A 72,089-nucleotide genomic window follows, 5' to 3' on the forward strand; every position below is an offset into this window, starting at 1 on the left:
TTATTCAAAACTCTGACAAGGTAGCATTCATTACTGTACTATCCAAAATTACAAGATCATAAATATTGTACTTATATGGTGCATGCTGCAGCCATTGACTATGTTTATGGATGATTAGGTTCCTGTATTAACAACTACACTCCAAAACAATGTTGTTTAGATTAGTACATTCTTTAATAGATTAAGTAGTTCATGATAGGTCTCCCGATCAACCCTGACATCTTGTTAACAACATTATAAACACAACCCCTTGTGGGGACTTTTCATCAAAATTAATTTCACATGTAATGTCACCAGTGATGTCCTGGGTGTTAGTTTTAGCAGTCCGTGGTGGTGGCGAGTGTTATGGTTGCTTAGCTTACCATAACTGGCTAATTTAGTTTTTTTTGGTTTTACTTATAAGGTCCAAAATTCTCAGCTAGCACTTCCTGTGCATTACGCTGCTAGCCAGGAAAAGCGAAATAAGCTTACGAGCAATAATGCCATTAATGCTCCTCAAACAGTGCTCATGCTCCCCATGAAGAGCAAGCATAATTCCACCTTTAAGCTCATATGCTTTCAAACTTGCTCTAGAGGTCTCTGCATACATCTCTACACACAACATTGATATTTGTGCGGTAACCGAGACACAGAATCACACTGCGGCGGGTCCCTCTCTTGTCCTGGCAATACCTCATGGCTATAAAATACTTTGCCAGGACAGGCTCAAAGGTAAGGGTGGAGGGGTAGCAATTGTTTTTAAAGACTCTTTAGATGTGTGGAAAACTAACATTTTGAATATAGATAGTTGTGACATTCTACATATTAAAATCAGTTTACACATGGAAAATACTGTGAATGTTATCCTTGTCTATCACCCACCTACTCCTATGAAGGATTTTACTAGCCAACTATCCAACTAGCCAACAATCGGATCACCTTTAAACTTTCCTAAAACCTTCTCCTAAAGTTGCACTTCTCTGTGATTTTAATTACTGGCTAGGTGATAATAATGATCCTCCAGCCAAATTACTGGATAGAGTTCTCTCAAATCTGGGCTTTTCCCAATATGTCTATGCTCCTACCCATGTGAAGGGAAATACTCTTGACTGGCTGGCAGGTCTTAATATAGCGCCAACCAATCTGACAGTCACCTCGTGCCCCTGGTCTGATCATCTGTTTGTCTACTTTGAGATCGATTCTGACAAAACTGTAATCAACAAGAAACATATTTCTACCACTATTCTTTGTAGAAATCTTCAAAAGCTGACCCCAAAATCTTTTGTTCCTTAGCCTCGTGGACTACAGGAGAAGGTACATGCTGAATGCTCTGTGGAAGCAATTATAGACTCCAATCAGGACACTCTGATAAAAGCTGTGGACAATTTAGCTCCACTGCGATTTAAGAAAATATTGTAAAGAGAGACCAACTCCTGGTTCTCCACTGACTTGCCAGCCATGAACAGCAATACAATTAAAGCCCTCTAAAAATCGAAAAACTCACAAACTTATTCAGAAAAAGAAACATATCAAACACTGGTTAATAACTATAAAAAGGTCATTATTGCGACTAAGAGAGCTCACCTTGATGATCGTATAGCCAAAGCTCAATCACAACCTAAGGAGCTCTTAAAAGTGTTTAGAGAGCTGGAAACTACACAAAATAACAATATAGACACAATCAGCAGAGATGCCAACTGGTGTGATATGGTCCAAGAAGCAAGCTTAGCAAGATTAAAGCTGGTATCAGGCTAGCTAACAAAACTATGGAAGTAAATGATCCCAATATGACCAACCCTATACCCAAGAGCAGGAAACCAGAAGAGCTCTTCTCTTTTAAACCTATATGTGAATCTGAACGTATTTCAATCACAGAGAAACGTAAGCCTCCACATTGTAAGGGGAACATGTGTCCTGCACTAGCTATTAAAGCATGCTCTGCTGCTCTGATGTCCACTCTTTTCAGTTGTGTGAATGTGTCTTTTAGAGACTGCTCAGTACCAGCCTGCATTAATCCTGGGTCACACCGCTCTTAAAGAAGCCTAACCTCTCACAAATCGACCCGCTAAACTATAGACCAATCTCTAACCCCCAGTTTCTGATGAAGATTAAGGACAGGGTGGCATATACAAAAGTGCTTGCCCATCTGAGAACCGTTAACATCCTGAACCTAATACAATCCGGCTTCAGAGAAAAGCATGGTACAGAGACAGCTCTTCTAGATTTAAAGTCCAGACTTCTTTGGCACATGGTCAAGGGAAATACTAGCATGCTTATGCTGCTGGACCTGTCTGCCGCCTTCGACCTGGTGGGCCATGCATTTTTGGTCACCAGGTTGGAGGAGGTACCAAGCTTTATGCCTGCCGCAGACCAATGGGTTCAATCATTCCGGGGGGGGGATTACTGGAGAGTGAGCAGTGACCTAGTGGATGCCACCTGTATAGAGTTAGAACAAGGAGTTCCTCAGGGAGCTTATCTCTCCCCTATCTTCTATAACATTTTTACTGTGCCATTATGGACTTCTTGGATTTTAACAGCATTGACTTTACCAACTACGCTGATGACACCTAATGTCTCATCCCACTGGTGTCTTCGCTGAGGATGAAGCAAACATCAATAGAATAGAGTACTAACGGCCTCTCGCTCAATACGAGCAAAACAGAGTTAATGCTTGTAGGAACAGAACAAATAATTGCAAGCTGGAGGGACAGTATACCCAATTCGTGATCAGTGGCTGTATTATTGAAACTAAAAAGAAGGTAAAAACTTAAGGGGTCTATTTGGACCGTAGTTTGAATACAAAAGCGCAGGTCAGCAGTCTTGTCTCTTCCAAATCCTACTGTATCAAACTTTTGTCTCATGCCCGCCCGTTTCTATCTAGAACAAGCAGGGAAGCATTAGCGCATGCTCTAATTAGTTCAAGAATGGACTACTGTAGTAGCCTCCTGATTGGTTTACCCAACTGCCAGATCAATATACTACAAGTGATGCAGAATAATGCTGTCAGAGTCGTTGTAAACTGCAACAGAAGGGATCATATTTCGGACTCAAGAATAGATCTACACTGGCTCCCACTCAAGGAGAGAATTTAGTTTTGGTTATTGGTTATCACCTTTAATTGTCTGAAAAATGCAGGCCCAATCTATCTTAAGGATGCTCCAGTAATTATAACTTGAGATCCAGCAACTGTTCTCTCCTTAAGACTCCTGTTTACCGGCTGACACAGGCCAAAACTGGAGTCTTCTTCTCGGCATCTCATATTCTGTGGAATGGACTTCCCATCAACCTGAGAGAAGAATCCTCTATCAGGGTATTTAGAAAGGGACTGAAAACCCCTCTGTTTAACTAACAGCATTTCCTAGCTTCCGGATCCATCTGACATACCGCTCTGTCAGTGTATAAGCCACCTGTTGTCTTTGTTGTATATGTTTAGCGCCCTTAAGCCCCCGGGTCAGTGGCAGCGCTATATAAATTATTATAAATAAACCATAACGTCCCTTTAACAACATTTTTTCATTGAATTTCATCGGTTTTTATTACTGCAACTTAATCATAACATCCCTTTAGCAAAGTTTGTTCAGTGAATTTCACAGGTTTTTATTAGTGCAACTTACCTATAATGTCCCTTTAACAAGGTTTTTTCTGTGACTTTCATGGGTTTTTACAAGTGCATGCTATTTTCCTACAACTTACTATCATACTTAACCCAATATAGCAAATGTTTTGTCTAATTTACAAAGTTCCACGTTAAACCTCCGCCTTTCATCGTTTCTAGCATCATTTTTAACACTTCTATACACTTTTTGCTCGCAGTGTGCAAAGCTACCCTAGGCAGAACCTTATGAAATCGTACAGGGGCATGTTTATTTCTGTTTGACTCTTGTGGTGCACCACGTACAGTGTGCAGAACTTCTTCCGCGACTGGGGTGGGGACTTTGTTCACGTTCCTTCAATTTCAAATTGGACCTGGGAAATATATCACTGGAATCAGCTCGACAACAAGGAGAGAAATGCTATGTTGTATGTGCCGCTTGCTCTTGTCTTTATTTCTGTTGTTTAGTGTACCATGTTGCCTATCATGATCCAGTCTCAAGAAAGTAGCGTATATGGAGCTTAAGAGCACCACTCTGCAGGTGGTGTACAGATATAATCTGCATACGTCTGTGGATTGTGTCTTGTGTTGTATGCACTGATGTAGTTGTTCATGGTCATTAGAACTACATGTGCTTATGTTTGTTGCTATGTTAGGATGAAGCAGGGTGTGTCAGGAATTACAAGGTATTCTCTCTAAGGGAGTAGCTCTGAATTACGGTATCAAGAGGTGTTACGATTATATGTATGTGGTATCTTGTATGTTACTTTCCCTACGTTCCCTGTTACCCATCCAATGGCAAGGAAACCCTAAACCTTTTGCTGGTTTCCCTAACCACCCCGTACCTATCCACAACCTCACCCTAACACTCTTCCCTCCTTTGGCTGCCTCGAGGTACCTGTTATATTCAAGTCAGGGGCTCGTGCCAACCAAGGGTGGAGGGGTCACTTTGTTTGGCTTCTGTGGCTAGGAAAGAGTTGTGTATACACCAGGGGTGTGACATAATCACCAACCCCCAAATTGGGATATTTCAGCCACTCTGCCTTTAACAAAGGTACTCAAGGCACTGCAAGAGATTCAGACTGAGTAGATTCAGTCACAACAGATTACGGCTACTTTGAAACTACAGGTCAGTGGGTTTGATTGTGCAAGGAATGCTGCTTCAGGGAAAGGCGGCCATATCCTCATCTGCAGGTCCCTCTAATCGAGCAAACACTGTGGTGGTGCAACAACATTAGGTATTCCATTGGCAGCACCCGAGAGATTTGCAGGGATACTAGGAAATTCTCTACCTTTTTTTTCAAAATTGATTTTATTGAACATTTTCAAAAACAGAGTCAACAAACACAAATATAATAAGAAGCAAATAATTAGCTCAAGTCCCTTCACAAATGTAAAAAAAAAGATGTGAATGGTTCACTTTACCCCTCTCTTCCCCCCACCCTCCCCAGTGAGACAATGCAGAACGATGATGGGGTTTGCAAATTGATGGCTTCAGAAGAGCTTAGCGAGGACTGGCGGCGGAAACGGTATCTGAACTCTTGTATGCCTCTAAGAACGGCACCCAGAGAATTTCTATACTTGGGGACATGCCATGGATGGTTCTTGTGATATTTTCCATTTCGTATAGCTCTTTGGCTTCATTGGCCCAAGCCTGGTCGGATGGAAGGCTTTTGGCTTCCAACTAATCGTCAGACAGGCCCTGGCCGCAAGCAATAGGAACTGAGTCATGTGGCAGATTTTCGCCAGACGGCCCTCTTCTTCCAGACGAAAAAGTACCAATCTTGGGTCAAGGGCCCTAGAAATTCCCTCCACGCTTTTAATCCGTGCCAGCACCTCACTCCAGAAAATGTGTAACTTTGGGCAGGACCTCCACATATGCCAATAATCTGCTGCATGCACATATTTCCCCAGAGTTGGTCCGTCATTAGGGGGCCAAGGTCTTTTTCCCATCTTCTCTTGAGACTCTCTGGGTTATTTCGTTTCACGGCCATCAAGGCACCATAGAGGCGCGCAGTAAGACCTTTGCTGGTGAGGGCATCGCACAGTATCCATTCGAAAGCCGTTAGGCTTCTTTGCAGCATGTGTTTCCACACCACAGCTGTAAGGATTCCCTTTAGGTGAAGAAACATGAACACGTTCAATGGTCCCAGCTGTAGACCTTCCTCCAGTTCCTGGAGCAATATGGATCCTCCTTCTTTTATGAGTTGCCCAACTCTTTCTAGGCCACCTTCATACCATTCTTGATATCTGCTTGGTTCTAGAATCCAGTCTCTGACTGGGGGGGCCGATATGTAGCTCAGTGGGGATGGCCAAGTAGTAAGTCCTCTAATTTCTTTCTCATTGTTCCAAATCTTCAAGAGAGGCCCCATGGCCACGTGATCTATCACGATCTTGGGAAAAGCTTTTTTGGGGCCCATAGCCATTCACCGAAAGTCACTGGCCTAAACCTATAGTTTTCAATGGCCACCCACTGATGCTGTTTGTCATTTCTCAAGTGTGAAGCCACAGCGCGGTATTGTGCAGCCTGGTAATATGTGTAGGGATCTGGCAGACCGACACCTTCTTTCTCCTTCGGCTGAATAAGAGTAAGAAAGGCAAAGCGCTGGTTCTTCCTCTTTCAAAGGAATTGCATAAACAAGTTCTGCAGCTCCACAAATGTGAAATTGGGGAGAGAAATTGGCAACATATGGTAATAATATAAAATTTTGGGCAGTATGACCATTTTTATTGCATTTACAGGGCCCATCCAAGATACTGTAAGATAGCTCCATCTCTTTAAGTCCCTTCTTAGTTCACGCAGCAACAGGGAGAAATTAGCTTTATAAAGGTCATCCAGGTGTTTAGTGATTTTTATCCCCAGGTATTTCAACTCCTTCAGTATTGATGAGATGCCCCCAGTTGGCGTGCTGTCATTGGTAGGGCATGCTGTAGCCTTATATGCAAAAAGGACCATTTGTATTCAGTGTCCCCTATGCAGATCCCCATGATAGATGGGGCATTTCTTATTGTATTGGAGAAGGGTTCTATTGAGAGGGCGTAGAGGAGAGGGTAGAGAGGACACCCCTTCCTGGTTCCCCTGGATAAGTTGAATTATCTTGAGAGTTCATTGTTGATGGCCACTTTAACCTTGGAGCTATTATACATTTCCTGGATCCCCCAGATACATCGGTCTCCAAATCCCATCTTTTCAAGAGTGGCCCATAGGTACCCCCATTCCACCCGATCAAATGCCTTCTCTGAGTCAATACTTAGGAGCATGTGGTCCCCAGCAATTGTGTTGGAGTGGTCAATAATATCTAAGGTCTTTCTCATGGCATCCGATCCTTGCCTCCCCTTAATGAAGCCCATCTGATCAGGGTGGATCAGACGCAGCATAAAATCTTCCAGCCGAATGGCAAGAAGTCTTGCGTAAATATTAGCGTCCGTATTTAAAAGTGAGATAAGCTGATAGGAGCTGCAAGGGTTGCATCTCTGTCAGCCTTATGGTTCACCATTCTTTTATAATGTCCAAGTCCCTTATAAACTGTGCTTATATTATATATGTGAAATTTAAAGACTTTAGCTTAAAGGAACTCAGCCTGGAGCTAATCTACTATTTAATTCAGATCTGACAGCCTGGCCTGGGAAATTGCCCTTGAGAATGAGGTTAGAGTTAGGCCAGAAAATTGAATAGAATTAAAGAGTTCGACAAGGTGAAGGGACAGGGTGTTTCCAAAGTGCTTATATAAACCCATAGTGTGTCCGTCCTCACCTGGGGCTCCACCGGGAGGGAGGCGCTTAATTGCTGCTTCAACTTCCTGGGGGGTAATTGGGCCCTCCAAGAGTGCACATTCCTCCGCTGTGAGTCGTGGCAGGCCTGCCCTTTGTATGTATTTACCCATTTCCACTGTATCCCCCTCCCCTCCGAAGTATAGAGCCTGGCATACTATTCAGTGAATTGGTTCGCTATCCCTGCTGGGGAGTGCATCACCCCACCGTCGTATGTTTTGATCTTGTCTACCCACCATTCAGCACTCTGGGATCTCAATCTATTTGCCAGCATTCTATCCGCTTTATCCCCTTTTTCATAAAATGTTTGATTTAAGAGCACCAGTTTTCTCAGCACATCCCCTCTGCCCAAGGCTTAAAGCTCCTCCCTTTTCTCCGCTAGTGCTTCCAGGTGTTCCCCCCTGTAGGAACCCAGGGCATGCAATCTCTTCTCCAGGCAGACAATGTCTTCCCTAATTTTCTCTTCCCTTAATTTCTTTCCCTTTTTCTCAAAGCGACCTGCTTCATCAAGTGCCCTCTCCAGACTGCTTTTCCAGCTTCACATACTGTTGTGGTCTTAACCTCTCCTCCCCCATTTATCTGAAAGAACGCCTGAATAGCGTTGTCCAAATCTTGCGAGTAAAGCTTGTCCTTCAAGAGAAACTTGTTGCTAAGACCATACCATGATCAGACCACCCTATGGGGTGGATCTCACTACCTTTAATAGACGGCACCTTTCCCCTTGGAACCAGCAGGTAGTCTATTCTGGTAAATGTCCCATGGACCCCAGATTGAAACGTGTACCCCCTTGTTTCTGGATTCATCTCCCTCCAGACATCCACTAAGTTTGCCTCCACCAGAGCCCTCTGAAAGGGGAACTTTTTTTTGTGACACCCTGAGTAACTTGCCTATCTATTTGGGGGCAGGCCCATGTATTGAAATCTCCACCTTTTATAATACAGCCTTTAGCCATTCCCGATATTTTTGCGAGGGTTTCCCTGTTAAATTTATCTTGACCCTGGTTGGGGGCATACACCCCTGCTATCGTGACCGGGATCCTTTCCCATTCGCCCTTCACCACTAAAAGCCTCCCCTCCATAAGGGATTGCACGTCTGGGTTCTCTAGTTTGCATTTTTTATGTATAATCATGCCCACTCTACCTCTTTTATGGCCCTGGAGGCCCAGTATGTTTGGCCGATTCCTCTCCCCTTTAATGGTCTCTCCTCACCCTCCTTTAATCTTGTTTCTTGAATGAGGAGGAGGTCCAGGTCTGCCCTATTGAACTCCCACACCAGCAGTGAGCGTTTAGTGGGAGAATTAAGCCCCATAACCTTAAGTGTGCCCAATTTAAGGGTTCTCAACCCAAGCCTACGGTCATCTAGTGATGTCATTTTTGAAATGGGACCGAGAATATTCAGGGTCTCCTCTCCCAATCCCTCTCAAGTGTAGATGTATGTTTTGTGATTCGCTGTGCCCCGTTATGCCTGTTCACTGTGTATTTCCTCCCCCAACCCTTCCCACATGAACAAGTAACCACAAAAACAGAAACAGAAAACTAGAGGATAAAATACTACCCTGTAACTGAGCTGCGGTCATAGTAACTGACCTAGGTTCAATGCAAGGAGACGGCCTCCAAATTTTGGGAGCCACTAGGGGAGGATCATGACCCAGGCGATCAGGCTCTTTAAGGACTCCATTTTCTTTATTGTGGGCGAGTAAAGTTTGTTTTTAAGGCTTACTTAATCCTTGCCTCCCATCACGGTGGCTTCACAGGTGATGCGGGGCTCAATTTCACATATTTTCTTCCCACCTTAGATCTCTTGCGCCATTGTTGTTGACCACCAGCATCTTCAGACTGTGGAGCCTGACTCTGAGACGGCCCTGTTGGATACCTTTTGGTCTGATCGGTCAGATGTTTAAGGACCTGTTTGGCTTCTTCTGGATTGACCACTCGATAATCTTCTCCTTTCCATTCAAAGGTGAGGTCAAAGGCGAATCCCCACCCGAATCTCACTGACTTTTCTGTTAACCAAACTGTGAGAGGCCTATAAGCCCTCCTTCTGCTCAGAGTGAAATTTGACATGTCCTAGAAGATCTTCACTTTCACTCTTTAGTATAAAATGTCTTGGACCTGCTTGGCCTTCATGAGGATTTCTGTTTTTTTCTTTATAACTCAAGAATTTCACTATTATTGACCTTGGTCCCCCTGAAAAGGCACAGCCTCCTCTGTGGGCTCTTTTGATTTGCACCATTTTGCCCCCATCAACAGCAAAGAGATGGTTAATAATCTCCTGTATTTTCTTCTCTACTATAGCCGGTGTTTCCCCATCCATTTCCAGAACACTGATTACCCTTAAATTCGATCTTCTCTCCCTGTTCTCCATATCATCCATCTCAAGCGTAAGTTCTTCTTCCTTCATTTCAATTTTTGTCATGCGTGTATTCAGACAGCATGTTCAAATTGGGGCAGTGGTGAAAACGTTACCAAAGGTATATGAAGAGTTTTCTGGTGTTTGACTGTGTGATTGAGTTATCGTCACAGGCTAAGCTACCTTGCAGTTGGGTATATGCTTTGTCTGAAAAGGAGGCACAACATTTGCGAGAGTAGTTAGATGAGATGTTAGCTTGCGGATTCATAAGACCATCTAAATCCCCAGTTTCATCTCCCTTGTTTTTTTGTGCCTAAGAAGGAGGGCACCTTAAGGACTTGTATAGACTACAGGGTACTGAAAAGGGTGACTATCAAGAATTGGTTCCCATTGTCTCTAATTTCAGTATTGTTGGATCAAGTTAAGATGGCTCCGATTTATATTAAAATGGATTTGAGGGGAGCTTACCATCTCATCATAGTGAAGGAGGGGGATGAATGGAAAATGGCTTTTCGAACTAAGTTTGGTTTATTTGAATACTTGGTGATGCCTTTTAGTTTATGCAATGCTCCTGCAGCATTTCAACATTTTATGCAGGAGCTATTATGAGAGTACTTGTTTACATTGCTGACATTTTCAGTCTGAAGAACAGCATGTGCAGTATGTTAAGGAAGTGCTAGCTAAGTTGCAGAAATATTGTTTAGTTGCTAAACTTGAAAAATGTGAGCTTCATGCCACTAGAGTAGAATTTTTAGGTTTCATTTTGACACCATTAGGAGTTATTATAGATGATGTGGAATATTTCTATCCACGCCAATGCGCCACATTGCACCCCTTTGCCAATGGGGAAAGAAAACTGCCAAAAGTTGAGGCGATAACCCCTGTGCACATTAAATCTGCAAAATTGCGCATGGTTCACAAACCACAAAAGAGCTGCATACCCTGCCACACACACAGGAAAAGTTGGGTTGGTGCAAAAACAGGAATCACTGCTGTCACCTGTCATCTGTCACCTGTCATCTGTCCCCTGTCACCTGAAGCAAGGCCACAGAAGGGCGAATCCGAAAATGCCCTTAAAAATTCAGTCATTTTCCCAAAGAATTATAGAAAGGAAAGTGTGCTGAAATCATGGATTCTCCAGGCAGTCAGAGGAATCCAGGCCTCCCGGCCTGGAAGCTGCTTAAGGAAATTAACTGTCAAACCCAGTTTAAAAGGGTGTCTATTTCCTGATTAAAATTGCAAAATCTGGCTATTTTAAGCATGTTTTGAAGGGCTAATTCTTTTAAAATGTCCAAGTCCCTTATAAACTGTGCTTATATAATATATGTGAAATTTAAAGACTTTAGCTTAAAGGAACTCAGCCTGGAGCTAATCTACTATTTAATTCAGATCTGACAGCCTGGCCTGGGAAAGTTGACATCTCAGCTTGACACTTTCTTGAAACCAGGAAGCCTAATGGTTCCTGCATAATGACAACAAGGAGAACAAAGGGGCCACATTAGATATTTGTCTTGGGCTGAACAAAGAACAAAGGACAGGTTGAGCATTGACTTCTGCTGGGAGGGGCAGGAGCTTCCCTCCGAGGTAGGGAACACACCCCCCAATGAAAAGACTAGACAGTTGCTACCTGAGAAGGGGAGGTTACAAAGGAGAACTTTGATGTCAAATCCGTATGTTTGATTATAGTTTAGAACTGAGCAACCTAAAGAGGAACAAATCTGAAAATTGGTAGACATTAAACTAATTTCAGGCTTGTGATTTGAAGACATTGAGGAAACTTTTACCATTTAAGGACCCACAATTATGAAAAAGTTCTCATTGTAGCAGAATGATCAATGTTGCAAACCTAAAATTGTATGTACATGATCCACTGATCAGCGCCCAGAGATGTACCAAATTAGAAATGATTAATCTAAACCAATAGTTAAAATTGATAAAAATCCATAGAATGACCAAAACAGCCCGCACAAAGATGGGAGTGAATGTGAATGTAGACAATTGAATACAAAATATATGTGTCCAATTCTATTAGGGTACATAATGTAAGAAATGTACATGTCTGCACAAGTTATATTTTGCTAAAAATCAATGTGGGAGTTCCTAAATCCTGTCATAAGATGACAGCTCTGTTCAGACCGCCAACTAGGACAAAGCGCACACATGGTTCCAGAACCCATCCAGATGTCTGCGCAGCACCTTATTCCAGAACTCTTCATCTTGTAGCTGACTCCATAATTCTTTGAAGATCCATATTTCTTTACAGAATCCAGACTCTAGTTTTGCTGAACTATTGCTAGCTTGACCCAATTTCAAAACTTCCAAAACTTAAAAGAATAATTCTGATTCAGCTTGGCTTGGTGCCATTGAGGCTTTTCTGCTGAAACTTGCATCCTGTCATCTACCTTGTCCAGTAACCTGAAGGGCCCAACCAAAATCCAGTCTGAGGCGCAGTCCGAAATTGACCAGAACCACGCAGCTGATCCGATCCCTCCAAAGGAGCCCTGCTGCCGGTAGACATGACCCGATTCATTGACCAGAGCTGACGGTCCCATTTAATAACTTCTTCTGTAAGTTTTAATAGGAAGAACAGTGACCCATAGTATATCTGCATTGTATGATCGCAATCTCAACCCATCCCATCTTTAAATTCAGAACCCTAGTATTGTTAGAATCCTTCTTGCGCTGTTTTCCTCTCATCTGTGTTACAAAACCATAACTCCTTAGTGATTTTGAATAACTAAAGTAAATCCCAGAAATAAAGTATCCACAACGGACTGGTTGCGCTGGCCACGTAGCTGTGAAATTTCATGTGTGGCATTGTCTTTTTCCATAGTCATTAATATAGTATATGAAACCTATCTGTCATTTTTAAAATCGAATTTCTGTTTTCCAATTTTGCGCCTATTTTGCAAAAATGCCTCTCATTAAAACATCTATAACTTATTCGGTTTAAAAGATAGAAACGAAATTCCAACTCTCATTGATACCTAAGACCATTAGCTACATGCACAATCACGGAACAGTGTATTTGACCCGTTTGTCTACAATATTACATAGTAAAAGTTTGCCACGAATTTGCAAAGTTCAAAAGTTTACACGTGTATTTGTCCCATTTCAAAGTGCTTCTTCCATCCCATTCTGATCTAAAGTGTGTACTGTTGTTTATATTATAGCTCATGTGTGTTAGGACCTGTTTAGTCTAGCTTTCCTCAAAAATTCTATCCATTTAAGCATTTTTGCACCCTTTTGCAGTATTTCACAAAGCCATTTTTCACCTGTCAGTTTAAAAGTGTCATTTTACAAAACTGTTTTCTCTCTTGTTTGGGAAGGGAAGATTGCCTATACACTCTAGACCTTGTCTTTCATTCCAGAATACCTGCTGATTTCAATTTCATGACTTAATTTCTGAATTGTATTGTTACCGGTAGGTGATTGCTGTCCCATATATATACGTATATATGTGTAGTTATGTGTAGTTATGGGTAAGTTGCTAATCCCATAGGAAGAACACTTTTTGGATGGCTTATAACTTCGCTCTCCCTGGACGAATCCTCAAAGGGGCAAAGTTATAAGGGGGGTCCCAAAATGTATTTATTTTCCATAGAGTGAATGGAGAAAAGACTTAGCTCACGCCTACAGCTCAAATCACCGGACGGATTTGCACCAAATTTGTGGCAGGAGCAGCGGCTTGGTCCCGAAAGCATGCTTTTGTAAATTTGGTGGAAATCCATCCAATAGCTTCTTTTAAAATGACCAAAAAGTAGGTCTAAAAAACGGAGTGTTATCTATTTCCCTGTTCGCTCCGCAGACAGGACACTGATTGGCTAATCGGATTGTGTCATGTCTGCGGACATGCAACATGTTGGCTGACTGGCTGGGGAGAAGCATGAGGTGCGTCACATTGTTTTGATGCGCCCTCGGATATCCACAGACAGCACACTGTCGAACGGGGGAATACTATTATTTCAGGGAGTGTATTGGTGTGTAAGAGTGCTTGGGGACGGTGGGGGAGTAAGAGATGGGTCAAATACTGTATTTGTTTAGGTGGCAGGTGCCCCTGATGTGTTTGTCATGTCCGAGGTCTTCAAGGCTGTCCACGGAAATAAAAAATGCACTACTGGCTATTTTACTTTATTATGATATTGGTTTTGGGTTGTTAGTAGAGCATTGATTGTAATTAATTTCCTGTATAAATAGCCCATATACCACCGTTAAAATGTTTGATTCTATGGGTGTTAGGCTGCTGTGGTTATGGCCAGGGCCTAGAGTCGTGGGTGCATGGCTGAGGCGTTCGGCAACCACCACAGCAGAACACACCCATAGAATCAAACATCCATCAAATATCCTCAAATCAAAAGTTTGTGTACTGTTTGATTTGTAGAGTTTGTATGTGAAGTTTTAGCTAAGTCATGCAATTAAGATTGTAGAGTTTGGTAGTAAGCACTGCAGTGTAACATATCCATGGAAGTAAACATTTGGTGTATGGTTAGATGTTTGCTTGAATGGTTGTGATATGCAGAAGTATTTGTGAGTTGAATTATTATATACTTACTGTTTGACTTTTTGTGATTGGCTATATTTTTTTCATGACTTGAGTACCCGGAGCAGATATTCTTTTTCAATTTATGTGTGATAAAAGAAAAGATCTTATGTTAGTGTAGGTAGTTCATAATGAGTTATTGCATTGCATAATAGACATTTCTGCATTATTTTAACCCTCATATTTAGCACTCTAGAAGTATTATATTTCAAACCAGTGTACTGTGCAATTTGCTCAGTTTCTGTGTTTGTTTATTAAAACATTGGGTCTGTGGGAAAAAAAATCCATGCTGGATTAAAAACACCTTTTTTAGTTATGGTACGATATATTTCTTTCTTTTTTTTCAGTGCTTATTTTTTGTTACTGGCTAATCTTCTATCTGTTGGCTTGTTACAGATTTTTGGGGCAGTTTGATACATGTTGGTGGATTCTAATAGTTTACCTATAATGTTATGCTAATCTTCTATCTGTTGTCTTGTTGCACATTTTTTGGGGGAGTTAGATACCTCTTGGCGTATTCTAACTAGTTATGGTTTTTTATTTATACTTTCAAGTTATTCATTTATCTGTTGCATTGTTGCAGATTTTTGGGACAGTTAGATACTTGTTGGCGTATTCTAACTGTTTATTTCTTGTTATATTTCAGTGGTATTGATTTATCTGTTTGGTTGTTGCAGAATCTTGGGGCAGTTAGATACCTGTTGGCGTATTCTAACTGTTTATAGTTTTCTTATTGGAGTTTTGTTAATGTTTATGCAACGATTAGTTATTAAATTTTGGTTTTAAGAATATTAAATAAGCATTTATAAGATTTGCTGGTAATCTCTGCTTCAGAGTAATGGTGCTATCATTATATTCGAACCATCCACAATTCTTTTTTATATATGCAGTGTAGTGACCTGCATTGGTTGTAGCTCCTGTGTGGTAGATTGTACCTATTGTTATGAAGGTTTTCTTACCAAGTGATACTTGACCATGTGTGAATCCAGTCAGCTTGCAGTTGTTTTTGGTGCCATCTCCATTATAACGTAAAAGCATTACTATTACGCATTTACTATGTGGCTGTATTTGTAAGGTGGAGCGATTATCTGAATTGCAGGTAGTACATAATCTGCCATGGTTTGCATTTTGTACAAGTTGCTGAAATGGAATGGATTCACAGTTAGGTATGGATACATACACAAAGCGTTCATTAGGGATTTGTTCATGTGCCACATAGTTGCAGAGAGTGCGTGTATGTTTCCACATGTATGAAATCTGAAACATTTCATTTTATAGGTCTGTTTTTGTTTTCCAGTACTTGTAGTAAGTACATTAGACATTTGTGTGGCTCTTCTTGTGAGTTTATAGTGAATTTGACCATTCCAGCATAGTAGTCCAATTCTTGTCTTATTCCATGAACACTGGAGGTGTTGTCAGGATTGTTGGATGCATTTCTATGAAGGACTAACATTTGCAAACACAATTGGTCTGTATTGTGTAAGTAAATGTTGTCAATAATTGGTGGCAATTGGAATAGAATAAAAATTGCTACATTTGCGTAGAAATTTACACCAGTTATATTTGAAAATTTCAATGGACCTGATAGTTCTGTGTCCAAGTCATTTGTTCGGAGTGTGTGTTGCTTCTTTGAAGAAGTATTTTAGTTACATTGAGCAGTAGATTCTTCTTTGGTTGGAGTAATTGATGAAGTATTAGCTTCTTTTACTTTCTTTTGAGGAATTGCAGTAACATCCTGTATCGTTTCTGTTTGAAGTAGTTTGCTTTTACAACATTTTGCTTTTTGTGGAACAGGATAGGTTTTTAGATTGGGGTGTACAGTGAACATAGTCTATTGTATTCTAGAATGTAAGGAATATCAGCATTTACTTTACTTGCATCAAAGTTGATTAGAAATAGTCCGTCAAGTGTACGTAAGCATGAAAGTGCTACGTAGCTCATGCCTTCTTTAAAGACTGTGCTACCAATATCTATCAATGCTTTATCTAGGGTAAGACCTTGTTATTTGTAAATGGTGACTGTGTATGCTAGAGTTAGAGAAAATTGTTCTCTGTGTACATACATGTCTTTGAAAAGAAGGAATCAGGCTGTTGAGCGTCCTATCCTTTTAACGTCTGATAATTTGTCAAAGAGAATATTGACAAACTGAATGTTGTTGTCATGTGAGTATATTTGAAAGCCAGCAACTGTACCAAGTACTCCATTAACTAGTCCTTGCTCCATGTCAAGGTTACGTTTAAGCATTACTCTACAGTTTAAAGATAGTTTTAATATTTTCTCCAAACCAGCTGTGTTGGGGATAGAGTTTTCTAAAGTATTTAGTGTTGTTGTGGCTTGTTGACACATGGGTAGTGTCATACCATGTACGTCCAGTTTGTCTGTGGAGCAAATTTTAATTATTGGTTGCATTCCTTTTTTCAACATTGTTTCATTGAATTTTGAACAGCTTGCAAGAGTTGGCATCAAGGACATACAATTGACATTTCTGTGTGCTAATGTTTCCATGACATCAGTAGTATATGAGTTATGGCCATAGAGTGCATGGATGTGCCGGGTTTTTAATATTGCTTGTGCTTTTTGAGATAGTACAGAAACTTTAATACTTTTTAAAATGTTGGCGTATGTGAGGTCTGCAGAATGGCGCATGTTTTCTGTTAATTCTTTGTATTGGAAATGTTGCCAAAGTTGACATTTCCTATGCTGCCACAGTTTTACGGCAGAGTTTGTGCCCTAAGGTTTTACAAATAGGTTCACATTTCACTGGTGTTAATTGAAGAAGATCTCTGAAAACAATAATGTGTTTTCCTCCAAAGACCTCTTCGTAGTCTGTTTTGAGTACCTCTTCTAATCTGAGGTGAATCAAAGCCAACATTAGGTTGGAGACCATGCTCACTTCATCTATTAGTGGCATTTTCATTTGTTTCAAATCTGCATAGTTCCATTGCAGCTTCTGTAGAAAGTTTGTAATAATCTAATTTATTTTGGTGTTCTACTGGTAGGAGTACTAATTGGTGTAAAGTGACACCGCCTATGTTGTAGGCAGCAAAACCTGTGGGAGCAGTTACAACAGCTGACAGTTTGTTGTTTGTCAATTGCTGAAGGAACTTGCTGATGATTTTGATCTAGAATGTTTTTCCTGAATCAGCTTGAGCACTGACGTGTAGCAGTATAGGTTTCTAGTTTTGGCAGGTACAGTTTTTTATTTTCATGTTGTACACCAGGTTCAATTTGTTTTGTTACTTCTTGGAAAATGCTAGGCTGCTCATTGTTCAGTCTTGATTTCAGTACAGTGAAGTCTTCTGTATCTTGTTCATAGTGACACATGGTGTTTTCTACTTCTGTCATAGCTAATTCTGCCTCATTTGCTCTTAGTGGCTGTCCCAGTTGTTCTTGGCTTCCTGTTATAGAAGGTTGACTACTGCCGGGAGTGTCCTCATCTAGTTGGGCCTGGAGTTCTTCTTCGTGTTGGTGTTCATTGTGCAACATTGTTTTGTACTGTGTAAAGTTTACATCTGTTATAGTACTTTCATTTGCTTTGAAAGCGTCTTCATAGGAGTCATAAATATCTAGTAACTCTTCTTCTTTTCTCCATGGTTTAAAATATTGTTGCAGGGACATGTAATATAGTTATTTATGTTGAGGAGTTTTTAATGACAATTTGATATGATTAATTAAGCTTTGTTTGGAAAGGTTCACTAAGCTGCCTTCACAATTTGTCACTCTGTATCTACCTTTGTTTTCATCTGGTTTTATATTATTTTTGTATGTGAAGTTTTGGGCTATGTGGTATAGACACATGGTTTCCAAAGGGGTACTCCTGTTTGGGTAGTATGTGTCTAGTAAATTGTTTTTCAAAATGTCTTGGCTGTTGGGATAATTTTTGGCTATTGTTTCTATGTCCTCATATGATTTAAGAACTATTTTTCTACATTTAGCAGGACCAAGACTTAGCCATACTATATTTTCAGATTTTCCATACAAAGCAGTACTGGTTAAACGGTCTCCAGCTTCATAGCAGCCACATTCTCTATGAGAGAGCATTTTTATGCCTAAGCTGTACAATTTCTGTGACAGTGGTTTGTCAGATGATACATCATCCGAGAGGTCTTGAAGCTCTGTTTTCTCTGCTTTGTTTACGTAGGCTGTGACATATCGTGCAACTGCAGTGTAATTGTCTGCAATGTACTGCACATCTATGTTTGCGTTCCATAAGAGGGCAATGATTACATTGTAATCATTGATATATGTTGCTTCTTCTGTCCTTTTTATTTAATATGTGTTCTTAGGTGATTTACCTTTGACACTATCTCTAACTGAAGACATGAAGTTGTTTACTTGACCTATTGTTGTAACTGGTCCTGGGATACCAAAGCAGCATTTGGTGTAGTATTTCCCTTTGTTTTATATTTGCGACAACAATATTTCTCACATTTGTGCATTTTGTAAGTGGCTTTCACTTCCAAAATATTTTCTCTAGATATGCTCTATTTCTTCGAGTAGTTCTTTGGCTGTACCATGTAGAAGATTGTTATTTAAATTGGCTATTGCTAAAGCAGGACTTTTAGCATAGCAGAGTTTATGAACCAGATTTCTCATAGTTGAATGATGTGTTGATACAATTTTCATATGATGGAAGGTGATTTGCAAATATGTCCTGAAATGTAGGCTAATGAATGTCCTTGTAGTCCTGTGTATTTGCACACTGGACAGGTATACATATGTTTTAGTAGTTTCATTTTGAATTTGTCTTTGCCTTTCACATAATGATAGAGGAACTGGAGTAAAGATTTGAAAGATTTTTTGACAGTGCTACACATTGACGTGCACGGCCATTTGTACACTGGATGTTTTGGTTCAGGGGAATGGAGAGGTGATACTGAGTTTTCTGGGGATATTTGTGAAAGCAGCATTTCTTGTTCCACTATGGTATTATTAAGTTTTTCATACCCTCTTCGACTGCTATGTATGGCAATTGGGTTTGTTTGCTTTTGTTTCTATGCTTCTTCATTGAAATATGGTTATGTGCTCGTGGTGTGACTCCATTCACCTCCACAGATATTTAAGAAGTTATTTTTGTTGACAGTCTGTTTTTTGAGAAGTCTTTTTTTGTAGTTTAGTAGTTAGTTTTGTTAGTGGTTTCATTAGGTTTAAAACTAAAATAAATAACTTCCTTTTAAGAAGGATTGCACTGTCTACGAGAGCTTCTAAAATTAATTTTCTAGGGTAGGTTTTAAGGTTTGTGCATGATTTCTCTCCTGTTTTAATAAGATTCTGAAGGACTTTGTGGTGGAACATTTTTGGTAAAAATACTTTTTTTGGTATGGTTACTTGCCACTACATTAAGATTTATAAGAGCAGTGTTAGCAGTAGTGTTAGCTAAATTCATGTTGATCACTTTCTGTTTCATTTTACATTTTGAAAGAGGAGGCAAAGTTTCTGTACTGGAAGCTTGTTTTGTTTCGCTTAATGACTGTATTAGCTGTTTTGTTCCAACTTTTTGTACAAATTCTGCTAGAGATGCATGCTTATTTTGGACACTTTTATTTTGATGTGCTCTACTTCTATTGGAAAAAAAAGAAAGTATGGGTTGGGCTGTTGTGCAATATATGTGCGCTGTGTGCATGAGTGTCTGAGTATGATGGTAAGGATGTATGTGGAGGTGTGTGTTTGTGCAATGGCCAGCTACAACAAGTTGGGAAGGCTATTCTTGTATTTGTGTGTTACTATACTGCGGTTCAGATGACAATACAAAGTAAGCTAGTAGTGAGGGGAAGCACTAATACTAAATCTAATGGTATAGAATTAAAACAGTTCTTTGTTCTGCAATACTAACATTCTAGGGGCTGATTCATGGAATTTGTGTGCCGGAAAACTGGGATGTGAGCGCCATTCGGCCCGCTAATCCCTATTTAACAAATGGGGATTTGCTGGCAGAATGGCTCACAAATACCTGTTTTTCGGCACACAAATCCCATGAATCAGCCCCACAGTGTGTTTGAGTAACAGAACATTATGGCAGTATTGTATTTACTTTTTGTATGGAAAGAGTAGGTTTTCTCTGAGTTGTGGTTCGTACTTCAGATGCTGCTGCTTTTCAGGAGAATGGTCTTCACTGCATTTGTAAAAGAAAGAAGTTAGTCATTTTGTGTGTTTTTAGCACTGTTGTTAATTTAGACATTGCTTTTTATGTTTTTGTAGTAGTAGTGTTTTTTGATAACTGAACATAGTGTGTACATGCATTTTCCTTTGCCTATGTGCAGCCTGTATATTTTACTTAGAATCTGTTAGTTGAACATGCTTTGCAAATGAGTGTAATACTAAGCATATGAAACTCACTTGCTGTGTTATTGAATGTTAGGAGATAGAAGAAATAATCATATACTTTTTTTTCCTATTTTTATAGTGTAAATGGCAGAAACAGAAGCATAAATTGTATGCATTTGTGAAGGTGTGGGTAATAAAGTAGAAGGATGTGATGTAGATGCAGTGGTGTTGTTTCAGCTGGGAGCTTTTCTAATGATAGTGTCTATCTTTGTGAGTGTATAAAGATGCATGAACTTATCCTGTGTGCGTGTAATTTATAATATGCTAGAAAATGTTTTTCTACAATTATACTGTTATTTCTCCCTTGTAAAAATGACACTTTTTTAGATAACTGTGTGTGAATTTTTTTGGGGGGGAAAGCAGACAGGTTTGCAAGTGACAGTTGATTATAGCAGATGGGAAAAATGACAGTAAGTTAATTTTGTAGGTTATACAGTTTAAGTGGCAGTTACCCTGTTTATATGCATTTATACAAGAGCTGTACACGTACTGTGCAGAAAATATGCATACCTGTATTTTGTATTCATGCATGTGGATATGCATGAAGCTGCAAGTAGAAATCTTGGAGACTTGTACAGTAATTTTTGTAGTAGGTGCTTTCCAATGACATGAGACTTGTACTCAGATTAATCAACAGTACATCTGAAGTGCTGAACTATGATGATGGAGTTAAATGTAGGGTTCTTGGATGTGATTGGTGGATGGTTGTTTGACTGCTTAGCTGTATCCAATGAGGGAATGGTATAGAGAGTGAAGTGGAAACGGTAGAAGGGCTGCCTAAGAGTTACATCCTCCGCAGACACCACGGCTGTCCAAGGACAGGACGTGCACCATCTGGGGTTTTTCAGCAAATCCACCATGGAAAGGGGACTGTAGGGATCGGCCAATCAGGTGTTGAGGTTGTGGATTTGTGTTGAAAGAGGCTGTGTGTAGTGAAGATAACAGAGTTGGAGAAAGTCACGGTGTTGGTGGTTGGAGATATGTTTGTGCATGGTTTGGAACAGTATGCTAAATGCAAGAATGTGGCAAACAATTTTGATGTTAAAGGAGTGGAGGCAGTGTGGAGCAATGTCCCTGATTTCAATGTGCAGGGACTTGTACATGTCTGTGAAGGTATGGGCAGGATGAACAGTCCCCATGTGGTAGTTTTGCACTGTGGTGCTTTGCATTTGGGCTATGTCAGTGCCCCTACTTTGTTGGCAGATTTGGAACACTTGGTTCAAGCAGTAATGAAAGTCCTTCCAAATGCCAAAGTTATTGTTTCTGGTTTAGTACCTAAGGCAATATGGGACAATAGTTCTGTTGTTCGTCCTCAGCAAAAAATTGGTAGGTGTGCAATCAACCGAGGCATGTTTGCTTCCATGCTTAGAGCTGGTATGTTCCTTTGTAATAATGAGAACATTGATTCTGGTAATGCTGTTTATTTTAAAGAAGATGCGAAATGCCATGCTGTTTTGGAACATAGGAGTTGAATTGGAGAATCTAATGTGTAGATTTTAGGAGTAAAATAAGAAGAAAGAAAAAGAAAATACAAAATAAAAGGTGTCTCTCAAGCATCTGCAAAAAACAAAAAAAAAGGCTCTTTCAGGCAATTTACATGCACCACACTCTGATTTTTCGATTTGTCTGCGGACACCACGGTTGTCTGCGGACAACACGTATTACATACAGGGATTTTGTGGTTGAGAGGCATGCAAATGAGAGTGAGCAGAGCAAGGGATTGGTAAATAAGGTTTACTGGGTGTGTTGTGTAAGGAGAGTGTTTGTCAGAAAGTATTGTTCTTGAGAGAAGAACACACAGCTATGGCTGTGTGTTTTAGAAAACACATTATCTGGATTTTGGGAGACTCATGGATAAATTGGTTGGAGGTGCATGCAGAACACTAGGATAGCTGCACATCTTGGATTCCCTCATGTTGAAGTGCACTGGCATGGAGTGTGTGGAATGAAATGGCTGGATTTGGTACCGCTTTGTGCTACTTTGGTGACACAGCCTCATCCAGACATTATAATTTTTAATTGTGGAGGGAATAGTTTAGAACATGTGTCTGGAATTTCTTTGCAATTTGCAATGAAAGAAGGACTTTGGAAGGTCATGGACATGTTTCCAAATTGCCAAGTAATTTTTTCCTGTATTGCGCACAGACAAATGTGGCTAAATTCTTCTTCATTTGGTCCACAAATGGAGAAAGCGAGATGCAATGTCAATAAGGCTGTTTGTGCCTTTTTAAGAGATGTTGGCATGTCCTCTTTTCACAATGAAAATATTATGTTTCATAGCAAATACATTTTTTGAAGAGATGGAGTACATCTTACTTATGCTGGCAATCAGATTTTTCTGTGAAATATACAAAATGCATTGCAACCTTTTTTGTAATTACATTAATAAATGCTGCAGTAGGTGTTAATCATTCAAAGTTTTTGAAACACAAACAAACACCACCAAAAGGCTCTTTTCAGAGCCACCACTTCTTCCCATAGAAAAGTGCAATGGTTCTAATAGGGCAGCACCCCCAAAAAATAAATGGCCACGGACTGTCCGCAGAATTCTAAAAAATGCACATGGCCCTGCACTATTTATTTGTCACTTCTATTTTTAAAGGCGGCTCTGAAAAGAGCCTTTTTTGTTTTGTTTTTGTTGTTTTATAAATCTTTTTGGGTTTTTTAAACACGACACAAGGAAAGGAGGAGAAGGAGGGTAAGGAAGGGACACCAACCACAGGGATAAGAAAGGGCAGGTGGAGAGAAGAAGATGTAGGATGGGCCTTATTCAGGTAGTGGGCAGTTCTTCTCGTGATCCTTGACCGCAGTCTCAAAAGCACAAAGATTCTCCCCCCTGCAGAGTACTGCATCGCTGTGCATGCACAATATTGTGACCCTCGAAAGATAAGGGTCAACAGCATCATAAATGGCCTGCCATGCAGCTGGAGGGATGCACTGTCCCACAGGAGTGTCTCTTGTGGTGGCAGGAGCGGAAATGAAGGATGCTGCAGAGGAACTCAACCTACTACGTTTACCACAAGGTACAACCTTACGAATAGCCCCACCGTGGAACAATCTCAGGTGTCACTTCATTGATGCAGTACCAAAGCTATACGAACCAGGCCTTTCATGACTCAGCACCATGCAGCACTGATTACAGATAGCCTTATTCGCACAAGCTTTTGGCACTCCATCAAGAGTGGTAAATAACCGCCACACCCAAGACTCACAGTGAGTGCTGGCAGTAGGGACTTCCACTACCTCATCCTCTTCATCCTCTTCATCACTCTCCTCTGCATCCTCATACCTGTTCCCCTCTGCAGGCCCTTGGGGAGGTGGTAGTGGTGGAGGGGTTGGGTGTGGTAATGAAGCTGAAGCAGCCATTGTCACCATCTGGAGGACAGCAGGCAGAAGTCAGCAGCAATGCAGTGAATGCAGGTCAGAAGCAATGCTCTGTCAGGTAGCCAGAAGCACAATGAGGTGCAATTCTATGGTGTGCCCTTTTATAGGGGTGCTGGTGCATGCTCCGCGGACACCTGCGCCGTCTGCAGACAGATCGAACACCAAAAAAAGGCTCAAAAAGTTCCAAAAAGTATGTAGATCGCCGGGAACATTGTCTGGGACATGCGCAATGGTGAACTGTTACTGTAAAATACCTTGGATTGTCCAAAAAAGCACTTTTGAAATGTTCGGGGACCCGGACAGTGTCCGCAAATAAGAACACACGCCCAGCGTGGGTGTGGTCACACGATGACATCACGGACACATTCGCAAATGGGGAGGCTGTCCTTAGGACACCAAATGTGCATGTTCAGTTGTGCGCATGCGTGCAGGTGTTCTACGGACAGTTTTCTAGTCCCTGAACTAATTTAATGTGTGACACATGTGTGACGGATAGTTACAGCCAGGCGTAATCTTCGTAGGACTCATGGGTGTGGTGCGCATGTGCGTAGATGTTCTAAGGACAGTGTGGAAGACACCAAAGAAAATGAATGTGCATGATAACATTGCGGACAGGCGGACAGGTTAAGTGTTCTACGGACATATTCATTTTGGTTGCGGACATTGCGAACAGGGGGATGTTCTTAGGACACTTTAATTTATTAATTACGGACATGCAAATGGATATTGTGTCCTGCAGACACTCCCATTTTAATTAAGGACAGTACGAACGGGTATAGTGTCCTCAGGACACCTCCATTTTGGTTAATTGCATACATCCCAGACACCGTGTGTGTTCTAAGAACAGTTCCATCTTGATTGCGGACAGTACGGACAGGTATAGTGTCCTAGGACACCTCCATTTTGGCTAATTGCGGACATCCGAGACACCGGGTGTGTTCTAAGAACAGTTTCATCTTGATTGCGGACAGTACGGATTGGTATAGTGTCCTAGGAAACCTCCATTTTGGTTAATTGCAGACATCCCGTACATCGAGTGTGTTCTGAGAACAGTTCCATTTTGATTGTGGACAGTACGGTCAGGTACAGTGTTCTTAGGACACCTCCATTTTGGTTAATTGAGATATTCCGGACACCCGCGCTGTCCGTGGACACCTGAACTATCTTTAAAAAAAAAAAAAAGAAGACATAGAGGAATAAAGTAACAACACACATAGGGGGTCATTATGAGGTTGGAGGTAAGAAACAGTCCTTACTGGCATGGAGCAAATACTGTGTCCGTGTAGGGAAGAGCCTGCTAGCAGTGGGCTATTACGAGTTTGCATTCACAAGCTTAGCGGCATGCCGGTATCGACAGTACCGGCATGCCGCTAAAGTCCCAAAAATGCCCCTTAGAGGCATCATGGAAAGCAAAGACAGCACTACCGCTGCCGTCCTCCCCTAAATAACGTGAACGGCATCAATGGATACGACATTAGCGGGCACCGCCATTAGCAGTGTCCGCTAATAGCGGTGGGAGTTGCTAATTTGCGGAACCGGAAGTAGCGTCATCGCGCAGGATTGGGAAACAGGAGACAGTGGCCGATGGGGCCCTTTCAGCTGTGAACAGCTCTGTTGGGGAGGCGGCAGCCACGGCACCCCAGACAGACGAGAATGCGCAGAGCCAGGGCCAGGTGTGTGTCCCTGTGGAGGATGACTCTTCGGAATTACCTACCACACCCAGTCCCACACCATCAGCCCAGGTCACACCATTGTACTCCTACCATGACACCACACCGGAGCAGTCTGGAGGGGAGACAGGTCAAGAGAGCATGAGCCCCACAGAGGAGCCACACAGATTTGGGGATTTGACACATGCACCATCCACCTCCACTGGTGTCCGTGCAGGGGTGCAGCAAATGGAATATACAGTGCAGTGTCCGGAGGAGCTGACAGCCCTCGTCAGGCAGTTTGTTTCTGACGGTGCCCAGGCAAGGCAGGAGGGGCTGGACAACACTGCATCCCTGAGACAGGCCATTGAGGCCAGCACTACGCGTATATGCAAGGAGGTGTCTGCTCTGAGGCAGGTCCTTTCCCGCATAGCGGATTCCTTGGAGGCTGAGCATCCGGCCCCCAGACTGGAGCAAGCGAGCACCCCATCATCATCCAGCTCCACTCAAACCAGCCCCCTTCGCAGGTCTGCGCGCACCTTGCCGCAATTGGACTTGCTGCCACCAGGTGCGGGAAGTGAACAAATGTAGATGGGGCAGCCTGATTAAGGCAATATATGCAGACACCTGCTGCATTTGCTTGGACACCATGTGTGGGGGAGTTGTGGGGGGAGTGGGAGGGAGGAGAGGGTATGTGGGGTAGTTGTGGGGGGAGCAAGAGGGCAGAGTGTCTGTGGGGGAGTTGTGGGGGCAGACAGAGGAGGGAGAGGGTGTGTGGGGAGTTGTGGGGGGAAGGGGGAGGGGGGAGAGGGTGTGTGGTGGAGTTGTGGGGGGAAGGGGGAGGGGGGAGAGGGTGTGTGGGGGAGATGTGGGGGGAAGTTGGGGGGAGGGTATGTGAGGTTGATGGTTTGAGCACTTTGTACTATTTAACAGTTTAATACACCCGTTGTGTAGCAGAAAAAATACTTGAGTGGACATTCCTTATTGCATGTGCATCATTTATTGTTATACCGTGCATAGTGTATATGTACTCCCACACCCAGTACCCTCTGTCCCACTTTCATGTCACCCTCTGCACCCATGTGTCTTAGAAATATTGTCTATTCACAGACTGTCGCACAGCACGTTCCTCCTGTGCATTGGCACCACAATGATGTGCACCCACATCTTCTTCATCCCCTTCATCATCACCTCGTGTAGTTGCAGTTCAATGTCAGGGGTCAGGGGCACATTCCGTCGGAAACACATGTTGTGCAGCATGACACATACCATGATGATCTTGGCCATCTTCTCATGCCTGTAGAGGAGTGCCCCACCCGACCGGCTAAGGCAGCAAAAATGTGCCATTAACAGGCCAAAACTCTGCTCAATGACCACACGGGTATGGGAACGATTGTAGTTCTCCTCGTGCCTGTTCTGTGGGTTTCGGACAGGGGTGAGGAGCCACAGCTTCAAGGGATAGCCACTATCACCTGCATGTGAGCAAAAAAAGTTATGTGTTAGTCGATTCATGATGGACAGCTGTACTTATCACACATGGCTGCAGATATTTGTTGGTCACATGCACATGTCCCTGGTTGTATGCACACATTTTTCCTTCCCTCAATGTGTGCTGTGCCATGGTCTTATGGTGTGGATTGCATCTTCAAGATGATACATGGTGTACACCGCCTTGATGTTGCTCATACATTGTGGACGCATACCGCTGTGTTTGTGATATATATGTGATGTGTAGTGTTCTGTATGATTTTCTAACTGGCAGCGTTGGCAGTAGTCTCTGCATTATTTGGCATTCAGCACTGATTATTCCCATGGTGACATGCTGCACTACTGCGGTGGTGGCCCTGTGACAAGCAGTGGATTCCCTTGGTGGTTTTGTTTTGTTCACTCTCATGGATGCTTGTCCTGTCTAGTGATTTGCTGCAGACATTTACATTGTGAATACTCACAGCATGTTGCTGGATTGTGTTACGGAGGGTGAGGTCCGATGATAAGTGGTGTACATGTTGTTGGATGTGGGGTGGTTTTGAGTTTGGCATGTTATGATAGGTGTGCAGCTTACTTCATTGCTATGGAAATTGATTGTCATGTTCAGTTGGGATGCTTTGGGGCACAGTGTTTTGGGATGTGCACATTGTGCTGTCACCACAGCAATGACACCATGGTGGTGTGTACATCAATCCCCCATTTCACTGCCATGTGCCTGTCATGCAATTTACCAAGCAGCCAGGCACGTCATTCTGCATGTCACTCCATGTAGCGTGGTAGCGTGGAGTTGCGCAGGACCATTGAATCATAAATTGATCCGGGAAATCTGGCACAACAATGTGTGATGATCTTGCTGGAGTCACATACCGTCTGTACATTGATTGAGTGATATATCTTAGGATTGCGGTACCCCAACTCTGTTGCATGCAGGACCACCAATTTCACATGGGTGCAGTCAAGTGCAGCAATACAATTTGGCATGCCTGCCAGTGCATGGAAGCGAACCTTTGTGTCAAAGATCTCATGGGGAGTCCGCGGTAGGGATATGTTTGGTTCAGCATGCGAGAAAATAAGGGTTGTGATATGCCATGCATGTGCCCCACTGTGTGCTGGTAGGTGCCTGTGATCAGGAAGTGGAGCATAGACACTATCTTCAGTAGAGGGGGGATGGCGGTGCGTATTTCAATAAGGCTGACAATATCATTGTGTATCATGTCCACAATGGTGGTGATGGTGTCCCAGTCCAGAGCCTTGCCAGTGGTTAAGATTCATTATAAACCTTCCAGCCATCACCTCTTTGTTTTTGCTATGTCACCCCGAGTGGGACGGGTAAGCCCAGACGTGGGTCCCGTGCCTGCTGGGCCTAGAGACCCAAGCTACTCCTCACTGATGAGCCCAACAAGGGCGAAACATGTTTGGGGATGCTTGTGGTCTCGTGCAGAAGGGATGTGGCCTAGCAGTTCGGGCTGGACTGCCCCTTTTGGGGTGGGGCCAAGCCTGATTTGCATATGGTCTTTCCCTTCTGTAATGGCTTGGCAGGCGAAGAACGGTGGTCTGGAGGGTTGCCCAGAGCCTTGCCAGTGGTTAAGATTCATTCTAAACCTTCCAGCCATCACCTCTTTGTTTTTGCCAGTCCAGACGGTACAGGATGTGGATCTGCTCAGGGGTTAGGTTGAATGGACTGGCTCTGATGCGAGGGATTGGGGGCTGCCTGCTTTGTATCACTGGCTGCACTGGTGGGGCTTGCTAGGCCTGTATCACCCTCCTTCTCCTCCTGTGTCTCCTCTGTGGTGCCTGCTGTTGTTGTTGTTGCTGCTGGTGTAGCACTGCAAGCATGTCCTCCATCCCCAGTATTGCTACTACTACAAGAATCATTTTGGTGTGGAAAGGGGTGTGGTGTGTGGGTGTGCTCCTTTTGAGCTAGGCCAGGCTCCATTGCCTCCACCTATGCTGATTGTGTGCACCTGTGGCAGTTGGGAACACTGCACATAGCTGTTTACGGGTGGTTCGCGATGCTGGCATTGCCAGCATGCCGGTATCACTCATTAGCACCTTCATGATGCCGGTATTTGCATGTCCGCCTGACTTGTGATGTCCTCCTATTAGCAGAATCATAGTATTGCCGGCCCAAAGGGCCGCGTGCCCACGCGCATGCCGCTATTAGCGACCACGGTATCAGCGGCACCGCTAATACCGGGTTCTTGAGTTGGAATAGCCCGGAGCGGTATGCGGTGCCGGTAATCCTTTACCAGCATCGTTTTTCCATTACCTCCAACTTCGGAATGACCCCCATATCTACAAATATAAAATTTATGAAAGAGAGGGGAAAGCAGAAACTGACATACATACAGTGGAATTAGGGGTTTGGAGATGATGGATGGGAGGGGATGAAGTGATGGAAGTCTCATCATGACATTTTTCTTGGTGGTGAGGGTTTGGGAATAGTTGACTGGGACATGGAGAGGGGCAACAGAACATGTGGGACAGTAATATTTAATGTTTTCTTTTATGTGGTCCTCCACAAAATGTTTTAAAAGATTTACATTTTTCATTAGCATATCCATTGTCTTTGTTCCATACGCTGCAGAGCATTTTCTAATGTCTCTCTTGCTATATTATTTTCTCTGTTTGTATGGTCTGTTAAAAAAATAAATATGTTAAGTACACATAAAGTAATGGTTATTAATTGGCTTATATAGAGAAGTGTTGTTTCTACCATTAGTATTACTGTCTTCACTCATTTCATCACGTGGGAAATGTTCTTCAAGCCATTCCAAAGTACTGGACATTTCTGTGTAAAAAAAAATATATTACTTTTAGTGTACCTTATACAAAAGTTTAGAAATATATTAGAAAAATGAAGTTTACTTACTAGTTTTTGGTATGTTTTGTTGTTACTGTTGTGTAGGTCTGTGTAGGTCTGCTGTTGCTTTTTGCTGTGCAGTTTCTGTGAGGTAATTATGTTGGAGCCATATATTTTTTTTGGTATATTCCATTCTGGTGCATATGCTATTTAAATGGATGGTTGATGTCTTACATATATAGTTTCCACTTATTATTTATTATTACATATAATGTGTTCATGTGCTGCCTTTTGAACTTGTTCAGTGTTTATATTGCATGATACAACAATGTAAGATACCCCCTGAGTTTTTGGGTAGTGTTGGACATACGCACAGTCCACGGACATCAACTAGCTGGGGGATCAGTATGTTCTATGTTACATGTATATAAACTAAGAGAATCCTAGTAAACACTTATTAAATTCACTCTCTGTATATCTATATTCAGTAAAAAAAGAAATTGGTAAAGGGAGGTTATGGTTAAGTTGCGCTATTAAAAACCTATGAAATTCATTAAAAAAACGTTGTTAAAGGAACGTTATGGTTAAGTTGTGTTACTAAAAACCTATGTAATTCAGTGAAAAAAACGTTGTTAAAGGGACGTTATGGTTCCAAGTAAAACCAAAACACCCTGAAATTCACCAGTTATGGTATGCTAAGCAACCTTAACTCGCACCTCATCACATTGTGATGTCATCTTTGATGTCCTAGGTGTTAGTCTTAGCAATGAACGGGGGTGGTGCGAATTATGGTTGCTTAGCATACCATAACTGGTGAATTTCAGGGGGTTTTCGGTTTTACTTGGAACCATAACGTCCCTTTAACAAAGTTTTTTCACTGAATTAAACTTATGTGTGATTGGAATATTAAATAAATAAATAATTATTTGCCTTTACAAACTAGCCTGATTCCTGGTTCAGTGTGACCTAGGGGGTATTTTGAGACGGGTGTGATATGAGTGGTATATCATTCAGAATATTGAACTTATAGACACAAATAAATACGGGTTTTATTGCGCACTACATACTAGGCAAGACTTGGGTGAGTGCCTGATTGAAATGCTTGACAATGACAGGAAGGTACAAGCTGTTACCAAATGGCCAATCCCTCAAAGTGTATAGTATGTTCAGTCCTTCCTGGGTTTTGCTAACTTCTCTAGATGATTCATTCATAATTTCTCTGCTATCATTACACCTATTCCTAATCTAATGAAGAAAGCTACCAAATTCCAGTGGGATTTGGAGGCAGAGAAATCTTTTGAAAGATTGAAGTTAGCTTTTACACAAACCCCAATTCTGTGTCACCCAAATTTAGAGAAACAGTTCCAGGTAGAGACTGATGCCTCTCATCTGGCCATAGGGGCCATCTTGTCATAAGCATGAGGAGGGAATTTTACATCCGGTGGCCTATTTTTCTCGTAAGATGACAGCATGTCATAATGGACAAGGAATTATTAGCCATCCGGGAGGCTTTTCAGGAATGTCGCCACTATTTTATGGGAGCTCAACAACACGTATTGGTTGTCAACGTTCATAAAAATGTGCAGTATCTAAGATCAGCTTTAACTTTGATCTTTCGACAGTTGAGGTGGGCTCAGTTTTTTTAGGAGTTTAATTTTGTGGTAACTTACATGCCAGGGAGTAATAACGGAAAGGCGGATGCATTGTCCAGACAGGTGAATTCAGAGGGACAAGTACAAGTGGAACAAAGTATAATCCCTGCTGAGAAGAGATTGTGCAGTTACACAGGGGGTGCTGGGGAAGATAAGGCAGAGTTTTCTTAAAGGAAAGTGGATGGAATGGGTGCGGCAGGAGCCGGGCAGGAGTGTAAAGAGAGGAGATTTTTTCTCCCGACTTAATCCTTGAGGGAAAGGGCCTTGTTTTTGTGTCACAACTCTCCTTTGGCAGGGCATGCAGGGGTCAGAAAGACACGGGACTTGGTGCAATTAAAGCTTTTGGTGGAATGGGTGGGTGATGCAGGTATAGGAGTATGTGCTAAGGTATGAGACATGTGTGCGTTCAAAGTCTGACCATTTGAAGAAGGGGGGGGTTGTTGCAGCTGTTGGCCACTCCCACTGAACTGTGGGCATGTGTAATTATGGATTCTGTGACTGAATTGCCACGATATGTGAATTGTGATACAATCTGGGTGATAGTGGACTATTTGTCTAAGCAGGCCCATTTCATACCATGTGATGGCATTCCTAGTGCCAGAGTACTAGCAGATTTTTTCATGCAGCACATAGTGAGACTGCCTGGTTTACCAAGAACCATAATATCTGACAGAGATTCACAATTTACTTCTCAGTTTCGGCGTGCTTTCTGTAAGTTGCTTGGAATCTCTTTTGCTCTGTCTACTAGTTACCATCCTCAGACAAATGGACAAACTGAAAGAGTAAATCAAACTATGGAACAATATTTGAGATGCTTTTTGGCTGACAGGAAACCCTTATGGGTTAGATCCCTGTGGATGGCTGAGTTTTGTTATGACAATGCCAAACATGATTCTTTGGCATTGTCTCCTCATTTATGTTTGTATGGGCACGATTGTCAGATGTTACCCGAGGAAATTCCCAGGATTAATAAGATTCCAGCAGTACAAGAACGCATGCAAAAGATCTGGAGATATGAGAGAAAGCACACCAAAATTTGAATAGGGCTAAGGCTGGCTATAAGAGACAAGCGGATCAGGAGAGAAGTGGTTGTCCACGCAGAAAATTAGGGTATTTGGGTCATGGACATTCTTACCACGATTCATCGGACCCTATACTGTAACATGATGTGTGTCTACTACAGCAGTACGACCAAAATTGCCTTCTCATATACGGATACATCCAGTGTTTAATGTTTCTTTGGTTAAACCTGCAGCTCCTGGTGTGGTGACCAAGAAGGCTCCAGTTGTGCTGAAGGATGGTCATGAGGAATTGGAAATACAATGCATTTTGGACTCCAAGAGGAGGGGCACTCGTTAATGGTATTTGCATTCTTGGAAGCATTGTGGTCCTGAGGGTAATTCCTGGGAACCAGCTGAGGCAGTTCATGCAAATCGTTTGATACGACTATTCCATCAATCCCATCCAGAAAAGCCAGGTCACAGGAGGGGGCCTAGAGAAGGAGGTAATGTAAGGAAATAGGGGCTGTGCTGCTGTTAATGAAGAGTTGCACTGTCTGGCAGCATTGGAATTGGCTGTTACGGTATGGAAAGTGGACAAACTACAGTTTCCATGATTCCAGTGACCGTTGTTAACAGGTGTGCTGGGTTACATGAAAGAAGCCTACTTAAGTTCCTCCCTGACCCATGCTGCTGGTGATTGTGGGCGTGACAGGCATGGGCCGAGGAGAGCAGGAGCGCAGACGTTGGCAGTTTGTTTCCTGAACCCAGACCGGACGGTGATGCTAGGGATTCTGACACCTGGAGCTTTGCAGGAGCAGTTAAGTGCTATGAGAATGAGTGGGCACGTTTGATTGCAGTTGGCATATGTTGTGCGCGACTCGCAGTGCGCAAAGCTACCCTAGGCAGAACCTTACGAAAATGTACACGGGCATGTTTATTTCTGTTTGACTCTTGTGGTGCACCACGTACAGTGTGCAGAACTTCTTTCCTGACTTGGGGGGGGGGATATGACCTGTTATAGTCAAGTCAGGGGCTCATGCCAACCAAGGGTGGAAGGTCACTTTGTTTGGCTACTGTGGCTAATAAGGAGTTGTGTATACTCCAGGGGTGTGACAGACGCGGACCTTCTGGACAGTGCCACGTGACCAGGTGCTCACGCGCGTCATGATGATGTGTCCGCAAACTTTCAGGCTCAAAATGTACCCTGCACAGCTCCTACACCTATTCTTACTTATTATCCATTAACCATTAACCATCTAGTACAAGGCACATACCTGGAAGAATATTAACAAAACTTCTATTTATCTTAAAAATAGCATCAGCTATTGCCATCCCTGCCCTCCAAGAGCCACCACCAGCTGGAGGACCTACTGAACAAGAAAAGTGCAGTACTTCTAAAGACAATAAAGAGGAACAAGAAGATGCGGTAGAGGAAATGCCTACCTCTAGCACCCAGAGAGAATCATGAATGGGGCAGTTCTTTACCACTATTGGGAATGTACCAAATGCTAAGGCTACCAAAGTGAAAAGCACTGAGTGCAACTTTGTAATCAGTCACAAACTACCTGGACAGTACTCCTATGGGACCACCTTCATGTGCCACCACACCAAATCCAACCACCACAATGCTCTCAGAAAGGCTGTTCCTTTCTTAGAAAGTAGTAGGATGTCTTCCTCCACCTCATCTTCCTCAACCAATACTGTAACTACACAGCCTACTTCTGTGGGACACAAAATCCAACCAGCTACCTTGCAAGCATTAAGAGAGGCTGTTGATCCATGTCTTTCGAAGACCACAGTCCTCTGCATATACTGCAACACACCACTCTGCAGGGTGGAGCAATTTCAAAGTAATCAAGGACCATGAGAAACACTTCCCCTACCTTAGAAGTAACATACGTGCAACATCTTCCCCTGTCCACCTGACCCTCCATATTAGTGCTTGGTGCCTCTTCCCTAATGTCCCACCCCACCTTATTCTAACCTCTCCTACAACAAATAATTTGTATTTGTATTTGTTTTATTTATATAGCGCAGACCAGGCCCAAAGGCAACCGGGCGCATATCTTGGCAGAAAATTACAAGTATAACATATCATCACAATGGTACCAACAGATTGTGAACAAAATATACAAAATATACAATTGACGTTACAAGTCAGGGCAATAAGCAGAACAGTAGTGCCGGAACAAAGCAGAGCTAGGTCCCAGATGGCCCGTCAGAGTCAGAAGAGCGGTTGTTAGTGAGATGTAACTAGCCAAAGCTTGGCTTTGTGTTTGAGTAGGTTAAATGACGGTAAGGTTCTTATAGTGAGTGGTACAGTGTCCCAAAGCTTGGCTGCCAGGACAGGGAAGCTGGCACCCCCAGCTGTATGAAGCTTGAATCTAGGGATTGCAAGACCGTGGGACTGTGCAGATCTAAGTACTTGCGTTGGTATATTTTGAGTGAATCGAGAGGCTAGATATGAGGGGGCCTGGTGGTTAACACATTTGTATGTAAGGGTCAGTGCTTTCAGTGAGATCCTTTGGGCGACTGAGAGCCAGTTGAGGTTCTTCCTGGTTTCTGAGATGTGGGCAGATCGGGGGATATTAAGAGCCACTCTAATGGCATTATTTTGGGTAGTCTGAAGTTTGTTGAGATTACCCTGGTTAGTGCCTTGGTACAGTGCATTGCAATAGTCCAGTTTGGACATAACCAGGGTCCTGACCAGGGTAATGCAGTTCTGGGCGGTAAGGAATGGGCGACAGGCTGAGATCAATTTGCAGGTGTAGGCAGACGCAGCAGCCACTGCATTAGTTTGTCGGGTGAGAGTCAAGGAGGCGTCCGGGTAGATACCCAGAGTTTTGGTATCTTTAGATACTTTAATTAGATTACCGTCAATGTTAAAGGAGCCGAACAGGGGACTCAGTTTGTTAAGTCTCTGTTGCGTGCCTAAGATTAGAAGCTCAGTCTTGTCATCGTTGAGGCACAGCTCGTGCTGGGCCATCCATGCTTGTATGACAAGGAAAATGTCATTGAGGGCTTTGGAATCAACAATGTAGTCACCAGTAATGGGTATGAGTATCTGGGTGTCATCGGCGTAATTCGTGTAGGTGACACCCAGATAGTCAAGCACATCAAATAATGGTTTGGTGAAGACATTGTAGAGAGTAGGGGAGACACAGGACCCTTGCGGGACTCCACAAGGGACTGGTGTAGGGTTGGCCGATGCGGTAGGTGAGAAAGCTCTCATGTGCCTGTTGTCGAGGAATGACCTAATCCAGTTGGATGCGTTGTCAGAGAAGTGGGCAGCGGACTTCAGGTGCCAACATAGTATTTGGTGGTTGACCAAGTCGAAGGCAGCGGATAGGTCCAGTAGTAGTAGAAGGGCCAGTTTACCGTTGTCTTTAAGGTCCTCAATTTGAGTTTTGAGGTCAAGAAGAGCTGTTTCAGTCCCGTGCTCGGGTCTGAAGCCAGACTGTCTTGAGCCAAGGGGGATATTAGTTTCTAAGTAGTTCTGAATCTGCAGGTATGCTGCTCTGTCAAGTATCTTAAGTAGGAACGGTACAGTGGTAATAGGTCTGTAGTTAGTTGGTGTTTCGGGGTCCAAAGTCGTTTTTTTTAGGAGAGGGATAACCCACGCGTCCTTTAAATTGTTGGGTACCGTTCCAGTTAGGAATGAAGAGTTGATGAAGGTGGTTATAAAAGGAGCGAGGTCATGCGCCGCTTCCTTAATGATAGGTGCTGGGCAGGAGTCACCTTAGAGGGTTTTAGGTTGCGAATGATGTTTTCGACCTCGAGGATGGTGAGTGGGGTGAAGCTGAAAGGGGTGTGAGTAAACGAGGCCGTCGGCGTAGTGGAAGGTTTAGTGGGGGGGTTGGTGAGTAAGGTAGTTTGTTTGGCGTTAATTTTTGATTGCAGGGAGGTGATTTTGTTGAGGAGATCATTTTGGATGTTGTTGCACCATTGGCTGTCTTTAGTGCAGGTATCAGGAACGGGGGAGGGGGCTTCCAATTCTTTAAGGATTTTAAATAACTCGTTAGTGTTGGATTCTGCTTGTGTGATACGTTGGTTGTAAGTCTCCTTTTTGGCTTGTAAGATCGCTTCCTTGTAGTTGTGGGTAGCGATGATGAGGCGTTCTTTGTTAGGGTCACATGGGTGGCTCTTCCAGAGTGATTCAGCCTTGCGTTTTTCTTTGCATAAGACTCTTAACTGCGGGGTGAACAAGGAATTAAAATGGGCTTGTTGTTTAGCTTTCCGTAGTTTAAGCGGTTTGATTGAAGATGTCTACTAAGACTGTACTAAGACTGTAGGGTCGTTATGTTGGGACACACATTTGTTCAGGATAGGAAGGATGAGTGGGAGAAGTTTATCCCTGGTGATGTCTTTTTTGTTCCTTGTGGGAGTGGCTGGAGCTATCGTTGGAGTGGTGAGAGGGTTGGTCGCTGGTAGGTGGAAGATGATGATGTGGTGGTCGGACCAGGCACAAGCGTGGTTGGAACTTATGGTAGTGTTGCAATTGAGGTCAGTAATCCAATCGAGCGTTCTGCCTTTAATATGGGTAGGTTTGTCAATGCGCTGTTTGAGTCCTAAATTAGCTAATGTGGTAGCGACCTCAGAAGCCAAATGATCCTTAGTGTCGAGTAGGCCAAGGTTGAGGTCACCTAGAAGCAATACCTGAGAGTTGGGTTTAGTATTGACAGTCAGAATGGCTGTGAACTCATCTATGAAGGAGCCAAGTGGTCCTGGAGGTCTATAGATAAGGTGGAGGGTTGCAGTGTTAGTTGAAGATAAGGTGAGTTTCACGGAGAGGGATTCTGCAGAACTGAGCTATGTGTTGGGGATGATTCTAAGTGTGATGTTATTTCTATGTATGAATGCAACTCCACCTCCTTTGGATGTTGATTGTCGGTCAGCTCTAAGGATAGAGTAACCGTTGGGGATAGCGAGGGAGAGAAGTGGGCCAGAGGCTGCGTGTAACCAGGATTCGGTAATGGCCACAAAATCGAGGTTATGAGTGGTGATGAGGTGAGAGATGTCCAGTGCGTGGGCCGTAATAGATCTGGCGTTAATGAGGGCACCCTTGAGTTCTTTGGCAGAGATGGTGCTGTGGGATGGTGGTAACTTCTGTGTAGTAGTGGTGACGTGTGTGTGCTGAGTGCAGTGGGCACGAGGCAGTCTGGATCCAAGTCTAAGATTCCTGACTTGGAATGTGCAAGGTTGATTAGGTGTGGGTTTAGTGGCAAAGTGTTGGAGCCATAGGGCAGGGTCATTGAGGTATGGGTTACTAGGAGGCATTGCGAGATGGTGTAAAGTAGGGTGATGAAGGTCGGTCTTAACGGTGCTGGGAGTAGGTGGATAAAGGGATGTGGCAATGATGAACCCTACGATGATGGCCAGAGTAAGCTGGCTAGCAGCTGGCAGTGGCCGCATATCGTGAACCAAGTGCCCTAACCGTCTGTGCGGTAGTGTAAGAGTGCACTGGAGGGGACGTGGAGGAGTTCTGCGCTGGGCAGAGGTAGGATCAGCCAGGAAGTGGCAATCCAAGTGCAGCTTGCTAGGTAAGTACATGTGCAATTATGCAATCAATGACTCAAAAGGCAGTGGTTCAGCTAATCTGACTAGGTAAGTACATGTGCAAATATGCAATCAATGACTCAAAAGGCAGTGGTTCAGCTAATCTGACTAGGTAAGTACATGTGCAAATATGCAATCAAAGACTCAAAAGGCAGAAGTTCAGCTAATCTGACTGGGTAAGTACATGTGCAAATATGCAATCAATGACTCAAAAGGCAGTGGTTCAGCTAATCTGACTAGGTAAGTACATGTGCAAATATGCAATCAAAGACTCAAAAGGCAGAAGTTCAGCTAATCTGACTGGGTAAGTACATGTGCAAATATGCAATCAATGACTCAAAAGGCAGTGGTTCAGCTAATCTACATCAAAAAACAACAAAAGAAAGGTTTCTTTAGGAACCACCTTTCACAGTTATAAAAACAGAAATAAAAAAAAAATCTTATAGACTCCATCTACTTTACATTTCTCAGGAAAGTGCATAGACTTAATAAGGACTTTCCAACATTTCCATTTTCATTTTGTGTTATGCTAATGGAAATAATGTGGCAGCCCAGCAGCCCAAGTTATTGGCCCAAGCGAATCAAGGGCAGATAACGAGGGCTCCAAACCATGATCCCCCATTCCAGCTCCTGCAATGGGGGATGAAAGCCATTAGCACCCTGGATTCCCAAGGCGGGAATACGGGGTGCCAAAAAAAAGGACTTCTCTTCCTACACCGGGTCATCTCTGGCGTCCAGGTGTAGGAAGGAAAATTATTTTCCAAGATGGCCACCATGGAAAAGGAAGGTGGGGATCAGTACAGAGCCCCTTTTCCCGTTCCATGGCAGCCTCCAGAAGGCTAAGAGAGAACCCTATGACTATATTACCACGCGAACATGTCTTTGTCCCTTTCAAGCCTATCCCACTTTCAAAAAACTTTACCACATAGCCAGTCACAGCTCGACATGGTCACTTTAACACCATTTGTCATCCCTCGTGGTCATGGCCAGTAGCAGATTTTCCGGCTCATGACCTTATGCCATGACCCAGACAATCTTCCCACTGCCCACGGCCACTGTCTATACCTCTATCACCAAAGGTATATTACTATTTTTTGTACCTACATTATTACACTTGTCAAAAAATAAAACACGGCCACATTTGCAAAACCATGCTTTAAGATCCTTGCCAATGCTCCTCACACAAGTTTGCTGGAAATCTGCACATGTTTTATTTTTTCAAAAGTGTCAAAATGTATGTACAAACAATAGTCATATAACTTAGCCCCCACTTGAAAATATCCATTCAGACATTACACAAACATTCAAGGTTGGGTCTATAATCTTTCTGAAAACCTTTGTCTACATACGTCAAACAGCAACATAGGTATAAGCTATCATAAAATGTTTAGACCCCCACTCTAATTTAGCCCGCTCTTGACAAGATCCCACCACACTTTACACATACATGTATATCTAGATCTAAAATCTTTTTGCAAACTTTTGTGAATATTCTTCAAATGGCACCACGTTCATAAGCCTTTACAATATTTTGGGACCTCCCCTCTAGTTTTTTTTTCCCTCTTGACAAAACAGCTCCACACATTCCAGAACCATTCAGAATCAGGTCAATTCCAGAATGTCATGTAGTTTCATTGAGTGGCGCCAAGGTTATAAGCCATCCAAAAACTGCTTTTCACCAACCGAGTAATGCAGAAATAGGCATAGATGTCCCCGAATAACTGGAGTGTTTGCGAACATCACAGGACTGTTTACGGACTTCGGGGATGCACAACACCTGTTTTTTGGCTTCTTAAGGCCATAGACAATCCCATCCTCACCACCCCTCACCTCCTCAGAGATTGTTTGATAGGTTTGACAAGTGCAATGTTGTGTTTTTTTAATATGTTTTTACTGCGATGTTCGCGACACCTGCGGATGTCCGTGAATCCAACATGATGGGCGTTTCCAAAGCTCTGACACACTTCACACTTTTAACCATCCAATCAGTGGGCGTATCCATTATCCGCGGAAATCAGATTGCCCTCTTGGCCAATCTGAGGCAGATATCACAAATTTTTGTTTACCTACTTTTGGCCATTTTAAACAAAACTACTGGACGGATTTACATCAAATTTACAAAAGGATGCTTTTGGGACCAAGCCGCTGCTCCTGCTGCAGATTTTGTGAAAATCCGTCCAGCGGTTTGGGCCATAGACGTGAGCAAAAATGTTGGGACCTCCTTACATCTTTCCCCCCCCCTTGACAAAACCTCACCAGACTTTCTAGAACAAGTCTGACTGGACCATATACTTTTTTTGCAAAATTTGGTAGGATTTAAGCCTCCCAAAAAGTGTTCTTCCTATGGGTTGAGCAACATAACCATAACTAGAGGGCTGCTACCGCAGGCTGATTACATGTTTGGTGGTATTTCCTGATTTACAACTACTTCTACACAAAATGAAGGCGTAGATGAAGTCCAAAATAAAGCCTGCACTCCCATCGCCCATTTTGAAGTACCAGGAACGTTCACACCAAAATATGTGATGCATGATGAGCAAATAAACCAGCAGAAAGCCGCAGTAGGGCTCTGCCCAGTACCCATCAGAAGAGCAACACCTATTGAAGTACCAATACCCAGACTACCTTGGACAGTAAGGTATCCATTGAGAAAACCCTACCAACAAATGAGACGAAATGAAGATTGCCTAAGTACCGTCCCGGAAGAAACCAAAAAGGCCTTAATGGAAGACGAATGGTGACGTCACGAGAGCCGGACTGACTCGTAGATAGAACAAATGACTAACCAAGAATGACACAAAAAACGAAATGCCCTGAGAAGAGAGCTTGTGAGCTGAAAGTGATAGAAAGTTATCAAAGCGTAAGAGAGTTAAGCTGTAAGCAAAATGAATACAGTCGATCAGTTTACGGCTGTACACATGCTTGGAACAGCAAGAAAGCTAAGACAATAGTGCAGCTTGATATGCTAAGTAGAAGAATAGCGTGGCAAGCGTCATTATACATAATCTACCTCAAAATTAAGCACATTATTATAAGTGCGATTCCACTATGCACAAAAAGCAGAATCAACTCAGGTTACTAGAGGCCAAACAAGACAAGATTCATATTCTAGCAAAATGAGAAGAGACGGCTGAATCGAAACTCAGCAGATGCAACTCGTGCCAGGAGAGCCAAGGTCATACCAATAGAAGGAACGAACAGTAGGTACATCTAATTGAAACTTAAGAACTGAATATCCTGTCTTTGAAAGGACAAGATAAGGAAGCGTAGGCAGGGGGCAAGCCCAATAAGAATTAAATGCACAAATTGAGAGAAAATAGGCAAATTCACAGTGTCTGCATCACATGACCATACGAGTGAGGAGAAGCATGAGTTCACACCTATGCTTAGCATCCGCACAGGAAGAGATATCGGAACTTTCCCAGACAGAAGATGCAGTTTCGTGGCCAACCACAGTAACATAATTGATACATAGTTGTTGAAGTGATGATTGATTGTAACCTTAATTGGAGGAAGGCCGGGTAGCAGTTGTTGAAGTGATGATTGATTGTAACCTTAATTGGAGGAAGGCCAGGCAGCTGAGGGGGCCCCCTGCACCTGGCTGATCATTCTGCGTGCTGCTAAGTAAAGTGGAAATGTATGCATGGGTTGGTGCCAACCCAATCACAATGGACCAAATAATCTAGGATCCTATCGTTAGTAGAACCAATAGGACCTCATACTTTTAGTGACGTCTACAGTAGTAATTTTTGATGAAAGGGCTTAGACGCCCACCTGACAGTATTTACCCAATCCCCTCACTCTGTTACCATATATAGATAGAGTACCTATATTAAAGTAACTTTTCCTAGCCAATAGAATTGCATGTTAACTTTTAAGTGTAACAGGTCACTATGACGAGTTTTGAGTATAAATGTCACTGTTTGTATGAAGTTTGTTGGAGTTGAAGCGAGATGGACTATCGCATCACTGCTGATTGCCATGACTCCCCGTTTTTTGTACTTGTCATTAAACAGACTCCCTTTGTCAAACCATTGAGTTGTCCTTGTTGATTGGTGTTGGAGTAATACATCTGCACCCCCATACATCTCAAGGTGCATCTATCTCGTCTTAAAAGTACTTCGGAGCAAACCTCGGCTCTATGGGCCGGCCGGGGGGTCTCCTGAGTACAAAGGTTACAAAGGCAATAAGCATACAGTAACTTGAAGGATCCATATGACTGACTGATGCAAACCCTTGAGGTAATAGCCATTTTGGAGTCCCATAGGACTCCATTGGTAAATTCTATATTACTACAGTTCGACCGCATATAGTAATAACACATGCCATAATATTGCATCTGTTAATACTCGTATTCTGGCCCATAGACTTACCTCATCCAGTTGATGGTGGTTAAAGGGTTTTTCTGGTTATGGCTTTGGGTGCAGATCAGTAAATTTCCTATTGCCAAGAGTACCAATACATAGGAGTTTCGAAATATGCAGCTGAACTCTACAGGGTGGGAGACGAGCTCCCCTGAAATAGCCTGCCACCTCCTTTGAAATCTTTGGACATTCGCCACCAGTTCAGGAAACGGCTACAGACTTAACCTCCTCAGACCCTCCTCTGACATTTGATGGATGATTGTATGGGCCACAGGATGTGCTGGTACAAACGCTCACGTGTCGCCGAGGTCACTATTGGTGTTTATCTTCATTGTTGCACTTCTTACATGTTTTCGTGTACTTCACCTACTTTCTGGTGGCATTTCCCCAACCTCCCCAAACCCTTGCACTTCATTGTTCGTCAGTGTTTGTCCCAATGCGTTAAGGGTTCATTTCCTCTGTTTCCTTCCACAGCTGTTTTCCCCTCTTCCACTTGCGGTGCACAAACAAGTCACTTCTTCGCCCATTACGTAGCAACAATGTATACATTGTTATTGCTATTTATTAAGGTCAGCCTTTGTGGCATAGGTTATTTGCCTGAGCCAAGTATACATCATCTAGAAAGACATGTGAAAGTAACCAATGCAAAAAGTCTTTTTCTGCGTGCTTTGTGTGCTGGTCCCCTGCTACCTATGGCGCATTCCACTGTTGTGCCAGAACAGACTTGACTTCAGCGCCCCCAATAAAGTTCTGCTTTCGTTGTGCGTTCACCCTTGGTTTGACTAATCCCCATCACGAGAATGTTGCCCCACTGATCCGTGGCAGCACGTTAATTAGCTTTCCAGGGAGAGGCAGAGTTCAGGAAAACCAAATGGGAACGATTCCTTTGAAGTCTGACCGACATATTTAAAAACGTGTTACCTAAAAATGGGTGTAAGATAAATGGATGATGCCCTGTTAAAGACACCCTACCCACGCGTTCTGTGTTCCACTCCTGGTTTATTTCACCATGTGGGGATGTGAATATCTCCAGGGCTGATGTTCGGGTGGGTTGTGTGCACGCTCTCTCAGAGCAGAATCAGAAACACGTAGCTCATGGCAGATTGGATGTTTCAGCACCGGACAGCACCCAAGGCATTAGGTGATGTACCTTTGTGGCTTGATTGCAAAATATGCTAAAGGGTCCGAATTATTGATTCGACTCGATATGATTTTTCACCGATAGAACAAGTGTACAGCCGATGTTCCGAGTTTTGCAGGCACTTATAATAAAATGCTAAATTAGGGCCATGGAAAATTATACCTTGTACAGTACATCTACAGTACCATGACAACCAAGACATTTACAGACAGCCGGCAGGTCCCTAGCTGTATACATAAAAATCACAAGGGGAGGATGCTCATCATGTGTGTCTCATACACTTAGAGAAGAGAGTAGAGGGAAAAACAAGTTTAGCTAAATACACAGAGGAAAGTGCAAGTTTGATCATTTAGCACATGTCTGAGAATTATAATGTAACGCCACACAGATTTGAGGATAGTCATTTTTATCTGGTCTTTTTGATTACCATAGAAACCAGAGATTTCCTTCGACCATGCGGGTCACCTAAAATGTCCTAACCAGAGGAAGCAGGGATGTGGCATGCGCAAAGTGGCACTCGCGTGGGAGGAGGGTTGCAGCCACCATTTCTGCCTTATTGTCCAACATGAAAGAGCCAGAGCACGAAAGTGTCTCGGGAAGTGCACAGACCGGGGAGTGTTGCTCCCTGCCGGTTATATGCAATTATACCTAATGAAATAATAACTAATTCAAAATTACTAAATCATTTTTCGTTGTTTTTGGGGGGTTCGCCCAAAGCCCCCCATTTTTTAAATAATATGTTTACGCCACCCCAAAACCACTATTCACTCTCACAACCTCATTTTTAGTTTTTATCAAAATTAGCTATTTTGGAATGAGTTGTTTTTTTCATTAGTTATTTTTTCATTAGTTGTTTTATATTCGATATAAACACTGCATACACTCCCTGGCACTTTCTGTGGCCACTGACTTTCCTGGCCTTGCTTCCTAAGATAGTGTGTCCGTGGGAGTGGGCCAGTGGTCAAAGTGGGCGGGAGTGGTTGGGAGCTGGTGCTCCTCTACTTTTTTTTAATTAAGTTGTTCTGTTCCTATACTTTTATTTGAAAAAGAAACCGTTCCAGAATGTTTTTTTTTAAAGTGTAGGAAGACGTTGAAACTTGCACTGCAGTGCACTGCACTGAAAATTCCCTTAAACATCAGGTGCATTTGTTTAGGGGTTTATATGGAGCGTGGGAGGGGGCGTGGTGATGGGATTTGCGGGAGGTGGACAGTCCAGCAGTTCCCCTATTTCTCTTCGTACACGTTGACCACTGGAGTGGGCAGCATTTTGGGCAGCATTTTATGGGGAGGCAAGCATGGATTCTATGCGTCTCAGGCAATTATGGGCTCGCCCATACCGCCTGGTGTGACTCTCATCAAGGGGACAGTTTGGACGGCCATTCTTCCTAATTCGTCCAGTGTCATGCTACAAGATATGCAGCTGGGAAAGGCTCTCTGTGCTTGGCATGTAGCAGACAGTTAATAAGGACATAGGGCCTCATCACGACCCTGGCGCTAAGTGAAAAACGATGGCGGTAAATGGTTACCGCCATCTTTTTCCGCCAGGTCCGATCATGACATGTGACCGTTAACTACCATGCCATTAGCGGCATCGTAGTCAACGCTGCCGCTAACTGCGACAAGGGTGCGCGCCCGCGCCCGCCCACACCGTACTTAGGGCCATGGCGGAAAGTTACGCAAATCCCGACCCAAGCGGACATGCACCTAACGCCATCACCCAGCCCGTTAAGTACCTTACCACCATGGTGCTAACAACGCCATCGCGAACCAACCGTAAAGGGCCATGTTAAGTGAATGCAGCTGCCACAGGTGCACTGAAACAGCACAGGTGAAGGCAATACAGACTCAGGAAGTACAAAAAGAGCCCACCCCACCCCTTCCCACACCCAGACACACTCCACAATGATACCAATTCGAATGGCAATGTTGGGGCTGGAGGACCTGATAGCAATGCATGTGCTACAACAGCAACAACAACAACAACAACTACTACAACAGCAACAACACCAGGCAGCACAGAGGAGACGCAGGAGGAGAAGGAGGGCAAGGCAGGCCCAGCAAGCCCCACCTGCACAGCCAGTGCCACCACGCAGGCAGCCCCCAATCCCACGCATCAGAGCCAATCCATTCAACCTCACTGCTGAGCAGATCCACACCCTGTACCGTTTGGACCGGGACACCATCACCGCCATCGTAGACATGACACACAACGACATCGTCAGCATGATAGAAAGTCCAACCGCCATCCCCCCCCTACTGAAGGTAGTGGCTGTACTCCACTTCCTGGCCACAGGCAGCTACCAGCACACAGTGGGGCACCTGCATGGCATTTCACAACCATTATTCTCGCAAACACTCATCCAAGTGCTCGATGCCCTCCTCAAGCACACAGACAACCACATCTCATTACCACGGACTGCACAGGAGATAGCTAACACCAAAGTGGGTTTCCATGCACTAGCCGGCATACCCGGTTGCATTGGTGCCATCGACTGCACCCATGTGGAATTGGTGGTTCCACGTGCCGTGGAGGTACCGTACCGCAACCGGAAACAGTTCCACTCAATCAACGTGCAAATGGTCTGTGACTCCAACAAGATCATCACACATTGTTGTGCCCGATTCCCCGGATCAACCCATGATTCCATGGTCCTGAGGAACTCCACAATACCACGCTACATGGAGCAACATGCAGGCCCAAGATCCTGGCTACTCGGTGAGTCCAATGTAATGGAAGTGGGCAGGTGAATGACGTACCGATGCATACTCCACCTGGCAGAAAGGGGGGGGGGGAATGCATACTCCACCTGGCTGAAAGGGGGGGGGATGCATACTCCACCTGGCTGAAAGGGGGGGGGATGCATACTCCACCTGGATGAAAGGGGGGGGGATGCATACTCCACCTGTCTGTGAGTAACACGGAGATCGGAGACAGAGGATGGGCACTTACAATGCACACAACCCCTCTGCATACATTGGGTGATGGCATGCAAAACAGGCCATGGAAGCCATGAGCATATACAGGTAGCATTGTGTGAATAAATTAGGTCATGTAGATGTGAGCCAAATTAACAGTTGGAAGCAAGCCATGATGGAACATCATGTTCCTGATCAGACAACATGACTGACACATACATTCTCGCCTACATACAGGTGATGCTGGCTATCCCCTGAAGAGTTGGCTCCTTACACCAGTCCGGAACCCGCAGAACCAGCACGAGGAGGACTTCAACCGTGCACATACACGTACTCGTGTGGTCATAGAGCAGACATTCGGCCTATTGAAGGCACGGTTCCGAAGCCTCAGTAGGTCTGGTGGGGCACTCCTGTATGGCCATGAGAAGGTGGCAAAGATCGTCATGGCATGTGTAATGCTACACAATATGTGCGTCAGGCAGAATGTGCCCCTGCCCCCTGACGCAGAACTACAACCACCTGACGATGAGGATGAGGAGGGAGCAGATGGGGCGGCACCCCATGGAGGAGGCGATGCACAGGAGGGGCGTGCAATGCGCCAAACTATCATCGACCACTGCTTCTAGCACACATGGCTGGTGTGTGTCATATGGTGACTGCACTTGGGGCACTGTGTGGCACCGGGACATGCACACTGTGGACTGTACACCAATAAAGCACACATGCGCAAAGAAAAAATCAACACACTCTGGGTTTTTTTTCAAGGTAAAAGTGTATTCAAGACATGGAACGTCGTGACCCACCACCTCCCACCTCCCCCCTGCACACACCCCCCCCCCCCAAACTCCCCCCTTAACTCCCCAACACACCTCCCCGCCACCCCCCTGCACACCCCAACACACCCACTCCCCCCTCCACCCTCCCCCCCCCCCCTGGAATCCCAACAAAGGTGTGAGTTAGTCTGTGCAGCAGTGTCAGAAGTAGGATTCCTACACTGTCCGGCCACTATTGGCAGCCCCTCCACTGGCCCCCGGGGCACCCCTGCCTGTGCTGCGGAGGTTCCTCCCCGATCGGCGGATGGGGCTGCTCGGTGTCGAGCTGGCAACCGAGGAGGATCCTGCCTGCTCATTTGGACGCATGGCCCGTATTGTCTGCACAAGGTCAGTGATGGCGTGCCGCACAGCAGCTAGTTCCGCGCAGATGTCCTTTGTGGACGACTCTATAGCTGCCTTCACTGTCTCTGCACATTTCTCCATTGCTGCACTTGACCCCCCACATTCAGCAACATGTTCTTCGAGCAGCGAGGAAAGTTGCTGCTGCCGGGTGGCAATCGCCTCCAGAGAATGGTTGGTATTCTGGCCCATGGCTAATGGCAGTGGTATTCCCATTGGGCTGATCTGCCCCTGCAGCGGGGATGGAGTGGCTGGCCAATCGTCATCCTCTGGCTGACCCTGTGTGGCATCCGCATGCGGGCTGCTTAGGGACAGGTAGGGGGAATGAGGGTGGCCTGTGGGGCTTCTGACATCACTCTCCTCAAAGATCCCTGCTTCGCTGTCGGAGGAGGCAGCAATGGCAGCAGTTTCCCCAATTGTGCTGCTTGCAGCAGAGGCTGTGGCTTCTGTGGGCATGATTTGTGTGATGTCTGCTGCTGCTGCTGCTGCTGTACTGCCTGCTGGGGTGGCTGTCTGTGCCCTGTCCTGTTTCCCTTGCATGGATTTTGGCTGCTGTGGGGTTTTCCTCGGGAGGGCAGAGGTGGAGGGTTGTGGTGTTGGCACAGTTGGCCTGGCCCTCTTGGTGGGTGTGGAGGCAGTGGTGTCCTCTTCCTCAAGGTCGGAATTTGAGCCTGTGGTGGGACAGAGGAGGGAGAGTGTTATTGATGGGTCTGCGGACATTGGCCGGGCATTGTGGCGACTGGCATCTTATCAGTTAGTACATGTGGCACATTTCATGCAGGGGAAAAAAGTTGTCTCCCTTTTGTGTGGAAGTAGCATGGAGGTATGTGGGTGGCTGCAGTTAGGGTGTGCATGCTGCATGTGTACAGGGTGCAGATCGGATGTATCTGTGGGCAGTCTCCTGCTGATGTGTTGCATTTACACTATGGGCCAACATTGTACTTCACATGAATGGACTTAGGTGAGATTTGCATGCCTTGATTTGAGCCACCTACCTGCATCGCCCGATGTCGGGGCTCCTCTCTCCATTCCTCCTACTCCTTCAATGCTCTGCATTCCGATTGTGGAGGCACAGATTTCCTCCCATGGCTGCAATTTTATAGGGGACTCCGATCCTCCCCCAGTTGCCATTGCCAGGTTCATGTTAGCTGATAGTATGCTCCTGACTCTGAGCCGGAGATCGTCCCACCGCTTGCGGCACTGTTTGACATTGCGGGGTGTTGTTCCCACGGCACTGACCCGCTGAGCTACCAGTGCCCATATGGCCTTCTTCTTGGATATGGCCGGTCTTGTCAGTTGGTTGGAGAATACCACTGCAGCGTTCTCCTGGAGGGTCTCCGCTAGCATGGTAAGCTCCTCTCTGGAGAAGCGGTCTTGCCGCTGGCGGTCACAGGCTTTTTTCACCACTTTAGGCATCTTCCTGCAGGTAGAAGGTTGAAGCCGGTATTTGCGGGGTCTCAGGCTCGGATGTCCAGTGGTTTCGGAGGATGGCAATGGATTGTGTTTTTAAAGATGGCCGCCGTGCTCTTTCCCGTTTCGCCGCGGTGACGCTACTTCCGGTTCCGCTTATCTACGGTCAACGCTAATTGCGGTGACCGCTAACTACGGTCACCGCTATGTACGGCGGTGGCGGTGGTGCACCTTGCGCCGCATACGATGCCGGTAGGTGCCGTTTTGGGGGCACTACCGCCATGGCGCAGTTTACATTACCGCCATGGCGTAATGCTCGTGCGCGATGGGTCGTAATGTGGCGCCCTTTACGCCATCGTCCCACGGCGTTAACGTTCATTACGCCATGGCGGTAATGACGGCGGATTACCGCCAGGGTCGTAATGAGGCCCATAGATACAAAATGTGCACGGTCCACTGCTTGTTGCATCCCATGCATGTATTCTATAATAATAGCCTGGGGCCCCTCAGAGTAATGCTGACGTGGCATAAATAGCTTGTTCTGCTGAACCACCCAGAAGACACCACTAGTAGATGCTGTTGTGTATGAATGCCACTAAACATGCATAGGCGATGCATATGTTATAGCAACATCTCCATGTGCAACCCAATGTGAAAATATTACAGTCAAGGCTACTGTGCCAATTTAGAATATTTAGGTGGATGAGGGGGGTTGAAATATCACAAATAGCCCCGTAATAAATGGGGGCAGTGCCCAACTTGCCAGCACCCCTGAGAATAATTGCATATTGTTTAAATAACATTGCGATTTAACACCAAGGAAATGTGAGACTGGAATTCCTAAAACGTACATACAAGGACCCCTACAATACATTGGGCCTGATTCATGGAATTATTTGTGGGGAAAATCAGTGACTTGCCCGCCAAATCGTGCACAAGTCCCCGTTTGCCGATTCATGGAATCGAATGCACAGGACTTCTCCTGGATTTGCGTGGAGTTCGCGCAGGCTCCGAACGTCACTGCGAGCCATTGATCATCTTGTGCGAGACACCTCACAGAGCATGGGCGTGGCTTGCGCAGAGGGCTGGGAAGGGGGCGGAATACCAAAAATGGGGAAGTACTTGCAAAAAAGTGGGCTTTCTGAGGGACTCCCTGTAGACAGTCGCTCACACGCCCACAATTGCGCGGCACAATACCTATTCATGGATTTGATTGCACAACCTCTCGGCCAGGAAATGGCCATGCAAGTCCTTCATACTATCCGCCACCCGGAAAGCGTAAGTACACATGCGCATAGGAATGGCAGTGCCGAGGTGGGTTTGCATGTCGGATTTCTGGGTGCGTGTACACAACCTGGGTTCCGATACAACTTAGGGTTGCACATACGCAGTGCGGCAGGGCGCAGGAACTGTTTACAGCGTTCTCACACAGATTTATCAAAATGTCAACCGAGTTACGATTTTTCATATGCATGTTGTCGGGATGCCAGAAACAGTTACGGGGACCCTGCGCAGGGTCCCCAAGATTCGCGCCTGCTTGCGGGGGACCCCACGCACTGTTTGAAGGGTGCGTGTAGTCACGCCCAGGGGAGCATGCAAAGTTAGCTGTTCTGGCTGTTTGTTCTTTGCATGTGGGCGTGTCGGGGGTGTTCTGGGCGCGACTTGCGATTTCGGTTACTTTGCGCCGGAAAATTCCATGAATACGTGGGTCACCCATTTTTCATTCTGCGTGCTGGCACACACAGTGTCCTTATCGGCGCACGGCCCTTGTGGGATTTCTGTGCACAATTCTATAAATCGGGACCATTGCGTTTTCAGTGTGGACGTACTCTATGCACAGCCACCGACGCCAAGCTTTAGTTGCTGTTTTTAATAATTGTTTGAATTTGAATGGAGACTTTTTACGTTGCATTTGAAATTCATTTCAGGTCAAAGTATGCAAAGACTGTTACATCATTTTTCAGCAGATACCTACATGTGTAAACCCCTTATTGATTAGGCTTCTAAAGATGCATGCGTAGGTTTTTTGGAAAGTGTTCTGCACAAGTGCTCTTACTATGCAGACTGAAACGTAAACACAACTACAAAGTCACTGTCACTTCCCCAGTGATGTATATTATGGTGCAGGTCTTGTTGACGATACTTCGTTCCATAGGAAAAGGTGATTTTGCGAGGTGTTTAACTATGAATCACGATGACAAATCTGCATCCACCGTTTCTAAACAATTGTTTGGGGGTACTTGAAATATTCTTACCAAGTTCGGGGCAGACTGATAGAGTGGGAATTGAGGTTCCCAAAAGTGTGTTTTTGGCAGAAACGTGTATAGCAGATGTTCTGCACACATGCAGAGGGAAAGTCATGCAGTAAAACAGCCCCAAACCTGGAAGGTAAATCACAATTCGATTAATTCAGTGCCTTATACAGTGTTGGTGAATTTTGTTTCAGTGGTAGAAAAAAACAGCATTTAAGTGCACATGGCAGCGTTTATTTATTCCGAAAATCCCCACATACTAGAGGATAAGGAAGACATCTAAAATAAATAAATAAATAAATAAATAAATACATAAACGGGCCAAGAGGATTGCTCAGGGGCAATGCATTTGTCTTGGAAGCAAGATAAGACAGGTCCCTGGTATTAAGCGTGTTATAAAATATGAATTAATTAAGAAGCAGATACATGTATCAGTAATGTCAATTTCCTTTACACATTGAAATCAAATCATTCACTCGATATATTTTGTCAGCCCATGTAATTATTCACATTTCTTGACAGGATACACATTCTCATGGGATGGGATGGACTCCATTGTAACTTTTGTAGGTGAGTAACGAGTTCCTGTCTGTAGGTTTGTTGTAAACGGTGCTCATTATGCTCCCGTTGTTTATCTTTAAGGTCATATCCAAGAAATGTACTGCGACAGTGCTGTGGGCTTCAGAAAATCTGAGGAAAGGGTTTGGTATGTTGAGCCACTCCATAAAGGAGACAAGGTCTGTTTCGTTGGCTATGAAGATAAGTAATACGTCGTCAATGTACCTTGACCAGAGTTCTATTCTATTCCGCCAGGGATTATTGAGGTGATAGATTTTTTCTTCCTCAAAGTTTGCAACATAGAGGTTGGCAAGACTTGGGGCGAAGATGGCTCCCATCGCCGTTCCTGAAACTTGTTTGCAGTAGATGTTATTGTAGATAAACACCCTTAAAAACAAACATCAAGAGCCCTATAAGATTCTTCAATGCTCAGATGCAAAAGAGGAACTTACTGGAGAATATAATGTACACTCTCCAGTCTTTTAAGAAACAGACTTGCACCTGCCTGATGGAGAAAGTCTATAGAATTTCATCCGGACAGTGGCAGACACATAGATAGCCCAGAATGGCTTAATATGTGTGTTTTTGGCACGACAGAGTGCACCAACTTACAACTGTAAGTCCAGTAAAAGATATGTACCCATCCTAACCCACCCTAACAAAGAAACTGTGAGTTCCAGAGCACGTTCATAGTATTGGGAAACCCACAGTAGGAATACCCACAACAGTCCCTTGTGTTTTGCATACTCCATTGTAGCATCACAAAGCAAATAAATGTCTAGGAAGAAAGTGAAAATGTATCTCCTCTTCCACCAATCATAAACCACCATTTTGCAAATTAAATAGTGACGACAGTCTATTTAAATGTGGAATGCATGTCTCCTTATTCCAAGGTCTCCATGGTAAAATTTGCCAAATGCAGGTTATGCAAAATCAGGGCTCAGTCAATCAGGAAACAAAGTACACTGAGAGGTACATTTTCCTGCAAGTATAATTTAATCGCAACAATTGCCGATCTGCAAATGTGAACCCAGGCCACCTGCTGGGATTTTTGTCCCTTCAGGAAACAAAATCGTATTCTGGATAGTTATCATTTTGAAATGAGACAGTGGGGCTCATGCTCCTCCTGTTTCTACTCCTCATTTTCATGCAGCTTTATAACCGAGAGGGGGCCATGGATGGAATATCCATTCTCCACCTCTCTCATTGTCTCAGCCATACAAATGCAACAGCATGTATGCCAGCTTGACATTTTCATGGTTGCGTAAATGCTGTGGATTCCCATGGAATCCCTGTACTTTTTACACCAGAAATAAGCAGGGGGGTTCCACAGGAATCCATTGTAAATGCTGCCTGCCATGTGTAAATGCCGGGCAGCGTTTATATTTTTTGCATGTTGTAAAGAGGATCGTAACCCAAAACCCGAATGATAACAATAATCCGAAAGATCAAATAATCACTACACCTCTTTGCAAGGGAAAGCAAGGTTTATTACATTCAAACAGGTTTCAGAGAGTCCCGTATCACATGATGTGCACCCCTCCAACCTAGTCACATTCAAAGTAAACTTGCAAGGCCAACTCTGCTTTGATAAGACAATAGGCCTTGTCATTATACCAGATGCAACAGTGCACACAAGATGTGCCACGACCTTGTAGTAAATATATTGGCATCACCTCTGCACCTCCTATCCCATATCAAGGAACGTTCCAGACACGGCTTCCCCTTATTTCCTGCAAACTCCAGGTGCCCCGCAACGATGTGACTGAGGCACCCCTCTTGAGTCTAAATTTCAGGGTTCATTTGCTTTGCTTATGCGTCTACTTGTAATTCAAATGGGATGACTGTTCCTTGGGTGAGGGCAGTAGTGCCCTAAATCTTAGCCTGGCTTGTTGGTATCACAGAACCTTATATCCCATTGTCAAGGCCTTGAAACCTAGTATGGCATCACTCCTGCCGTGTTAACACGCTGACCTCGCTCCTACCACAATTCCTTTCTGATGCCATGTTCCACCTGTTTTAACTCTTTCCTCGCACCTCATTAAAAACATATCTTCTTGTACGACTACTAAACACATGGCCTATAGCACTGCCCTATCTATAATCTCTTTCCTCGCACCTCGCTAAAAACATATCTTCATGTATGACTACTAAACACAGGGCATATAACCTTGCCCTATCTATAACCTCTAAAACTGCAACATTAATATATTTGTTGCTCCTTCTGTGCGGCTATATGTGGGTATCTAATATATGTCAAAACTAACAACAAGTGATACATGAGCCTTTTGCAGCGCAGAACTCACTCTACTCGCACAATGTTATGTGCTAATAGGTTTTTTTTCAGCCTGAGCCTTTTTACCTGGCTGGAATGCTGTAAGTGCATCCCAACGATGTCAGAGTGCAAAAGGGAGGCATAAAGATGATTTCACCACCCATTGCTTGTTGCACTCCCGACGTGCAGATGATAAAAATTACATAGAGGGGATCCCAATTGCAAACATAAAAAGTCTCCTCTGTAATTTACGCAGATTAAAAAAATGAGCACAAATTTGGTTTAAGGACCTGGCTCATTTTGTAAGATTTGTTCTGAACGTTGGGGGCAATTTGGGGGCTTTGAGTTTGTTTTTAGAATGACGTATTGCATGAAGGAAACGCCTTCTGAATTCTCCATGACCCTAGATTACTGCTTTGCACTCTTATTAAAAAATCATCAGTGTTTACCCACAAAAAATACTTCAGCATCAATTGCTCAGTGTGTTTTGTATGTATTTTGGTAAGTATATTTTCAATCCGGTAGAAAGGCATACACTTAAATAACATTTTTACAAATAACAAATGCGTGTTCTAGGAGAATCCAGGTTTAGAACAATTTTACCTAACCCCAAAAGTTTGACTCCCAAAAGTTCGACTCCCAATTTCCTGCATATATATATATATATATGTGGGGGGTAAAGTATATAATAATATAATAAATGTATAGGGGTAAGGTGGGGGGGGAGCTGTAGGGGGTCTCCCCCACATATATATTTGCAGGAAATAAAAAAGAAAAAAAAGTCAAACTTTTGGGAAGTCGAACCTTTGGGTTCGGTAAAATCACTTAGATTCGAGAATCCACAATAAGGTGTACCGTAACACAGAGCTTTCATCACGGCAGTTTCTAGACAATATTGCATGCAGGCCAAACACCGCAATACGTCCCTCCCAACGTTACTCCTCTACTGCTATCCGGCACTGCACTGCTTCACGCAAACAGTTAAATCATTGAAGTTTAAATGCCGCCCCATTGACTTGTACTGAACACAAGAATATTTCAAACAGGAATTCATTTTCTACCGCATGTTTGTGTTTGTTGGGTCAATAAAGGACACTCTACCGGATGTTGCTGCCGCAAAAGCGTCCACAGCTCAAGGTAATCCATTTTGTCAACATTTCACGCTACATTTAAAGTGTGGAAAGAGCCAATGGCTCTCTTCAGCTGGTGAACACAGCGCTCAGAGGCCGTTCAAAAAGCTCCTGCGGAAGAATGGAAGATGGATGTAAAACATATGGAAAAGAGTTAGACGGTCGTGAAAAGGAATGCAGCCCCCAGCTACATTAAGTAAGGTTGGGTTACAAAGAGTTCCGTGCAGCTACTTCAAAGCGCTGTAAGGGAAGAACAGAGAAGTAGGTAGGCTTTGAGGCGAAGCAGCCATGTTGCCATATGATCTCAGTATCTGGTAAAAGTATAACAATAGCTGCCCTATGGTGCAAGTAATTTAATAGTACAACTTGGTACATGGTCAGAGTACCCGAGTATAGGATTGCAATATCGAGAAAATGCCCTGAATACTTGCGTATGCGTTGGCAGTAGCTGCTTAATGGTGTGAGTTCCTGTGCATAACTTCTGGCCAATAGTTGCACGCTAGATGGACAGCTCATGTGCAACGTGATGGTTTTCGGAATGGGATAATGCCATGTGACAAGTTTGAAACCCTGGTGGCACTAACTACATCCTTCTTCATCCTAAGGGCAATAAATAGAGTACAATCAGCGGGTAATAATAATGCACATTAATACAGTGCTTAGATGTGGTCCATCTAAATGATGCTCAATGATAAATTAGAAATATGTGAGGCAAGTACAATTCCAACACATTGAAATGACTTGCAGATGGTGTTTGTTATTGTCGGATAAAAAAGCTGGAGATTTGTCATCTTCCCCTTGTACTTGCCTCCTTGGTCGCCTAGCACTTGCCTGCCTTCACCCTTGGGAAAGCCCACTCCTGCACTTCTCCCTCTACCCGCTGGACCCCGCTAAGCTAATTTAGTGCCAATGGCGAGGTTTATTTCCAGGGCCATGGTGTGGTGTGAAAGTTGTCTGAGAGGGAGTCACAGAGAGCATGGTTGTGTGAGGGAGAGGAGGTGGTGCAAGAAGTGGCATTGAATTTGGAGATAATGTACATGATTTTGGGGCAGAGTTTTGTAGGGTTTTTGCTCCTGCCTCTGTCGATGTAGTGCTCAAAAGTGTTAAATGGGACAACTTCCTGCACTCCCCAGATGGAGATAAGCAGATTGATTGCTGCGCCTCCCACCCCCAACTGTGTCCCGGTCCCTGGCAAGCTTTGCCTGCCCTTAAAAACGGCTATTATTCAATGTCCAACCGACCATTGAATAAAAATTGATACAGTTACATTATCTATTTCTCATAGGATGTTGCAACTGCCCGAGGACGTATCACAAGGCTGGAGTCTTCCTTTTTGAAACCAGTCACACTCCAACATCCTTCTGATGCTAATTTGCCAGCCACATCTTGCCAACACAATCTGATCCAGTTTCATGGGCACTCATATGATCTGCGGCAAAACATCCAAATTACAAATACAATAAGAATACTGATCAGCTGCCTACTGCAGCCAAAAGCTGAACTTTACTGTATTCACTGGACCATTGCTTGATGATTCAGAGCCACGTCAGTCTTAAAATATTGACCTGATATAATGGAGAGCTGGGATTCAGAAAAAGATAATCTTGCCAGAAGAAGTTCAAGCGAGAACGAACTCTCCTCTGTGTTCAGCCCAAACGTGTGCCGCCTTTTGACTCTGAACTGTTTCAGTCAAAATGAATAAACAGTCAAAAGTAATGTTTATGACCTTCAACAGAGTTTAGTAACATGGTGCCATGGCATACTATATGCTCCATTAATACGGCTCACTCACTAAAGCTTGTAAGCAACAATAATAGCATAGTGAGTACCAGAATAATAGTACATTTCTAACAAGTTCCTATGAGATAGTCTTCACTAAAAAACACAGACATTTTTTTAAAAATACTGTGAAACCAAGACTTAAAGAAAATACAGGCAGGGTGTGTGAATATATATTGATTTCTAAGATAAATATTTGGAATTCTACTGCAGGCGAGAACATGAGGCACATTGTTTGGGAATGGGACTAGTGTGTCCCTGTAAATAGGATCTCTGCGAAGGATACCTAACCACAAGTGCTTTAACATAGTTTGTTTGTTGTAGAGGGCTCAACAGTGCCAATCAGGTATTCTTGGACCTACAGTTTTGGGCTGAATTTCAAAGGTAGAGTAAGTGGAAGGTTCAATCTAGATGTCTAAACATTGGTAAGCAGGGTGGGGAGAAGTGGACATATTGACTCTCTTTTCGAGACAGAAGACGGTCAGGTGCACAAAGTGGTCCCAAGTTTGATTGAGGTTGGACCTGGCTCAATAGTTTCAAACATGCTGAAATGTATTTTCTTGATTTTCGGATCAAATGCAATGCCTCTGGACTTAAGGGTGCTCAGGGTCTCCTCCAGAGAACCTCACAGACAGACTCCTCTCCTGCAACGTATCCCTTTAGCTGACGCACTACAGGCTTGCTGTCTGCCTCTGAGTGCCTAAGTGCCCAGGTCTCCACATTCTAAGCGCTGGAGAAGTTGCAAAGATCTCCCAACAGATGTCCCTTATGTGTTCCAGGGACATTAGGTGGGAGTATCTCTCTCGCTCTCTTCTCTGATCAAGTGTCTTCACTCCTATGGAACAGGACTTCGAACCGTCATCAAAAACAACAAGTAGCCAATAGAAGTATCTGTTCCCACTCTAAATATAGCGTTTTCCAAGCATGACGTGTGTCTTTTAAACGACCTTCCTCCTAGAGAAGAGTCCTCCCTCTTTTTCAACAATTCCCAGAGTGCATTGTTAGGGAGAATTCTCACCCAAGTGCTAAATTCCCCCACTTAGAGCCCTCCAGCTCTTTTGCTATATATTGGGGCTTTGAACATTTCATTTTCAATGTGTTTTCCTTTTGTGTTCTTTGGTTATGGAGTTTTAAAACAACTGCATGGGCATCATCTTTTTCTGTGTGTCACACAGCAACTTCAGTGCAGTGGCACAGGGATGTCTTTCAGACTTCCCAAGGTTTAAATACCTTCTCTGGGACTGACTACTGTCTCCCAAAGCATGTAAAGGTAAATTGACTTTAATAGTCACTTTAAATGTACTGTCCCAGCACACACTATCTTCCTATAGAGTGCTGGAGGGGTTGCCTTGCTTCCCCTGAGTCAAAACACTCATGTAACAGTCAGATGTTATCCTTTCCTACTTTAAATGGCTGGTGGCAGTGGTTTAGATCAAACTACTATGATTTTTCCCGACCGCTAACAACAGTAGCTAAAAATCGAGTCAGCCATGTTTTTCAATATGGCACCCAAGACCTATCTGTAAAAACAGACTCTGGTCGACTTTTTTCACCATTTCATTTAGGGAAGGTCCTTCTGGTGTTTGTCTCTGCTCGCCAAACCAGGTTTGGTCCCTTTGTTCATTGGCCTTTGGCGGGTTCAGTGCTGAAGCCCTCCTCTGGTGCCAGGGTGTCTGGGGTGAACAGGATGTGAGGGAGGTACCCGAAACTCCATGTGCTTAGTCTCCTAGGAGAACCGAATGCACTCTGGTGTGATTGGCCAGCTGGCTGACTGGCAAGGACAGACACCCTGCTGTGTGAGTGACAGCCAGGCTGGAATAAATGGGGGAAAACTGTTTAAAAGCAGGTCTCTGAGACTTGGAAATCAGAGTCAACCACTGGAACGAAAGAACCGAAGACGAACTAAAGGAAGAGGACTGCTGCAACTCATGGACAACCGGCGAAGCCCTGCTGCAGGTCCAAAATGCGTGAAACTCCATCGAAAGAGAAGCCCTTCAAGGTTAACTTCTTCCCTTGAGTTTGGTGGGAACAAGCAACTCGTAAGCCACCTGGACACCATCCCCATCTGGTCGAATTTTCATCAGAGTGCTGTTGAAAACCGGATAGCCAGAGGGAAGGAAACCAGCTCATAAACTTTAAGGCACTCACACCTTAAACAGATGTCTTGCTAAAGCTTTTGGCCTCCTCCCTGGGCAGTGCAGGAACCTCCCGACGTCCTCCTTCTTGTCCCTATGACTGAAGCTAACTTTTCACCTAGCCAAATTCTTCTAATCTCCTTGGCAAAGACTTAACCATTATCTACCTGTGCTATCCTATACAAAGACTCTGAACCAGTGACTTTGGCCCAGGCATATTGAGAATAATTGCTAGTTGTATTTAACTAAAACCCTTTGCCCTGCATATGAATGTATTTGGGCTGTCTATTCTTATAACCTTGTCTATTTACCCCTTTATTAAGTATTTGAAGTGCCATTTTGCTCTCACTCAGCGGAGCTAAACTTGTTCATTTACTTACCGGTTGTGTATTTGTGGTTTATTAGTCTGTGGTATTGAGCTGCTCTTGCTAGTGTAATAATAAATGTATATTCTTTTAACAAGAAACCTTGAGTACGTGTATATTTGAGTCACTGTATTTGTTGGTCCTTTGTGTATCTTGTTCTACTGCTCACTTAAACTCTTGAGATAAGTCTGGCTGCTCAGCCACTGCTACCACATAACTGTGTAGTGCGGGTTTGTACCAAAGGTGAAATTGTACTGACACTTGTAGTCTTAATTGCATGTAGTGTTCCCAAAGTGTACTGCATGTGATTCTGCCAACCATCCATTTCTCCCAGTGGAGCTGGTGTAGGCAGACCGTAGCATGCTGCAAAGAAACCTTCCTGTGCCAGAGCTTCCATGCTGCTTCAGCTCCAGCCATGTCTTGTCTCCATGAGAACACAAAGCTTAGCCTGCTATTATCTTGACTTGCCCAGATCACCCCCCCGATGAACTGGCTCCACGGTTTTGTTATACGCTCATCTCAGTCATTAGAAACATCCACCCACACATTCTGGCGATGTGTGAAACTGTCACTTGGGAATCAGAAAGGACTTCCTGTAATGGGCTAAGACAATTTGGCATCAGGTCAGAGGGGTGGATGTTTGCCCAATAACTGTTATACTCATTTTGAGAACTCGTGAGTTCAGGGCAAGCTTGTTACCTTTTATTCCTGTTAAGAACGTTTGGTGATAAGCTTGGTACTAAACACACCACACTATTCTGCTTTGACAGAATTGTGCTTTATATTTAGTTTTACCACGCACACAATTCTTTGTCAAAACCAGAGGCGAGCATTATGCTTCAGCATCTTTATTCTACTCTTCCCAGCAGATTTAAATCTTCATATTCCCTTTCATTTTTTTCTTTTTCAAACACAACAAAACCAAATTGAAACGTACACATCCCATGAACCCCAGAGTCTCCGGTAGTGCCTCTGGCTGCTTCCTCTCACTGGGTCCCACTTGTCACTTCCTGTCCAGGTCCTTTCCTCTTTTGTTGATGGCCTCCAACTGACACCCAGTAAATGAAAAGCAGAAACACTCTCCTGCAGCCCCCAAACTGAGAAGGACTCAAAACTGATCCAAACAAAAACTCCCTCGGGCCTGTGCTGTCCACTCAGTCAATGAACTTTGGACACTGATGCTCCTCAGCGCTCAGCATTCATCAATTACGGTACAAATGAGACAGTACTTACGTCCAAGGGTGGGATAATGATAGACTCTGGTGTCAGTCTAGAAAAATGGATACCTCTCATGATTGACGGCAAACGTATTTTGGTGGCCGAAGGCCAACCGTCTCATGTACGAAACAATAGAAATACAGGTTTCCGAGTTTACCAATGAACGGCCATTTTGATATAACAAGGATCGCCATTTTGTTTTCTTTCAATTGCTCATTGCTTTCTGATGACATTGCTTTGCAGCACATTTTCTGCTTACACTGCTCGACTGTTAACATTGTTGTCTGAACGTGAAAGGACAAGGCCGCAGGGCCGCGAGGCTAATAAGAGTTTGTTGAAACACAACGTAGGCAGCTCCGAGGAGGAATGCCCGGCTCCCTCCCGAATGTAGCCTTGAAGCAGAGCCGCAGGGCATTTAATCATTTCACAGCTGCCAGCCAGTCTCGTTATATGGTAGAATATGTTAGAATAAAACAGCTAAAGGCTTGAATTATGCTCTTCTTATGGCCCCCCTTTTCCGAGCCATGTAGAGCGTGTCGGCTCCCAGGACACGAATAGTACCTCATAGATAGCAAGGTCTGGAATGTGACTCTTCCCCCGTATGTAGCTTGCTTCCAAGAACAGAAGAAATGTGTTCTGTTCAACAAAGAAAAGATGTCTCTGCACTTGCAAAGTTGCATATTGTTACTAGAATAGACATTTGAAGGTGTCATATTCGTCGAAAGTGTCCATCGTCAAACCGAGTTCAAAGAAACCCAATAAACGGGGGTGTTAAACATGTCACAGCTGATTGTATGATATGCATTTTGTATATATGTAACTGATGTACGTAATTCGCTCTCTTGCGTCCCTCGAGGTCTAGAGATACACATTGCGAGGCGTGAGACCGAGTTGGCCAACTGAGACTATTGGCTTTGCAATAAACCCTAGCTTTGGGAATACAACCTCGTGTCTGGCGTATCTATCGTGTGTGGTGACCTGCCTTCTTCCCATAGACGTGAGGGACCCCTAGGGGCCCCTTTCACTGAGGCTTTAATAGAACCAAGACTCCCTGCGCTATAGCAGGGGTAATCTTTATTCTATGTCAAGAACGGAGGACAGAATTATGTTTGTTTAGAGCTATGCTGACTGCCTGCACTTCCCCCTTACTCCTTCCCTGCACTTTTCCCCTCACCCTCTCTCCTGCACTTTCTCGTAGCACTTGCACGATCTTAATGTCACAAGGCCTAGTAAGGTCATTGTCTTGTCATCCCTCTTTCTCCCCGCCTTGTCTTTTGGCGCCTAGAAACACTTATCATATCTTCCACGTTCGCTGCTACACTTGCTATCAGCTTAAAATAGAAAAACTTAAAAGTGCCATCTCTTGACAAAACCGCCACCCTCAAGATATCTTGACTGTCCCTGGTACTAAAAGCCTTGGAAGCTATGCCGCCCCTAACTGAATGTGCCCCAAAATGTGTCATATCTATACCTGCCAGGTTCATGATTTCCCATACCCATCTGGTTATGGTTGCTGCCGCTACCACCTTAAACGGTTTCCTGTGCATAATGAGTAGCTGAGTAATGCCTGCCTGAATTACCTCACTCGCTCTAGCTTCGTACTCCTTGATACAATTCGACAGGCACCATTGCAGCTGTATAATAGAAAATAGAATAATATAATAGAAAAGGACATCCCATCTGGACAGAAAGTTTTTATGTCAACTTCGAGAGCCTTCTTAGCCAGCTTCCCTGACAGCTGCTGATCCGATATGTCCCTGTTCGGCAGCCAACCCAGAAATAGCCACAACACTGCAGTGACCTCCCACAGCTGTGTGTATTCAGGCATGGGGCGTGCAAATCTTCACATCTCACAGCAGTCTCACTATTGCAGGGTGCTCCCCCACTGTGGCCCCATCCACCAGCTTGTGACCTGCTGAAACTGCCCACTTGTACACTCCTACCACCCTAAACACCTTGCCCCCCTCCGCAAGAGAGGCCACAAAACATAGAACCTGCACTAAATGGGCTGAAATGGGAGGAATACTGTGCTGGCTGCACCATAGGCAGCATCTCCACCACCCTGTGTCGTAGCTCCTGCGGGTAGAGAGGGCCCAAGACTGCTTGAATGAAGAAATTAAAGCACAATGCTAGTCTCTGGGCCTAATTCTAAGTATGGTGGTACAGTAACAACGGCGCCAGTAGTGCTACCAGTGCCGTTGCTACTGTACCGCCATACTGGCGGGCTGACAGGCTCCCGCGAGCACAGCAAGTCAGATGCACCGGCACCGTTTACAACGGTGCATCTGACGTCACCATTCCCATTTGAGCCCTATGGCGCTCAAATGGGAATGGGGATGTACCAGGCCCGGCCCCCGCGAAAGGGAAATTACCGGATGCAAGTTTGGACGTAGCCTTGATGGTAGAACCGACAAGGTTACCTCCAACCTCGTAATGAGGCCCTCTGTGTCTATAATAGAATGCGCTATAGCATGTGCAATATTTATTGTTAGGGTGGTTGGTAGGTTTGTGAGAACATTGGAAATACTAAAACGTTTTAACATGAGTTATGAATAGAAATAATGCCCATTCTCTGCCAGGAGCTTTGGACCTTAGCAGAGTTTCCCCTGGACACTATCCATTAGTATAGATAATATCAGAGGTACATAGGTTTAATGTATCTATCCCTCTAAACAGACTATTAAAGGACGATAACATGATAAATTGAGTTGGCACACTTGTCATACAAGATCAGGACCCCAAAAGACTGCACCAACAGCGTGTTAGCATTGCTCGCCTCTAGTGCCAGTGCTTGAACATCGGGCAGTGTTCCCCAAAATGCTCTGGGGCTTCATTGTTTCTTCCACCCTCTTGCCCCAGAAAGCTCAGTCCTCTGCCCAACACCCTCCTGATTGGGTACCGGTATCACACATGACTAGGACCCTGCAATCCTCCCGGCAACACCAAGATCCCACGACTCTAATCTTCCGCACTAGCTACCGCCACCTGAACATTGGGCAAATGTGCTTGCCATAACAGTCTGGGAACTTGTGGATTCTCCTGGCTGCCTTCAGCTGATTGCTTTAGGTGTCTCCCAAAATTCTCAATGCCCTGCACAACAGGATCCTAATGGAGCATCAGCATCACAATTGACATTGGCCATACCCGCCATTTAAAAATTACCTCCAGGGTGTTAGGCCAGAGTAAGTGTAGTTAGCAAAGGATCATAATACCTAACATTGGAGTAGAAAAGTAAACTAGAGCAACAACTCTCATACTAAACACGCAATTTCTCTTACAATCATTGATGGGAGTGGGCGAGAGCAGTTATGATATGATAGGTTATTTATAACGGGCTTAATATGAAGAGATTTCTAAGCGCGGACTTGGCGATCAAACCTGTGTTGCTCCGTGTCGTGTTACTTCCAAGGTGAGCACGTTGCCGCTGAGAGCAGTGCTCCTCTCCTTTTTTAATTATGTTTTACTAACAGTTCCAGGATGCTTTCGTTTTAAAATAAAAGTGTAGGAAGAAGTTGAAACGTGCATTTTCAGTGGACTACACTCATTGTTCCCTTAGACTGCAGGCGCATGTGTTTGGGGGTTTGTATTGTGCGTGGGAGGGGCGTGGTGATGGGGTTTGTGGGTAGTGTTGCAGGCCAGTAGGGAACATAGTTCCACTACTTCTTTTCGTACACTTCTTACAATGCCCCGCAGAGAAGGCACAGTAACGAATAATCCTTTCGCTTGTGCCTTGCCTTAACGCCTGCACCAGGCCCGAAAAAGCCTAGGAGAAGGCAGGTTCAACGGAAATGGAGATATATTCATCAGAAAATCTGGGATGCTTTCACGTGCCGACCGCTTTACCAGCAGAGCAGCTACAAATTAATTGCCGACCAAACAGAACAACCCACACAAAACAGCGCAAATACTATTTGCCAATCACGCAAGGCACCACTTGTTTTCTTTTTCCAGCTTGCATTTGCGTGAAAAATACTTTTATTTGAATTGCCACAATTTCCACATAATTAAAGTGCTTTCATAAGAAAACAATCGAAAAGTTGTGCAACTAATCCTTTTACACGTGGGCAGCAAGATAAAATGAGCCATGTCACCCGTTCAAAGGCCGACCGGTATTTTCATCGCTGCTTTTACATCATTCTGCATTTGAAACGTTATAAGACACGTGGGACGTATAATTTACCCACACATGAAGCAGAAACTAAATGCTGAGTGGAGGTTGCGACTTTAGCAACCAAAAAATAACACAGACCTGTGATGATGTGCAGCCTGACTTTGCATACAAAGGAATATTAGATGGTATTAATCAATATTTTGGCTGCATAGTGTATATGAATTATTAATTCCGTGTATTATGAAAGTCAAAAATAGGACCAAAGAAAATAATACCTTATACTCAATACCATGACAATCAGGACATTACACGCAGCGGCAAGGAGAAAATCAGATATTCCGATTTGTAGCTTACAAAAAAAAAGAAAAAAAATGTACCTTAAATAGGAAAGGTAAAGGGTTTGAGCATTAATCCTTTGAGGATGCAACCAATTGAAAAATATGCTTTTTCTGCAAGCACTCCCCCCACCCAGCGACACAGGAGAAAAGGGAAGGGGGCAGGGAGGTGAGATTGGAGGGAGTGAAGGAGTACGCGTTTGAAAGTAAGGGGGAGGTGCGGAAACGTTGGGGACTGCGTTCACCGGTAGACTGCAGTCGCATTCCTGCGGCCAGGTGACATTTATGTTAGCGTATCAGACACTTCCGTTTAAATCTTTAAACAGAGATATGCATGGTCAATTCATATTAGCATTTACTCACTAGAGGCAGTGAGGGAGGCCGCTGAGACTGTAGTACCAAGCCGTGTAGAAGACCCATACATTGTGGATGGATGCCAGGAGTATTTGCAGAACTTCCCTGAATCTTGGCGTTTTTGTTCAGTATAACATTGCAATACCTCTAATGACTTCATACATGCGTGACCCGGTGCCGGTAAGTGCCAGCATGCAGTGGTTGGATCTGAGCTGTTCACCTCTCCCTGGTGAGATCAATGTGTCCTGGAAGCCGGGCAGCATTACTAGGGTGAATGATATGGTCCTCACGATGAGGACTCCAATGAACACAAGAGAGAGAACATTGCATCTTCCGTCAGCCTTATCTCAGTACTTTCTCTGAGAGAGAAAAATTGTATTGTCCTCACAATGTTTTTCTTGTAATTTTTTTTCATTGAAACTCCACCCCATATCACAGTGTGGTTATTGTATAGAACCGATTTACACCTCGCTATTACATTAATAATCATGGAAGGTGTTCAACCGCATAGGCTCTACACTTCCAAAACAAGGCACAAACACAAGGTGATGCAAACGCACTTACATCTCTCAAATACACCCTGCAAATATGCCCCATCCCGTAACGGAATGCGCTTGCACCCCATTTACCACCCAACTTTACACCTTCAAATTGCACCTGCTCCAGAGCAACAGCTAAAATGAAGACAGAAGCAGCGAGGTAGCACAGGAGAGAGCTAGTCAGTCCTGTGGCTGGTCCAGGGACACTTTCGAAGGCTCAGCATGCACAGAACCTCAAGCAGGTACCAGGACAGATTGTTCCCACGAGTCATGGTGTTGAAGCACCAACGAGGGCCTTCTGGCGATGAGGAGAGGCGAGCCAGGACTTGGCTGAGGCATCTCTGGTCAATTGTAACAGCCCCTCTCAGGCCTTCAGTGGACTGCACCACTACGTAGGGGTCTTGGCTTCAACAATTATCTGTCAAATGGCTGCAGGAGTCCTAATTCTATCTAGGATTGGGACTGGAGAAGCTCCCAGGTCCACCAATGGTCAGGATCTGACCATTCAAATTGGCTGGGGCTGTGCAACCATGGACAGACTCTGGCCACACAACTACCCAGCAACAGACACACTTTGGCTAAAATGTGCACTGGGTCCAGACAGACACACAACCATTTTGGCCACAAATGCAGTCCACAAGTTTGCCTGGAAAAGCACGGGCTTTGCCTGGGAGACGGCTTTCCATATATGGCAATTCCAGACCTGAGAGGGCAGGAAGAAGGCGATGGCACAAAACAGCCAAAGGACAGGCGAAAACCTTATGCCACAGCCATTTTAGAGCATTTGATCCTCTAAATGGCATCATGCTGTAAAATGCAAAATTGCACGAGACAAAAGTAAAAAGGAACACAGTAGCACATCTTTCCTTACAGACCCTGTGTCATGGCTCCCCATCACTTAGATGCATGTACCCCCACTTGCCTGCCTTTGAAAATAGATTTGGAAGTCACAGTGGACATTAGTGTTTTCTGTCAGTGTGGCCATGACATCACACTACACTAAACTGCGGGCACCGTTTAGCCTCTTGCATGTCCTTTACTATCTATCTCGCTTAAGGCAGATAATATTAGGATAATATTAGGAATGGTATTAATGTGTTCTGTTTCCTTTCTTCCATGTGGTTCTGCAGACATGTTGCAGGGTTTCCGAGCGGCTACATCTCCCACCTACGTCCCCACCTCCTCTCCGCTGTGTCATCATCAGGATGTTGGTTTGGTAGAAGCGGTAGAGTTGATAGGGCTGTGAGCAAATATCTACCTAGATGCTGATGGTTGGACAATGGAGAGATGCTGCTTGCTGACAGTGGATCAGGCCTCACAATCAGAGAGTGGGTTTGTATTTGTGAGGTAAGCGATAGCATGTTACAAATCACATCCACATAGGCATGACATGTGATTGTTTCTTCAGCACAGTGCATGCAGGCACACGTCAGAGTTACTGTTGGACGTGGCAGAAGGTCTGCTAACATCACATCTCTTGAATGGACACATGGCTGTCATGTTACTAGGTGCAATGGGTAACACAGTGGTTGATGTATTATCTTCCTATTATGCACATGACCATTGTACTTCATGGCATTTTATGTGCTTATTGACATTGAATTTGTTGTTGGCGTGCTAACCCCATTCCAGATCACCATGATCCTGGTTGTCCATCAAGCCATATGTGCGTGTTGGCGATGCACCGGTGGGTTTGCAAAATATGCACACCATGGTGCACTGATACCTTCACCATGGTGATCTGTGCCATTAAATGCTTCTGGACATTGCTGCATATCGCAAAACCAAGAGAAAGATTAGGGCATGCATCTGTGAACACCATAGTTGTATTCGTGATGACATCTTTTCTCCACCTTTACTACGCCACTTCTATGAGAAAAATTACGCAAAAGAGCAGTGGCATCACAGTACATCGCCCCCCCCCCACTTGCAAGCCCTGCTGAAGGGTCCCTGCCACCTACTCGGAGAAGTGCAGGCTGCACCAAAGATGTCTGGTCTGGCCTGGGCCACCAAGCATGTGTAATGGCTATTATGATACAGGAACGTTTTACAACATTCACATGATGTATGTGTCCATAACGTATATGATCGTTGAACTAAAATATTACTCGGTTTTGTTGACCTGACTTTCAAAGTACACAAATCACATGATAAACCTTCTGAAAAGTACATGATTTGGGACTGATGCAACATCCTGGTAAATGTAGTCAAAGTAAGAACCTAAAGTAGCCGCGTTACTGCATTCAAGGAAAAATAGGTAAAAGATAACAGTAAAAGTATTAAACCATCCACAAGATGGGTGAAAGAAAAAGGCATAATGTTGTATTCCGGGAAACATGATGAAAGTACCAAGGCACCCAAATGACACTGCGAGAAAAGTAGTGTTTTAGCTCCTGATAGCCAAACATTAGTACAGATTTGTAACAACCAGAGAGTTGGGAAGATGTGTGGTTAAGTGTTTAAATCACACATTTTGACCAATCCCTGGCTTCACTATTTAACTTAGTTTGGTGAACTTTGGCAAATCATTATTCCGCACTGTGCCTCATTTGAGAGAGCTATATGGAGAGGCTCTAAAGTTGAATCATTTTCACAGTGTGCACGATTAAGAAAGCTCAATCATAGATAGGCTGTAGTGCGGATCCAAATATAATCATCAGTGAGTATTCATATCAGGGCAAAAAAATGTCACTTGCCAATAGCTATTGGCTATTGAAGATTGACTCTTGGTGGGTAAGAAAATGGGGTCGGTTGTATGTACGTGGATAAATGAGAGGACGACTCTTTTTTTTTATGCCTGGCTAGTATCTTGCAACCTGGAATATCTACCTTGTTCATATATTTCACATCACAAAGTTATTGTTCTTTTGGCTGAATTGTGGCATCTTCTTGTAATTTAATTTCCTGTGTTGCCCTTGAGTATAAAAGATTGATGATTTCATACTTGTGTGATGTCACTTCCACTTGTACAAATATATGTAAATTAGGGATGCCCATGTCTTTTGTCGCACATGGCTAACAAACAGTTACTGTTATTTACAAGGAAAGCAGAATGCTACATTTCTATTTGTACAAACATGCTTTGAAGGGTCAAATGCAGTCATCTCTGCATACAAGGAGACAATGCGATCTTTATATCCTCCTCAGTGTGTGAACAGCGGATTATATGCTACAGGCAGGGTGAACCCTACCAGGAAAAATCAATGGCACCTCATAACTCGTATGTGTCTCAATTGCCCCTGAAAAGGGTTGCTTTTTTCTCTCCCTAGATTTTCATTTCCTTTTTTAGTTTGGGCTATTTGGTGATGCTTGCGCCACCTATAAGTCATAACTATTTCATTAGAGTACAGATAGGGAGAAATGTATAGGAGAAGGGGCAAAACGTTGTTGGTGTTGTTTGGTCATTTGTCCACCCATTGACTGGCCATCATAATCCCTGTGGCCATTCCCACCCAGTTGCTGCCCTCCCTGCCCAAAACACCTAATGGGAACTCATTCAGCTGTCTTTAATCAAGCCGTACCATCAAACTTTGCATTCAAAGTGCCTGCCAGGGTTTTTTCAAAGCAGTTTCTCAGAGTGAATGACTTAATTGGAGATGTAAATCTGCTACTAGTGTAATAAAAGCTCTTAACCAGGTCTGCCTTCAGCCAATCGATTTCTAAGCACTACGTGTACCCTTCACTGAAGTCCTGTTAAAACAAGCATTGGCAACGGCAACAGTTTTGGCTTTTGTATAAGTATTAGGCATTTGCCAAGCACTGCTATTAGATGCCCAGGTATCTGCATCATGTTGCACCTGCTTTCGTCAATGGGCATTTAATAACACTATGGCAGTGCCTGGCAAGCACTTTTCCCATGCCTTTACAGACGCTCAAACCGTTGGCTTTGCCAATGCTTGTTTTAAGCAGCCATGCCTTCAAGATTTCAGCTATATGTGACTACAGACGTGCATTACAAATGTCCACATTTCCATTCGCCTAATGACGGACTTCTTTAGGGTCTGAACTTCAGCATTATCTCTTTCAGCGCAAATCATGTCTCATGCCATAGAATGACCACGTTCTGTGAAAAAAACGTGTTTTTCTCATATGTGTATTCTATTCATTTAGGTGAGATTGAGGGTTTTGCAGCTTTAAAGCAAGTTTTTCCCTCTGCCGAGCAGTGGATTCATTTTGACCTGGTTTGCTATTTTGACATTTTCTGAGGCAAGCACAGGTATTTTTGGCAGCCTGCTCATTATGCTCTGCAAAAGTGTTTTTTTTTTGTTGCTTTTAAGTTGCAAATCTATATATTGCATTCATGAGCATTAATAGGAGCCCACACAGCCTCAGTCTCAAAAAGGGCTGTGTGTGGTACTTTCATAATGAGGCAGGGTATGGAATTTTATATGGCATTTCAAAAATGCACATTCTGATTGTAATCAGTGTGTGCAGCGTTGGAACTGTTTATTTTTGGTGTGACGGATTACTAAACATTTCCAGTATCTTCTCAATATATTTTTTACATTAGTAAAACGTATATTATATGATATTTAAATGACACATCACAGGACTATCTCTTGAAATGATGATGAACGAACTAATCACAGTTTCTAAAAGAACTGACGAACTGAACATTGAACCAAAGCATTGAAATCGCGGCTGTAATGCCCTCAGCCCCTGCAAGCCATATTAAGACTTGTGAAGGATTTCCATACAAAAACTAACAGGCAAGTGGGAGAAGGCTGCACGCAGCTTTCTTGGACCGAGAAAAGGCTCCCGTGTAGCAGCAGCCTCGCTTTCATGCGCCGCCCGGTGCATATGCTCTACCCGAGGTGAGTGCGACAATATCCTTGCAGATCGGCTCAGCAGTAGCCTCTAAAAGACATTCAGATCATTTTTCATTGACTGTTTCGCTTTAAACATACCAAGTACGACCAGCGAACGAAATGTTACATGAACAGCTATTTACTATCCCCTCCTACTCACGAACATCACTTACTCAGCTTATATATAGCTCTGCCAGTGACCCACATCAGGCGCCCCCCTACCCCCCCCCCGCCCCCATCACTGGCCTCTCTACAACGCTAGTGCAGAAGACAATATAAATTGGACCATGGAAAAAAAAATGACACTGCCATATCTGAAGCAATTCTGTTTAAATTTGAGCAATCACTAATCTTCCTAATGAAAAGCCATAGGAGGGGCCTCAATGAGGCAATTGAGTGGAATTAAATAGGGCCATATTTTAAAGATAACAAACTCGGTGGGTTTAGTATACATTCTGTGAGGATTTCATTGTACTTGTCACGTTGTTGATTAAGAAAAAGTCTTGAACTTATATATAGGATGATGCAAATCCTGGGTACACATGTGAAACATCAAATGAAGATACGTATGTAACTAATGTACATTGAGTCCCCTATTTTTGTACTTGTTGAAATAATTTTTCTATCATTGTACTTTTGTAATTGATTAGAACAATATGTTCAAGTATAATCCTTTTTTATTGGGAATGGCCTGCGATTTTGAATAATTTTCTAAAAAAACATATACGTTCATTATGCTGTGTGATCGTGGATGTCTGTCTTCATCAAAGAGGGTTCCTGAAATGTTTATTTAAAGCCACCACCTGTTTTTATTGCCCCTCCATACTTCTAATTTGTATTATTAATATTGTTACCTGGAGGCCTGGGTAGTATACTTTTACATTCCTCTGCATAGATCAGATCACACAACATCACATTTGTTGTTGTATACATTAGTGAAAACATTGGACATACATTATTATGTAACTCGTGCACGTGATGAAATCACACATTATATTCGTGAACAGAGCGACTCGCTATTTCCGGGTTCTTGTCCCCTTCGGCATTAATTTGCAGATAATCCTGCGGGATATACCATCGTTCCATTTGTTGAATCTCTGACAATTGTAAGGTTTGTCCACAAATTCTTTGGGCGTTAA

Source organism: Ambystoma mexicanum, chromosome 6q, assembly GCF_040938575.1.
Source record: "Ambystoma mexicanum isolate Mex_15411 chromosome 6q, UKY_AmexF1_1, whole genome shotgun sequence".
In the NCBI taxonomy this organism is placed as follows: Eukaryota; Metazoa; Chordata; class Amphibia; order Caudata; family Ambystomatidae; genus Ambystoma; species Ambystoma mexicanum.